Source organism: Salmo salar, unplaced genomic scaffold (genome assembly GCF_905237065.1).
Source record: "Salmo salar unplaced genomic scaffold, Ssal_v3.1, whole genome shotgun sequence".
Lineage (NCBI taxonomy): Eukaryota > Metazoa > Chordata > Actinopteri > Salmoniformes > Salmonidae > Salmo > Salmo salar.
In genome coordinates this window covers 206351-278439 of record NW_025550937.1, presented here as the reverse complement: position 1 = coordinate 278439, position 72089 = coordinate 206351, and the positions used below count along the sequence as shown (strand labels likewise).

The 72089-nt window shown below is 42.2% G+C and overlaps 3 long non-coding RNA genes across 3 annotated transcripts in view; 2 read left to right on the top strand and 1 right to left on the bottom strand.

Annotated features, from left to right (window-relative positions):
• LOC123740283 (uncharacterized) overlaps window positions 1-2041 on the top strand; it is a 7299-nt gene extending 5258 nt beyond the window's left edge. Inside the window, exon 3 of the long non-coding RNA XR_006768275.1 lies at window positions 1925-2041. This is a non-coding gene — a long non-coding RNA (uncharacterized lncRNA). The remainder of the gene's footprint in view (window positions 1-1924) is intronic.
• A 30325-nt stretch (window positions 2042-32366) lies between these two features.
• LOC123740289 (uncharacterized) lies at window positions 32367-42351 on the top strand. Its single transcript, XR_006768282.1, has 2 exons — window positions 32367-32409; window positions 41522-42351. It is a non-coding gene; the product is annotated as an uncharacterized lncRNA (long non-coding RNA).
• A 4188-nt stretch (window positions 42352-46539) lies between these two features.
• LOC123740291 (uncharacterized) lies at window positions 46540-48174 on the bottom strand. Its single transcript, XR_006768284.1, has 2 exons — window positions 48081-48174; window positions 46540-46644 (listed from the first exon to the last, which is right to left on the bottom strand). It is a non-coding gene; the product is annotated as an uncharacterized lncRNA (long non-coding RNA).
• Window positions 48175-72089: the final 23915 nt, after the last annotated feature.

The following is a 72089-nucleotide window of genomic DNA, read 5'->3' as shown; positions in this document are numbered from 1 at the left end:
TTGTATGTTGACTTTGACATGTTGTGGCTTTCAATATAAAAGAATATAAATATGAAGACTCGTATTTCACTTACCAGTCTAATGTAACGTTAGCAGGTAACGTTAGCGTCCTCTCCTTTAGCTGTTGTCTCAAAAAAAATGTATGCAAGAATATCGTCAAAAATCTCTATGCTTGGACATTGATTTAGCTTTTCCAGTATTAGTAGCCATATTGTAAGTTCAAAATTTGCAAAACACTTTGTTTTCATAACTTTCATAACTCATAGATATGCGTAACGCGCTTCGCCATATACTTGCATAAATGGCCAAAAGGAACTAGCCTCCTGGCGCGCAAGCAAGCAATTGGTGTGGGATAGGTGAGGCAGGTTTGAGACTGATCTAATGAATTTACAAGAAAAATACACTTTATTTCTCAGCTGCCTCACCTACGTCTTTATGTGAATTAATAACTTTTAAATGCTAAATATTTCCCATAGATGGCAGCATAAGACCACGAAGCATCAGTTATAGGCTACAAGCAGCAATATGATTGACATAAAATAGCATGCAACCCCAGACTATATGTCCCATGATTTTCTAAAATGGTCACTCATTACTTTAGGTAGCTATATATCTGGTATTAGGGCTGTGTTGCTTTTGGGAGAGCAAATAAACAGTGACTATAGCAGGTATTGAACCCCGGGTAAATAATCACTAGTCAGAACCTCAACCTTAGCACTGGGATTAGGATACATTATAGAAAATCATTTTAAATATCTGATATTGTGAGTAAACAACCTCGGAATAGAAAAGACAAGACTGCATCTTCCATCCTGCCAATAAATTACATCGTACAACCCTCGTGGTTAGAAAATTATCTCAACATGCCCCTCGTTTTGCTCGAGAAGGCAGAGTGCACGTCCTGAACCACAGATACTGTAGTTTCGAAATGGGACTAGAAATAAGAACTACAATTCTCAGACCTTACACTTCCTGGTTGAAATGTTCTCAGGTTTTTGCCTGCAGTATGAGTTCTGTTATACTCACAGACACCATTCAAACAGTTTTAGAAACTTCAGAGTGTTTTCTATCCAAATCTACTAATAATATGCATATTCTATTTCCTGGGCAAGAGTAGTAACCAGTTTAAATTGGGTACGTTTTTCATCCGGCCGTGAAAATACTTCCCCCTAGCCCCAAGAAGTTAAATAATTGTTATATATTTTGTCAACTTTTATGATGAGTATTTTTGTAAATTGATGTGCACATTCACCGATGGTTTTGGTGGGAATACATTTTCTGAACATCACGCGCCAATGTAAAATCCTGTTTTTGGATATAAATATGAACTTTATCGAACAAAACATACATGTATTGTGTAACATAATGTCCTAGGAGTGTCATCTGATGAAGATCGTCAAAGGTTAGTGCTTCATTTAGCTGTGTTTTGGGTTTTATTGACACATGTCCTTGCTTGGAAAATGGCTGTGTGATTATTTTTGTCTATGTACTCTCCTAACATAATCTAATCTTTTGCTTTCACTGTAAAGCCTTTTTGAAATCGGACAATGTGGTTACATCAAGGAGAAGTGTATCTTTAAAATGGTGTAAAATAGTCATATATTTGAGAAATTGAAATTATTAGATTTTTGCGCTAGCGTCCCACGTAGCCCATAGAAGTTAAACAGTTTTAGAAATGTCAGGGTGTTTTCTATCCAATACTACCATGCATATGCATATCCTAGCTTCTGGGCCTGAGTAACAGGCAGTTTACTTTGGTCACGTTTGTCATCGAAACTTCAAAATTCTGCCCCTACCCTAAAAGCTAATACATGAACGTTTCTGAAAGTGATACATAGCGTTTTGTAATGAAACTCTTCTTATGATTCCCCATCTGAGATCAGAGTAGATGAGAGATGTAATGTTTGTCTCTCTTGTGTTGAAGTCCAATCAAGCAGGAGAGACCAGCCTCCCCTGTTCCCAGCTGTGTGTCCATGAAGAGTGACCGGTCTATGGGTCGTCCTCCAAACTTTAGAGAGGGAGACGTTTCTACTGAACAAAGGTAAGAAGAACTCATGGGTCATGGTCAGTGAGTTAAACAACACTGTCTCTAGACATTTCTCCTCTCCCATTTTCCCGTTTCTTTTGGTTGTTTTCATAATCCATAGGCTAATACTTTTGTCCATTTTCATAGTCCTAAAACAATATTAAACAAACACAACGTTCCCTCCTGTGTGTGTGTGTGTGTGTGTGTGTGTGTGTGTGTGTGTGTGTGTGTGTGTGTGTGTGTGTGTGTGTGTGTGTGTGTGTGTGTGTGTGTGTGTGTGTGTGTACTCCCTGGATGAGGAGATGTAATCTCATGTTTTGTCCACAGAAACCAACAGGACAGATCAGAGTCAGAGATTCTCAGTGGTCAGTCTTCCCAGAGTCATCAAACAGACCTGGCCTCCATATTCAATGTATGTGGTCCTGTTATGTACATTTGTTTTTGTTAACCTCGAGTAAAGTTGATCTGTCAAGCATTCAATAATGTGTTAATGAGAAAGCATTTCTTCTCTTGCTTAACTTATTTTATTTATTTATTTCAGATGCTTGAAGAGAATATTATGACATTTGTGAAGAACGAGCTGAAGATGTTCAAGAGGATTCTTAGTCCAGAAATCCCAGAAGGCTTTGAGAGTCAGAAGCAGGATAAGGAAGTGGTGGATGCTGAAGATGAGAAGCAGGAGAGCAGTGCCAGAGAGGGGGCTCTGAAGATCACACTGCACGTCCTGAGGAAAATGAACCAGAAGGAGCTTGCTGACACACTGGAGAAATGTAAGATCTGTCTGCCTCATGTTGAATGCTGTTTTATAACATTTAAAAGCTGTAGCTAAAGTACAGCTAAAGTAGCTGTGTAACTCAATGATATTGTAGCAGCCTTAACACAACACCTAGTGACCTCATCATGTAGCAGCAGAGAGAGAGAGAGACAACATTAATAATACCATCAATAACACCAATATTATTATAATCAGTCACACCAGTCTGTAATGTATTATGAAAACATTTACACATTTATACAGTCAGTTAATTAAGAGAATAAATGATTATAATTTAACTTTATAACAGTCCTACAATACTGTAGGCATTAAAACAAATGTAATATTAATATCCTCCTTGTTATTTCTTCATTCAGATGAACTTGCTGTGATTTGCCAACGTGAACTCAAATCTAATCTAAAGAAGAAGTTTCAATGTGTATTTGAGGGGATCGCGAAACAAGGAAACCCAACACTTCTCAATAAGATCTACACAGAGCTCTACATCACAGAGGGTGGAACAGGAGAGGTCAATAATGAACATGAGCTGAGACAGATTGAGACAACAACCAGGAAACAAGCAAGACCAGAGACTGCAGTCAAATGTAACGACATCTTCAAACCCTTAACTGGACAAGACAAACTCATCAGAACTGTGCTGACAAAGGGTGTCGCTGGCATTGGAAAAACAGTCTCTGTCCAGAAGTTCATTCTGGACTGGGCTGAAGGAAAAGCAAATCAGGATGTTCAATTTGTGTTTTCATTCCCTTTTCGGGAGCTGAATTTGATGAAAGGGGACAAACACACTTTGATTGAACTTCTCAATCACTTCTCAATGGAAACCAAAGAATCAAGAATCTCCAACTACAACAAGTACAAAGTTCTGTTCATCTTTGATGGTCTGGATGAGTGTCGACTGCCCCTAGACTTCCAGAAGAACAAGATCTGTTGTGACGTCACAGAGTCAACCTCAGTGGATGTTCTGCTGACAAATCTCATCAAGGGAAATCTGCTTCCCTCTGCTCTCCTCTGGATAACTACCCGACCTGCAGCAGCCAATAAGATCCCTTCAGGGTGTGTTGACCAGGTGACAGAGGTACGAGGGTTCAATGACCCACAGAAGGAGGAGTACTTCAGAAAGAGATTCAGTGATGAGGACCTGGCCAACAGAATCATCTCACACATAAAGACATCAAGGAGCCTCCACATCATGTGCCACATTCCAGTCTTCTGTTGGATCTCTGCAACAGTCCTCGAACACATGCTGAAACATAAGAGAGAAGAGATGCCCAAGACTCTGACTGAGATGTACACACACCTTGTGGTGTTTCATACCAAACAGAAGAATGAAAAGTATCTTGGGAAAGAAGAGACAGATCCACACTTGAATAACGAGAGCATTCTGTCACTGGGAAAACTGGCTTTTCAACAGCTTGTGAATGGCAATCTGATTTTCTATGAAGAAGACCTGAAAGAGGCTGGCATTGATGTCAATGAAGCCTCAGTGTACTCAGGATTGTGCACACAGCTCTTTAAAGAGGAATGTGGGCTGTTCCAGGACAAGGTGTACTGCTTTGTTCATCTGAGCATTCAGGAGTTTCTGGCTGCTGTATATGTTTTCCTCTCATTCATCAACAACAATGAGAATCTAATGGACAAACTGAAAACAAAAGACGAGCCTGAAGTTACTTTCTACAAGAGTGCTGTGGATAAAGCCTTACAACGTGAGACAGGAAACCTGGACCTGTTCCTCCGCTTCCTTCTGGGCCTCTCACTGGAGTCCAATCAGAAGCTCTTACGAGGTCTACTGACAAAGACAAGAAGCAGCTCACAGAGCCATGAAGAAACAGTCAAGTACATCAAGGATAAGATCAGGGAGATTCCCTCTCCAGAGAGGAGCATCAATCTGTTCCACTGTCTGAATGAACTGAATGACCATTCTCTAGTGGAGGAGATCCAAAGCTTCCTGAGCTCAGGAAGTCTCTCAAAACCCAACCTGTCACCTGCACAGTGGTCAGCTCTGGTCTTTGTGTTGCTGACTTCAGAAAAGGAGCTGGATGTGTTTGACCTGAAGAAATACTCCATATCAGAGGAAGGTCTTCTGAGGCTGCTGCCAGTGGTCAAAGCCTCCAGAGCTGTTCTGTGAGTAAATGAAATGACATTTAAGAACTTATCATCAGGAAGAAATATTCAGTTTAGAGAAAAATATGTATTGTAATATGTATATAATATTATATTGAACAACATATTGAATCAGATATTAAATTTATTATAACAATATGACCATACAATTCTAGGAGACGGAAGAAGAATATATGTGTTGTTTGGGAAAATAAACCAAATGCATCTACCATTGTCCTTCTACACTACTCGTTAAATTAACAGTGTGTTTGTGAAGTCATGATGATCTCTTTGCAGGCTGTCAGGCTGTGGAGTCACAGAGAAAGGCTGTGCTTCTCTGGTCTCAGCTCTGGAGTCAAACCCCTCACACCTGAGACAGCTGGATCTGAGTAACAATGACCTGAAGGATTCAGGAGTGAAGCTGCTCTCTGCTGGACTGGGGGATCCCCACTGCAGACTGGAGACTCTGAGGTCAGTATTCCTGTAGTTGGTGAACAAGTGATAACTGTTCACCAGATCCACATGTGTTTACCAGGCACACATAGTCCACACCATATGTGTTTGGACAGTGAAGCTTACAGTTTACATTTTGGTGATATGCTCCAGGATGTTGGATTTGAGATCGAATGTTTCATATTAGGTGACAGTACAGAATGTCACCTTTTTTTTGAGAGTATTCATGTTTTACCATTTACAAATGAAAGAATTGTATGTATATACAGTGGCTTCACCCCCCCCCAAAGTCAATACTTTGTAGAGCCACCTTTTGCAGCAATTACAGCTGCAAGTCTCTTGGGTATGTCTCTATAAGGTTGGCACATTTAGCCACTGGGATTTTTGACAATTTTTCAAGGCAAAACTGCTCCAGCTCCTTCAAGTTGGATGGGTTCCACTGGTGTACAGCAATCTGTAAGTCATTCCACAGATTCTCAATTGGATTGAGGTCTATGCTTTGAGTTGACCATTCCAAGACATTTACATTTTTCCCCTTAAACCACTCGAGTGTTGCTTTAGTGGTCTCTAAATCTCTGGAAGTCTGAAACAGGTTTCACTCAAGAATTTCCCTGTATTTAGCCCCATCCATCATTCCTTCAAATCTGACCAGTTTCCCAGTCCCTGCCGATGAAAAACATCCCCACAGCATGATGCTGCTGGGGATGGTGTCTCGGGTGATGAGAGGTGTTGTGTTTGCGCCAGACATAGTGTTTTCCTTGATGGCCAAAAAGCAGAAGTTTAGTCTCATCTGACCAGAGTACCTTCTTCCATATGTTTGGGGAGTCTCCCACCTGCCTTTGGGTGAACACCAAACATGTTTGCTTATTTCTTTCTATAAGCAATGGCTTTTTTTCTGGCCACTCTTCCATAAATCCCAGCTCTATGTAGTGTATGGCTTAAAGTGGTCCTATGGACAGATACTCCAATCTCTGCTGTGTAGCATTGCAGCTCCTTCAGGGTTATGTTTGCCTCTCTGATTAACCTCTTACATCTAGATGTGCCGCTAGCGGAATGCCTCGCCAATATCCAATGATAGAGCGTGGCGCGAATTACAAACTCCTCAAAAATCCAAAAACTTCCATTTTTCAAACATATGACTATTTTACACCATTTTAACCTCTATAGGCTAGGTGGGACGCTAGCGTCCCACCCGTGGTGCACTCCATCAACAGCAGGTGCATTTCAAGAGCGGCAAATTTGAATCCAAATAAATGTCAAAATTCAAATTTTTCAAACATACAACTATTTTACACCCTTTGAAAGATAAACATCTCCTTAATCTAACCACGTTTTACGATTTCAAAAAGGTTTTACGGCGAAAGCATAAATTTAGAGTATGTTAGGACAGTTCATTTACAAGAGTTGTGTGTAATGTTTTGTCAATTCAAAGACAGGGTCACCAAAACCATAAAACCAGCTAAAATGATGCACTAACCTTTTACAATCTCCATCAGATGACACTCCTAGGACATTATGTTAGACAATGCATGCATTTTTAGTTCTATCAAGTTCATATTTATATCCAAAAACAGCGTTTTACTATGGCATTGATGTTGAGGAAATCGTTTCCCTCCAATAACCGGCAGTCAAGTCAACACCACAAATTAAATAATTAAAATTAGAAAACATTGGTAAAATATTATATTGTCATTTAAAGAATTATAGATTTACATCTCTTGAACGCAATCAACTTGCCAGATTTAAAAAGAACCTTACTGGGAAATCACACTTTGCAATAATCTGAGCACTGCGCCCAGAAAAATACGCGTTGCGATACAGACTAGACGTCATGTTGGGGAGATCTAAAATCGAAAATACTATGTAAATAATCCATTACCTTTGATTCTCTTCATCAGATGTCACTTCCAGGTATCACAGGTCCATAACGAATGTAGTTTTGTTCAAAAAAGCTCATCATTTATGTCCAAAAATCTCTGTCTTGTTAGCACATGATCTAAGCCAGCCGGACTTCTCGTCATGAACGAGGAGAAAAAATATATTTACGTTCGTTCAAACATGTCAAACGTTGTATAGCATAAATCATTAGGGCCTTTTTTAACCAGAACATGAATAATATTCAAGGTGGACGAATGCATACTCTTTTATAACGTATTGGAACGAGGGTAACCAAAACATGAACTCGCGCGCCAGGTGTCTAATGGGCCATCATCGTTCCATGGCTCTTGTTCGGTCAGATCTCCCTCCAGAAGACTCAAAACACTTTGTAAAGGCTGGTGACATCTAGTGGAAGCAATAGGAAGTGCCAAAATATTCCTCAGCCCCTGTGTTTTTCAATGGGATAGGTTTAAAGGTAATACAACACATCAGGTATCCACTTCCTGTCAGAAAATGTCTCAGGGTTTTGCCTGCCAAATGAGTTCTGTTATACTCACAGACATCATTCAAACAGTTTTAGAAACTTTAGAGTGTTTTCTATCCATATATAATAAGTATATGCATATTCTAGTTACTGGGTAGGATTAGTAACCAGATTAAATCGGGTACATTTTTTTTATCCAGCCGTGCAAATACTGCCCCTAGCCCTAACAGGTTAAAGACAAGACTCTCCTTTATCTAACCACATTGTCCGATTATAAAAGGCTTTACAACGAAAGAAAAACATTAGATTATGTCAGGAGAGTACCCAGCCAGAAATAATCACACACCCATTTTTCAAGCTAGCATATAATGTCTCAAAAACCAAAACCACAGCTAAATGCAGCACTGACCTTTGATGATCTTCATCAGATGACCCTCCTAGGACATTATGTTATACAATACATGCATGTTTTGTTCAATCAAGTTCATATTTATATCAAAAACCAGCTTTTTACATTAGCATGTGACGTTCAGAACTAGCAAACATACCGAAAACTTCTGGTGAATTTACTAAATTACTCACGATAAGCGTTATAGATACAGAACTCCTTTATGCAATTGCGGTGTCCGATTTTAACCTCTATGGGCTAGGTGGGACGCTAGCGTGCCACCCGTGGTGCACTCCATCAACAGCAGGTGCATTTCAAGAGCGGCAAATTTGAATCCAAATAAATGTAAAAATTCAAATTTTTCAAACATACAACTATTTTACACCCTTTGAAAGATAAACATCTCCTTAATCTAACCACGTTTTACGATTTCAAAAAAGGTTTTACGGCGAAAGCATAAATTTAGAGTATGTTAGGACAGTACATTTACAAGAGTTGTGTGTAATGTTTTGTCAAGTCAAAGACAGGGTCACCAAAACCATAAAACCAGCTAAAATGATGCACTAACCTTTTACAATCTCCATCAGATGACACTCCTAGGACATTATGTTAGACAATGCATGCATTTTTAGTTCTATCAAGTTCATATTTATATCCAAAAACAGCGTTTTACTATGGCATTGATGTTGAGGAAATCGTTTCCCTCCAATAACCGGCAGTCAAGTCAGCGTCACAAATTAAATAATTAAAATTAGAAAACATTGGTAAAATATTATATTGTCATTTAAAGAATTATAGATTTACATCTCTTGAACGCAATCAACTTGCCAGATTTAAAAATAACCTTACTGGGAAATCACACTTTGCAATAATCTGAGCACTGCGCCCAGAAAAATACGCGTTGCAATACAGACTAGACGTCATGTTGGGGAGATCTAAAATCGAAAATACTATGTAAATAATCCATTACCTTTGATTCTCTTCATCAGATGTCACTTCCAGGTATCACAGGTCCATAACGAATGTAGTTTTGTTCAAAAAAGCTCATCATTTATGTCCAAAAATCTCCGTCTTGTTAGCACATGATCTAAGCCAGCCGGACTTCTCGTCATGAACGAGGGGAAAAAATATATTTACCTTCGTTCAAACATGTCAAACGTTGTATAGCATAAATCATTAGGGCCTTTTTAACCAGAACATGAATAATATTCAAGGTGGACGAATGCATACTCTTTTATAACGTATTGGAACGAGGGTACCCAACATGAACTCGCGCCAGGTGTCTAATGGGACATCATCGTTCCATGGCTCTTGTTCGGTCAGATCTCCCTCCAGAAGACTCAAAACACTTTGTAAAGGCTGGTGACATCTAGTGGAAGCAATAGGAAGTGCCAAAATATTCCTCAGCCCCTGTGTTTTTCAATGGGATAGGTTTAAAGGTAATACAACACATCAGGTATCCACTTCCTGTCAGAAAATGTCTCAGGGTTTTGCCTGCCAAATGAGTTCTGTTATACTCACAGACACCATTCAAACAGTTTTAGAAACTTTAGGGTGTTTTCTATCCACATTTCCTAATTATATGCATATTCTAGTTTCTGGGCAGGAGTAATAACCAGATTAAATCGGGTATGTTTTTTATCCGGCCGTGAAAATACTGCCCCCTATCCTAAACAGGTTAATGCCCCCCTTGCCTGGTCTGTGAGTTTTGGTGGGCGGCCCTCTCTTGGCAGGTTTGTTGTGGTGCCATATTCTTTCCATTTTTTAATAATGGATTTAATGGTGCTCCATGGGATGTTCAAAGTTTCTGATATTTATTTATAACCCAACCCTGATCTGTACTTCTCCACAACTTTTTCCCTGACCTGTTTGGAGAGCTCCTTGGTCTTCATGGTACCGCTTGCTTGGTGGTGCCTCTTGCTTAGTGGTGTTGTAGAATCTGGGGCCTTTCAGAACAGGTGTATATATACTGAGATCATGTGACAGATCATGTGACACTTAGATTGCACACATGTGGAGTTCATTTAACTAATGATGTGACTTCTGAAGGTAATTGGTTGCACCAGATATGATTTATGGGCTACATAGCAATGGGGGTGAATACATATGCACGCACCACTTTTCTGTTTTTAACTTTATTTTTTAAACAAGTCTTTTTTTTTTCTCTCTTGACCAATTTGGACTATTTTGTGTTTGTCCATTACACGAAATCCAAATAAAATCAATTTAAATTACATGTTGTAATGCAACAAAATGGGAAAACGCCAAGGGGGATGAATACTTTTGCAAGGCACTGTAGTTCTCCCATTTGAAGAAGTCTTAATTATTTGGACAAATTCACTTATATTGCATTAAAGTAGTCATAAGTTTAGTATTTGGTCCCATATTCCATGCCTGCAGTGATTACATCAAGCTTGTGATTCTACAAACTTGTTGAAATCATTTGCAGTTTGTTTTGGTTATATTTTGGACTATGTTTTTCCTAATAGAAACTGATTGGTGAATAATGTCCTGTCATTTTGGAGTCACTTCACTTGTATTGTCAGTAAGAATAAGAATGAATCGAGAATGATGATGAATGAGAAAGTTACAGCGGCACAATGATCATACCCCCTCTGTTATTGGTAATGGTGATGGGTTAGCATGTTTTGTTGTAGCCTCTGTTATTGGTAATGGTGAGAGGTTAGCATGTTTTGTTGTAGCCTCTGTTATTGGTAATGGTGAGAGGTTAGCATGTTTAGTTGTATTCTCTGTTATTGGTAATGGTGAGAGGTTAGCATGTTTTGTTGAAGCCTCTGTTATTGGTAATGGTGAGAGGTTGTCATGTTTTGTTGTAGCCTCTGTTATTGGTAATGGTGAGAGGTTAGCATGTTTTGTTGTAGCCTCTGTTATTGGTAATTGTCACAGATTATGTCGTGGTGTTGCAGGGAAGACCAGAATGCAGCGGAGTTGTGGATACTCATATTTTAATTACCAAAAAAAAGAGTAAAGCATCCACTTGACAAAACAATAAATGATACCCACGAAACAGTTTTGCAGGCTCACCAACGCAGTGCAAAAACAACTACCCATAAAACCAAGTGACAAACATACTCCTACATATATGACTCCCAATCAGGAACAACGATCCCCAGCTGTTCCTGATCAGGAGTCACAAGACCAACACAGAACATTCACACACACACAAGACTGCCACGTCCTGACCCCAAAACTACTACAACAGCTCCATCTGCTGGTCAGGACGTGACAGTGCCCCCCCCTCAAGGTGCAGACCCCGGAATGCACCTAACAACAAAAAACACCAACAAACAAAATCCCCAACAAAACCCATAAACAATAACCCCTAAACAATAAGGGAGGGAAGGGAGGGTGGCTGCCGTCAATGACGGCACTGTGCTACACCCTCCCTCCCTCCCCAACCCACCTATCCTGGAGGTGGCTCAGGTGCAGGCAGACGGCCACTCGGGCTGGGCCGGAGGACAGGAGGGCCCCTCGGGCTGGGCCGGAGGACAGGAGGGCCCCTCGGGCTGGGCCGGGGGGCAGTCGGGCCGCTCTGGCGGCTCGGGGGGCAGTCGGGCCGCTCTGGCGGCTCCTGACTGGCGGGCGGCTCTGGCGGCTCCTGACTGGCGGGCGGCTCTCGTGACGTACGACTGGCGGGCAGCTCTCGTGACGTACGACTGGCGGGCAGTTCTCGTGACTGTTGACTGGCGGGCAGTTCTCGTGACTGTTGACTGGCGGGCAGCTCTGGCGACTTACGACTGGCGGGCAGCTCTGGCGACGTACGACTGGCGGGCAGCTCTGGTGACTTACGACTGGCGGGCGGCTCTGGCGGCTCCTGACTGGCGGGCGGCTCTGGCGGCTCCTGACTGGCGGGCGGCTCTGGCGGCTCCTGACTGGCGGGCGGCTCTGGCGGCTCCTGACTGGCAGGCGGCTCTGGCGGCTCCTGACTGGCTGGCGGCTCTGGCGGCTCCTGACTGGCGGGCGGCTCTGGTGACGATCGACTGGCGGGCGGCTCTCGTGTCGTACGACTGGCGGGCGGCTCTCGTGACGTACGACTGGCGGGCAGTTCTCGTGACGTACGACTGGCGGGCAGTTCTCGTGACTGTTGACTGGCGGGCAGCTCTGGCGACTTACGACTGGCGGGCAGCTCTGGCGACTTACGACTGGCGGGCAGCTCTGGCGACTTACGACTGGCGGGCAGCTCTGGCGACTTACGACTGGCGGGCAGCTCTGGCGACTTCACGACTGGCGGGCAGCTCTGGCGACTTACGACTGGTGGGCAGCTCTGGCGACTTACCACTGGCGGGCAGCTCTGGCGACTTACCACTGGCGGGCATCTCTGGCGACTTACGACTGGCGGGCAGCTCTGGTGACTGTTGACTGGCGAGGCTGGGCTGACGCACTAGACTCATGATGCGTGGTTATGGTACTGGACGTGCCAGCCTGGAGACACGCACCTCCATGCTAGTGCGTCTAGCGGGAAACACCGGACCGAAAGGGCGCACTGGCGGTCTTGAGCGCAGGGTTGGCATTACCCCTTCCGGCTCGAAGCCTACTTCACCCTGGCACATGCGGGGCGCTGGTACTGTGCTTACCGGCCTGAAAATCCCAGGGTTCACCACAGCCCCAACCCACGGGACCTGTCCAGTCTGCCCTACAAGGGTACGGGGAGCTGGCCTGGGGCTCCAATCTCGCCCCACCAAATAGCCCTTGTGCCCCCCCCTAAAAAATTATTGGGGCTGCCTCTCGGGTTCTACCTGCCTCCCAGGCAGGTTGTCACAGTGGACCCGCAACTGCTCCCATGTCCAGTCAATCCTTTCCGTCAATACTTCCAGCGATCAGGAATCCATCACCTCCCGAGCGCGCTGCTTCCAACATTCCTCCCTCACTTGCCTCTGTCCTCTTCTCCGCTGCTTGGTCCTTTGGTGGTGGGTAGTTCTGTCACAGATTATGTCGTGGTGTTGCAGGGAAGACCAAAATGCAGCGGAGTTGTGGATACTCATATTTTAATTACCAAAAAAGAGTAAAGCATCCACTTGACAAAACAATAAATGATACCCACGACACGAAACAGTTTTTCAGGCTCACCAACGCAGTGCAAAAACAACTACCCACAAAACCAAGTGACAAACATACTCCTACATATATGACTCCCAATCAGGAACAACGATCCCCAGCTGTTCCTGATCAGGAGTCACAAGACCAACACAGAACATTCACACACACACAAGACTGCCACGTCCTGACCCCAAAACTACTACAACAGCTCCATCTGATGGTCAGGACGTGACAGTAATGGTGAGAGGTTAGCATGTTTTGTTGTAGCCTCTGTTATTGGTAATGGTGAGAGGTTAGCATGTTTTGTTGTAGCCTCTGATATTGGTAATGGTGAGAGGTTAGCATGTTTTGTTGTAGCCCCTGTTATTGGTAATGGTGAGAGGTTAGCATGTTTTGTTGTAGCCTCTGTTATTGGTAATGGTGAGAGGTTAGCATGTTTTGTTGTAGCCTCTGTTATTGGTAATGGTGAGAGGTTAGCATGTTTTATTGTAGCCTCTGTTATTGGTAAAGGTGAGAGGTTAGCATGTTTTGTTGTATCCTCTGTTATTGGTAATGTTGAGAGGTTAGCATGTTTTGTTGTAGCCTCTGTTATTGGTAATGGTGAGAGGTTAGCATGTTTTGTTGTGGCCTCTGTAACTTTCTCACTCATTCTGATTCATGATTTATTCATGATTTTTCTTAATCATGGCATCATCAGAATTTAATTTTTAATCGTGAATCACATACAGTTGAAGTCGGAAGTGTACATAGACTTAGGTTGGAGTCATTAAAACGTGTTTTTGAACCTCTCCACAAATTTCTTGTTAACAAACTATATAGTTTTGGCAAGTCGGTTAGGACATCTACTTTGTGCATGACACAAGTAATTTTTTAAACAATTGTTCACAGACAGATTATTTCACGTATAATCCACTGTATCACAATTCCAGTGGGTCAGAAGTTTACATACATTAAGTTGACTGTGCCTTTAAACAGCATGGAAAATTCCAGAAAATTATGTTATCGCTTTAGAAGCGTCTGGTAGGCTAATTGACATCATTTGGATGTATTTCAAGGCCTAGCTTCAAACTCAGTGCCTCTTTGCTTGACATCATGGGAAAATGAAAAGAAATCAGCCAAGATCTCACAAAAAAAATTGTAGACCTCCACAAGTATGGTTCATCCTTGGGAACAATTTCCAATCGCCTGAAGGTAACACGTTCATCTGTTCAAACAATAGTACGTAAGTCTAAACACCATGGGACCACACAGCCGCCATTCCGCTCAGGAAGGAGACGCGTTCTGTCTCCTAGAGATGAACTTACTTTGGTGCAAATCAATACCAGAACAACACCAAAGGACCTTGTGAAGATGTTGGAGGAAACAGGTACAAATTTATCTATATCCACAGTAAAACAAGTCATAACATAATCTGAAAGGTTGCTCAGCAAGGAAGAAGCCACTGCTCCAAAACCACCATAAAAAAGCCAGACTACGGTTTGCAACTGCACATGGGGACAAAGATCGTAATTTTTGGAGAAATGTCCTCTGGTCAGATGAAACAATACAAGAACTGTTTGGCCATAATGACCATTGTTGTTTTTGGAGGAAAAAGGGGTAGGCTTGCAATCCAAAAAACACCATCCCAACCGTGAAGCCCGGGGGTGGCAGCATCATGTTGTGGGGATGTTTTGCTGCAGGAGGGACTGGTGCACTTCACAAAATAGATGGCATCCTGAGGGAGGGAAATTATGTGGATATATTGATGCAACATCTCAAGACATCAGTCAGGAAGTTAAAGCTTGGTCACAAATGGGTCTTCCAAATGGACAATGACCCCAACGATACTTCCAAAGTTGTGTCAAAATGGCTTAAGGACAACAAAGTCAAGGTATTGGAGTGGCCATCACAAAACCCTGACCTCAATCCTATAGAACATTTGTGGGCAGAACTGAAAAAGTGTGTGCGAGCAAGAGGCCTACAAACCTGACTCAGTTACACCAGCTCTGTCAGGAGAAATGGGCCAAAATTCACCCAACTTATTGTGGGAAGCTTGTGGAAGGCTACCCGAAACGTTTAACCCAAGTTAAACCATTTAAAGGCAATGCTACCAAATACTAATTGAGTGTATGTAAACTTCTGACCCACTGGGAATGTGATGAAAGAAATAAAAGCTGAAATTAATCATTCTCTCTACTATTATTCTGACATTTCACATTCTTAAAATAAAGTGGTGATCCTAACTGACCTTTGACAGGGGATTTTTACTAGGATTAAATGTCAGGAATTGTAAACATTCAGTTTAAATGTATTTGGCTAAGGTGTATGTAAACTTCTGACTTCAACTGTATGTATTAAAATACCCTCAAATAAAAGGTGACATTATACACTGTCACCTCATATGAAACATTTGATCTGAAATCCAAAATGTTGGAGTTTAGAGCCACATTTAAAATGTTTGCTTCACTGTCAAAATAGCTATGGTGTGGACTGTATACTCAATACAATCTAAATCTGATACCTCACTGTCTGTCTTCTGACTGATACTGCTTTTTAAACTGGTCTGGTCAGTCTACTCAAATATTCATACTATATATGTTTCTATCTGCAGGCAATACTTTGATCATTTGTCATTTTTAATGATGATACATTCATTTCCGAATAGATATGGAAGGTTTCAGGACACTGATATCTGAAAAATGTTGAAAAATTATACTGCCACTATTTTCACCACCAAAGCATAGCAGTGTGATTTTAATATGATTTGATTCTTTGCAGGCTGTCAGGCTGTGGAGTCACAGAGGAAGGCTGTGATTCTCTGGTCTCAGCTCTGAGGTCAAACCCCTCACACCTGAGAGAGCTGGACCTGAGTAACAATGACCTGAAGGATTCAGGAGTGAAGCTGCTCTCTGCTGGACTGGAGGATCCACACTGCAGACTGGAGACTCTGAGGTCAGTATTCCTGTAGTTGGTCAACAAGTGATAACTGTTCACCAGATCCACATGTGTTTACCAGCCACACTTAGTCCACGCCATATGTGTTTGGACAGTGAAGCTTACAGTTTTAAATTTGGTGCTATGCTCCAGCATTTTGGATTTGAGTTGTTTCATATTAGGTGACCTTACAGAATGTCACGTTTTATCTGAGGGTATTTTCACACATATCTGTTTTACCATTTAGAAATTAAAGCACTTTCTGTACGTAGTTCTCCCATTTGAAGAAGTCTTAATTATTTGGACAAATTCACTTATATTGTATTAAAGTAGTCATAAGTTTAGTAGTTGTACCATATTCCATGCCTGCAGTGATTACATCAAGCTTGTGATTCTACAAACTTGTTGAAATCATTTGCAGTTTGTTTTGGTTATATTTTGGATTATGTTTTTCCTAATAGAAACTGATTGGTGAATAATGTCCTGTCATTTTGGAGTCACTTCACTTGTATTGTCAGTAAGAATAAGAATGAATCGAGAATGATGATGAATGAGAAAGTTACAGCGGCACAAGGATCATACCCCCTCTGTTATTGGTAATGGTGAGAGGTTAGCATGTTTTATTGTAGCTTCTGTAATTGGTAATGGTGAGAGGTTAGCATGTTTTGTTGTAGCCTCTGTTATTGGTAATGGTGAGAGGGTAGCATGTTTTGTTGTAGCCTCTGTTATTGGTAATGGTGAGAGATTAGCTGTTTTGTTGTAGCTTCTCTTATTGGTACTGGTGAGAGGTTAGCATGTTTTGTTGTGGCCTCTGTAAATTTCTCACTCATTCTGATTCATGATTCATTCATGATTTTTCTTAATCATGGCATCATCAGAATTAAATTTTTAATCGTGAAACACATACAGTTGAAGTCGGAAGTGTACATAGACTTAGGTTGGAGTCATTAAAACGTGTTTTTGAACCTCTCCACAAATTTCTTGTTAACAAACTAGAGTTTTGGCAAGTCGGTTAGGACATCTACTTTGTGCATGACACAAGTAATTTTTGAAACAATTGTTTACAGACAGATTATTTCACTTATAATTCACTGTATCACAATTCCAGTGGGTCAGAAGTTTACATACACTAAGTTGACTGTGCCTTTAAACAGCATGGAAAATTCCAGAAAATTATGTTATGGCTTTAGAAGCATCTGGTAGGCTAATTGACATAATTTGTATGTATTTCAAGGTCTACCTTCAAACTCAATGCCTCTTTGCTTGACATCATGGGAAAATGAAAAGAAATCAGCCAAGATCTCAGAAAAAAATGTGTAGACCTCCACAAGTATGTTTCATCCTTGGGAACAATTTCCAAACGCCTGAAGGTAACACGTTCATCTGTTCAAACAATAGTACGCAAGTCTAAACACCTTGGGACCACACAGCCGCCATTCCGCTCAGGAAGGAGACGCGTTCTGTCTCCTAGAGATTAACTTACTTTGGTGCAAATCAATCCCAGAACAACAGCAAAGGACCTTGTGAAGATGTTGGAGGAAACAGGTACTAAAGTATCTATATCCACAGTAAAACGAGTCATATATCGACATAATATGAAAGGTTGCTCAGCAAGGGAGAAGCCACTGCTCCAAAACCACCATAAAAAAAGCCAGACTACGGTTTGCAACTGCACATGGGGACAAAGATCGTACTTTTTGGATAAATGTCCTCTGGTCAGATGAAACAATACAAGAACTGTTTGGCCATAATGACCATCGTTATGTTTGGAGGAAAAAGGGGGAGGCTTGCAAGCCGAAGAACACCATCCCAACCGTGAAGCCCGGGGGTGGCAGCATCATGTTGTGGGGGTGTTTTGCTGCAGGAGGGACTGGTGCACTTCAGAAAATAGATGGCATCATGAGTGAAGAAAATTACTTGGATATATTGATGCAACATCTCAAGACATCAGTCAGGAAGTTAAAGCTTGGTCACAAATGGGTCTTCCAAATGGACAATGACCCCAACGATACTTCCAAAGTTGTGGCAAAATGGCTTAAAGACAACAATGTCAAGGTATTGGAGTGGCCATCACAAAGCCCTGACCTCAATCCTATAGAAAATGTGTGGGCAGAACTGAAAAAGTGTGTGCGAACAAGAGGCCTACAAACCTGACTCAGTTACACCAGCTCTGTCAGGAGGAATGGGCCAAAATTCACCCAACTTATTGTGGGAAGCTTGTGGAAGGCTACCCGAAACGTTTAACCCAAGTTAAACCATTTAAAGGCAATGCTACCAAATACTAATTGAGTGTATGTAAACTTCTGACCAACTGGGAATGGGATGAAAGAAATAAAAGCTGAAATTAATCATTCTCTCTACTATTATTCTGACATTTCACATTCTTAAAATAAAGTGGTGATCCTAACTGACCTAAAACAGGGGATTTTAACGAGGATTAAATGTCAGGAATTGTAAAAATTGAGTTTAACCTCTATGGGCTAGGCGGGACGAATTCGTCCCACCTACGTAACAGCCAGTCTAATCCAGTGGCGCGATTTTTGAATCGTTTGAAATACTATTACTTCAATTTCTCAAACATATTACTATTTTACAGCTATTTAAAGACAAGACTCTCGTTTATCTAACCACACTGTCCGATTTCAAAAAGGCTTTACAACGAAAGCAAAACATTAGATTATGTCAGGAGAGTGCCCAGCAAGAAATAATCAGACACCCATTTTTCAAGCTAGCATATAATGTCACCAAAAACCCAAACCACAGCTAAATGCAGCACTAACCTTTTATGATCTTCATCAGATGACACACCTAGGACATTATGTTATACAATACATGCATGTCTGTTCAATCAAGTTCATATTTATATCAAAAAACAGCTTTTTACATTAGCATGTGACGTTCAGAAAAAGCATACTTCCGGGGAAATAACTAACAGTTTGCTAAATTACTCACGATAAACGTTCACAAAAAGCATAACAATTATTTTAAGAATTATAGATACATTACTCCTCTATGCACTCGATATGTCCGATTTTAAAATAGCTTTTCGGATGAAGCACATTTTGCAATATTCTAAGTACATAGCCCAGCCATCACGGCTAGCTATTTAGACACCCGGCAAGATTAGCCTTCACCATAATAACATTTCCTATAAGAAAAATGTTCTTACCTTTCCTGTTCTTCGTCAGAATGCACTCCCAGGACTTCTACTTCAATAACAAATATAGGTTTGGTCCCAAATAATCCATAGTTATATCCAAATAGCGTCGTTTTGTTCGTATGCGTTCTAGACACTATACTGAATGGTAATCCACGGTCGTGCGCATGGCGCATGGCGTGACAAAAAATGTCTAAATATTCCATTACCGTACTTCGAAGCATGTCAACCGCTGTTTAACCTCTCTGGGCTAGGCGGGACGAATTCGTCCCACCTACGTAACAGCCACTGGCAGCCTGTGGCGCGATTTTCAAAACCTTAAAAATCCTATTACTTCAATTTCTCAAACATATGACTATTTTACAGCTATTTAAAGACAAGACTCTCGTTAATCTAACCACACTGTCCGATTTCAAAAAGGCTTTACAACGAAAGCAAAACATTAGATTATGTCAGGAGAGTGCCCAGCCAGAAATAATCAGACACCCATTTTTCAAGCTAGCATATAATGTCACCAAAAACCCAAACCACAGCTAAATGCAGCACTAACCTTTTATGATCTTCATCAGATGACACACCTAGGACATTATGTTATACAATACATGCATGTCTGTTCAATCAAGTTCATATTTATATCAAAAAACAGCTTTTTACATTAGCATGTGACGTTCAGAAAAAGCATACCCCCGCAAACTTCCGGGAAATAACTAACAGTTTGCTAAATTACTCACGATAAACGTTCACAAAAAGCATAACAATTATTTTAAGAATTATAGATACATTACTCCTCTATGCACTCGATATGTCCGATTTTAAAATAGCTTTTCGGATGAAGCACATTTTGCAATATTCTAAGTACATAGCCCAGCCATCACGGCTAGCTATTTAGACACCCGGCAAGATTAGCCTTCACCATAATAACATTTCCTATAAGAAAAATGTTTCTTACCTTTCCTGTTCTTCGTCAGAATGCACTCCCAGGACTTCTACTTCAATAACAAATATAGGTTTGGTCCCAAATAATCCATAGTTATATCCAAATAGCGTCGTTTTGTTCGTGCGTTCTAGACACTATACGAATGGTAATCCACGGTCGTGCGCATGGCTCATGGCGTGACAAAAAATGTCTAAATATTCCATTACCGTACTTCGAAGCATGTCAACCGCTGTTTAACCTCTCTGGGCTAGGCGGGACGAATTCGTCCCACCTACGTAACAGCCACTGGCAGCCTGTGGCGCGATTTTCAAAACCTTAAAAATCCTATTACTTCAATTTCTCAAACATATGACTATTTTACAGCTATTTAAAGACAAGACTCTCGTTAATCTAACCACACTGTCCGATTTCAAAAAGGCTTTACAACGAAAGCAAAACATTAGATTATGTCAGCAGAGTACCAAGCCAGAAATAATCAGACACCCATTTTTCAAGCCAGCATATAATGTCACCAAAACCCAGAAGACAGCTAAATGCAGCACTCACCTTTGATGATCTTCATCAGATGACAACCCTAGGACATTATGTTATACAATACATGCATGTTTTGTTCAATCAAGTTCATATTTATATCAAAAACCAGCTTTTACATTAGCATGTGACGTTCAGAACTAGCATACCCCCGCAAACTTCCGGGGAATTCGCTAACATTTTACTAAATTACTCACGATAAACGTTCACAAAAAGAAAAACAATTATTTTAAGAATTATAGATACAGACCTCCTCTATGCACTCGATATGTCCGATTTTAAAATAGCTTTTGGTGAAAGCACATTTTGCAATATTCTAAGTACATAGCCCAGGCATCACGGGCTCGCTATTTAGACACCCGGCAAGTTTAGCACTCACCATAATCATATTTACTATTATAAAAGTTTGATTACCTTTTGTTGTCTTCGTCAGAATGCACACCCAGGACTGCTACTTCAATAACAAATGTTTGTTTGGTCCAAAATAATCCATCGTTATATCCGAATAGCGGCGTTTTGTTCGATGCGTCCAGACACTATCCGAAATAGTAAAGAAGTGTCGCGCGCATGGCGCAATTCGTGACAATAAAATTCTAAATATTCCATTACCGTACTTCAAGCATGTCAACCGCTGTTTAAAATCAATTTTTACGACATTTTTCTCGTAGAAAAGCGATAATATTCCGACAGGGAATCTCCTTTTCGGCAAACAGAGGAAAAAAATCCCAAAGGCGGGGCGGTCGGGTCACGAGCATAAGCCCAGTGTCCCTTGATCGGCCACTTGAGAAAGGCGATAATGTGTTTCAGCCTGGGGCTGGAATGACGACATTCTGTTTTTTCCCGGGCTCTGAGCGCCTATGGACGACGTGGGAAGTGTCACGTTAGAGCAGAGATCCTTAGTAAATGATAGAGATGGAAAAGAAGTTCAAGAAATGGTCAGACAGGCCACTTCCTGTAAAGGAATCTCTCAGGTTTTGACCTGCCATTTGAGTTCTGTTATACTCACAGACACCATTCAAACAGTTTTAGAAAATTTAGGGTGTTTTCTATCCATATGTAATAAGTATATGCATATTCTAGTTACTGGGTAGGAGTGGTAACCAGATTAAATCGGGTATGTTTTTTATCCAGCCGTGTCAATACTGCCCCCTATCCTAAACAGGTTAAAACCAATTTTTATGCCATTTATCTCGTAGAAAAGCGATAATATTCCGACCGGGAATCTGCAATAAACCAAACAGACGAATTAAAATACTCCACGGGGGCTAATCGCGCACGCGCCTCATTCCATTGTCACCTAATGGGACACTTGGATAAGGTGATAATCTGTTTCAGCCTGAGGCTGCCTCGTCAACCTTCATGATTTTCCCGGGTCCTGAGAGCCTATTGGAGCCCTGGGAATTGTCACGTTACAGCTAAGATCCTTACTCTTCAATAAACAGATGCAAGACGCACGACTCCTTGTCAAACAGGCCACTTCCTGCATGAAACCTTGTCAGGTTTTTGCCTGCCATAGGAGTTCTGTTATACTCACAGACACCATTCAAACAGTTTTAGAAACTTTAGGGTGTTTTTCTATCCAAACCTGAACAATAATATGCATATTCTAGCTTCTGAGTTGGTGTAGGAGGCAGTTAAAAATGGGCACATATTTTTTCCAAAATTCTCAATACTGCCCCCTAGCCCAAACAGGTTAAATGTATTTGGCTAAGGTGTACAGTGGGGCAAAAAAGTATTTAGTCAGCCACCAATTGTGCAAGTTCTCCCACTTAAAAAGATGAGAGAGGCCTGTAATTTTCATCATAGGTACACGTCAACTATGACAGACAAAATGAGAAAAAAATCCGAAAATCACATTGTAGTATTTTTTTATGAATTTATTTGCAAGTTATGGTGGAAAATAAGTATTTGGTCACCTACAAACAAGCAAGATTTCTGGCTCTCACAGACCTGTAACTTCTTCTTTAAGAGGCTCCTCTGTCCTCCACTCGTTAACTGTATTAATGGCACCTGTTTGAACTTGTTATCACTATAAAAGACACCTGTCCACAACCTCAAACAGTCACACTCCAAACTCCACTATGGCCAAGACCAAAGAGCTGTCAAAGGACACCAGAAACAAAATTGTAGACCTGCACCAGGCTGGGAAGACTGAATCTGCAATAGGTAAGCAGCTTGGTTTGAAGAAATCAACTGTGGGAGCAATTATTAGGAAATGGAAGACATACAAGACAACTGATAATCTCCCTCGATCTGGGGCTCCACGCAAGATCTCACCCCGTGGGGTCAAAATGATCACAAGAACGGTGAGCAAAAATCCCAGAACCACACGGGGGGACCTAGTGAATGACCTGCAGAGAGCTGGGACCAAAGTAACAAAGCCTACCATCAGTAACACACTACGCCGCCAGGGACTCAAATCCTGCAGTGCCAGACGTGTCCCCCTGCTTAAGCCAGTACATGTCCAGGCCCGTCTGAAGTTTGCTAGAGAGCATTTGGATGATCCAGAAGAGGATTGGGAGAATGTCATATGGTCAGATGAAACCAAAATAGAACTTTTTGGTAAAAACTCAACTTGTCGTGTTTGGAAGACAAAGAATGCTGAGTTGCATCCAAAGAACACCATACCTACTGTGTAGCATGGGGTGGAAACATCATGCTTTGGGGCTGTTTTTCTGCAAAGGGACAAGGACGACTGATCCGTGTAAAGGAAAGAATAAATGGGGCCATGTATCGTGAGATTTTGAGTGAAAACCTCCTTCTATCAGCAAGGGCATTGAAGATGAAACGTGGCTGGGTCTTTCAGCATGACAATGATCCCAAACACACCGCCCGGGCAATGAAGGAGTGGCTTCGTAAGAAGCATTTCAAGGTCCTGGAGTGGCCTAGCCAGTCTCCAGATCTCAACCCCATAGAAAATCTTTGGAGGGAGTTGAAAACATCACTGCTCTAGAGGACATCTGCATGGAGGAATGGGCCAAAATACCAGCAACAGTGTGTGAAAACCTTGTGAAGACTTACAGAAAACATTTGACCTGTGTCATTGCCAACAAAGGGAGTATAACAAAGTATTGAGATAAACTTTTGTTATTGACCAAATACTTATTTTCCACCATAATTTGCAAATAAATTCATTAAAAATCCTACAATGTGATTTTCTGGATTTTATTTTCTGATTTTGTCTGTCATAGTTGAAGTGTACCTATGATGAAACTTACAGGCCTCTCATCTTTTTAAGTGGGAGAACTTGCACAATTGGTGGCTGACTAAATACTTTTTTGCCGCACTGTATGTAAACTTCTGACTTCAACTGTATGTATTAAAATACCCTCAAATAAAAGGTGACATTATATACTGTCACCTCATATGAAACATTTGATCTAAAATCCAAAATGTTGGAGTATAGAGCCACATTTAAAATGTTTGCTTCACTGTCAAAATAGATATGATGTGGACTGTATACTCAATACAATCTAAATCTGATACCTCACTGTCTGTCTTTTGACTGATACTGCTTTTTAAACTGGTCTGGTCAGTCTACTCAAATATTTGTACTATATATGTTTCTATCTGCAGGCAATACTTTGATCATTTGTCATTTTTAATGATGATACATTAATTTCCAATAGATATGGAAGGTTACAGGACACTGATATCTGAATATGTTGAAAAATTATACTGCCACTATTTTCACCACCAAAGCATAGCAGTGTGATTTTAATATGATTTGACTCTTTGCAGGCTGTCAGGCTGTGGAGTCACAGAGGAAGGCTGTGCTTCTCTGGTCTCAGCTCTGAGGTCAAACACCTCACACCTGAGAGAGCTGGACCTGAGTAACAATGACCTGAAGGATTCAGGAGTGAAGCTGCTCTCTACTGGACTGGAGGATCCCCACTGTAAACTGGAGACTCTGAGGTCAGTATTCCTGTAGTTGGTCAACAAGTGATAACTGTTCACCAGATCCACATGTGTTTACCAGACACACATAGTCCACACCATATGTGTTTGGACAGTGAAGTGTCATGACGTTGGCCTGTGGGTAAGGTTTATGACCGCCCCCCATAAATACCTTTCTCCCTTCCCCTCTCTTACCCTACTGAAGGATTTGAATAGCCTGTGTTAAATATAGAGAGTCTGGGAACATCAAACAAATGGGGAAAAGGAACCATATTTTGGTAATAAAACCAGTTGGAAATATGTTTGAGAACGTAATGAGTATGTATGTCAGTTCGCTTGTCATCTGAGACATTATGACTGATGACAGGATGACATAAACGGTACCTGAGAAAGTATACACTCTCTAGTTATCAGAGTAACATGGAATTGTTATGCAATTGAAATGTTTGATATTGAAATTGTTTGTTAGGAGATTAAATGTAATTTTAGCTTCCAAATGAGAGAATTGGGTTTTCATAAGGAAAGTGCCCTGCTTGATCAGTGGCCCACCCCTGTGAAGAGACAGGGGTTATAAACACATCCACCCCCTCTCCACTATATAAGCCTTTGACGAAAAGATAACCACGTGGTTCCAGTACGTAAGGTCTGCAGCCTCTACGTTAGAAGGACACACATGTCAAGAACAGAACTAAGCCAACCTCGGCGTGAGCTTTGGTGGCGAATGGTATGAACTTTGAGCTTATTCACTACAGAAGTGATACTTCCTAGCCGTTGAGTTAGCAGCGGCCGCTGTAGACGGGGCTAGGAAAGGACGGACGACGGATCCAGTCTAACAGACGGACGAAGATACCACCACGTATCCAATTTACCACCAGAGACATTCTTCCGAGTTTACAGGAAGATCTGTTGGCCAACCCGGCCAGCATCTACGACCAACCTACCGAAGCGCAGCTCAGAGTAAATATTTATTGCATTTTCCTTTTCCAAATGGGCGGTAATTTAGAATGCATAAGATAATGTATTTACGATAGCATAGCTGCTGTTTCTTTGTTCCTAAATCTTCCCGCTCTTTCATTCAAGCCCAACCCCTTTCCTTTGTGTAACCAGTCATCATGTATGACATCATTTGTATTCGGTGTATTTGTAATTCTCTGTGATTAGTTTAGGTATTTAGTAAATAAATAATTAAACCCAAATTTGTATTGCTGATTCAACTTGTTAGCCAGGGTTCGTGAAGATAGCCAAGAATTTACAACTTTCATTATGAGACTGAAAATAAGATAAGGGTTAATATTGACTGCTATCGATGTAAAATATTACTAAGTATTTTAAGAGTTTATTAGGAAGATAACGGCTCTATAAACGTTCTTCCGTGGTGCCCCGACTTTCTAGTTAATTACATTTACATGATTAGCTTAATCAGGTAATATTAATTACAGTGAGAATTTTATAGGTTAGCATGTCATATCACTTAATCCGGCATAGCGAAAGACACAACAAAAGCTTACAGTTTTACATTTGGCGCTATGCTCCAGCATTTTGGATTTGAGATGTTTCATATTAGGTGACCTTACAGAATGTCACCTTTTATTTGAGGGTATTTTCATACATATCTGTTTTACCATTTAGAAATTAAAGCACTTTCTGTACGTAGTTCTCCCATTTGAAGAAGTCTTAATTATTTGGACAAATTCACTTATATTGTATTAAAGTAGTCATAAGTTTAGTATTTAGTCCCATATTCCATGCCTGCAGTGATTACATCAAGCTTGTGATTCTACAAACTTGTTGAATTCATTTTTCAGTTTGTTTTGGTTGTGTTTTGGATTATGTTTTTCCTAATAGAAACTGAATGGTGAATAATGTCCTGTCATTTTGGAGTCACTTCACTTGTATTGTCAGTAAGAATAGAAGATGTTTCTGAACACTTCTACATTCATGTGGATGCTACCATGATTATGAATAATCAGGAATGAATCGTGAATAATGATAAATGGGAAAGTTACAGAGGCACAAAGATCAGACCCCCTTTGTTATTGGTGTTATTCTGTATACTTCTGGCCCTTCTTTGGACACTGTGTTAACTAACCTCCAGGCGAGCTTCAATGCCATACAGCTCTCCTTCCGTGGCCTCCAACTGCTCTTAAATACAAGTAAAACTAAATGCATGCTCTTCAACCGATCGCTGCCTGCACCTGCCCGCCTGTCCAGCATCACTACTCTGGACGGTTCTGACTTAGAATATGTGGACACCTACAAATACCTAGGTGTCTGGTTAGACGGTAAACTCTCTTTCCAGACTCACTATAAGCATCTCCAATCCAAAGTTAAATCTAGAATTGGCTTCCTATTTCGCAACATAGCATCCTTCACTCATGCTGCCAAACATACCCTTATAAAACTGACCATCCTACCAATCCTCGACTTCGGCGATGTCAATTACAAAATAGCCTCCAATACCCTACTCAATGAATTGGATGCAGTCTGTCACAGTGCCATCCGTTTTGTCACCAAAGCCCCATATACAGTGGGGGGAAAAAGTATTTGATCCCCTGCTGATTTTGTACGTTTGCCCACTGACAAAGAAAGGATCAGTCTATAATTTTAATGGTAGGTTTATTTGAACAGTGAGAGACAGAATAACAACAAAAAAATCCATAAAAACTCATGTCAGAAATGTTATAAATTGATTTGGATTTTAATGAGGGAAATAAGTATTTGACCCCCTCTCAATCAGAAAGATTTCTGGCTCCCAGGTGTCTTTTATACAGGTAACGAGCTGAGATTAGGAGCACACTCTTAAAAGGAGTGCTCCTAACCGCAACTTGTTACCTGTAAAAAAGACACCTGTCCACAGAAGCAATCAATCAATCAGATTCCAAACTCTCCACCATGGCGAAGACCAAAGAGCTCTCCAAGGATGTCAGGGACAAGATTGTAGACCTACACAAGGCTGGAATGGGCTGCACGACCATCGTCAAGCAGCTTGGTGAGAAGGTGACAACATTTGGTGCGATTATTCGCAAATGGAAAAACACAAAAGAACTGTCAATATCCCTCGGCCTGGGGCTCCATGCAAGATCTCACCTCGTGGAGTTGCAATGATCATGAGAACGGTGAGGAATCAGCCCAGAACTACACGGGAGGATCTTGTCAATGATCTTAAGGCAGCTGGGACCATAGTCACCAAGAAAACAATTGGTAACACACTACGCCGTGAAGGACTGAAATCCTGCAGCGCCCGCAAGGTCCCCCTGCTCAAGAATACATATACATGCCCGTCTGAAGTTTGCCAATGAACATCTGAATGACTCAGAGGACAACTGGTGAAAGTGTTGTGGTCAGATGAGACCAAAATAGAGCTCTTTGACATCAACTCAACTCGCCGTCTTTGGAGGAAGAGGAATGCTGCCTATGACCCCAAGAACACCATCCCCACCGTCGAACATGGAGGTGGAAACATTATGCTTTGGAGGTGTTTTTCTGCTAAGGGGACAGGACAACATCACTGCATCAAAGGGACGATGGATGGGGCCATATATCGTCAAATCTTGGGTGAGAACCTCCTTCCCTCAGCCAGGGCATTGAAAATGGGTTGTGGATGGGTATTCCAGCATGACAATGACCCAAAACACACGGCCAAGACAACAAAGGAGTGGCTCAAGAAGAAGCACATTAAGGTCCTGGAGTGGCCTAGCCAGTCTCCAGACCTTAATCCCATAGAAAATCTGTGGAGGGAGATGAAGGTTCAAGTTGCCAAACGTCAGCCTCGAAACTTAATGACTTGGAGAAGATCTGCAAGGAGGAGTGGGACAAAATCCCTCCTGAGTTGTGTGCAAACCTGGTGGCCAACTACAAGAAACGTCTGACCTCTGTGATTGCCAACAAGGGTTTTGCCACCAAGTACTAAGTCATGTTTTGCAGAGGGATCAAATACTTTTTCACTCATTAAAATGCAAATAATTGTATAACATTTTTGACATGCGTTTTTTTCTGGATTTTTTTGCTGTTATTCTGTCTCTCACTGTTCAAATAAACCTACCATTAAAATTATAGACTGATCATTTCTTTGTAAGTGGGCAAAAGTACAAAATCAGCAGGGGATCAAATACTTTTTCCCCCCACTGTACTACCCACCACTGCGACCTGTACGCTCTCATTGTCTGGCCCTCGCTTCATACTCGTCGCCAAACCCATTGGCTCCAGGTCATCTACAAGACCCTGCTAGGTAAAGTCCCCCCTTATCTCCGCTCACTGGTCACCTTAGCAGCACCCACCTGTAGCACGCGCTCCAGCAGGTATATCTCTCTGGTCACCCCCAAAGCCAATTCCTCCTTCGGCCGCCTCTTCTTCCAGTTCTCTGCTGCCAATGACTGGAACGAACTACAAAAATCTCTAAAACTGGAAACACTTATCTCCCTCACTAGCTTTAAGCACCAGCTGTCAGAGCAGCTCACAGATTACTGCACCTGTACATAGCCCATCTATAATTTAGCCCAACTACCTCTTCCCCTACTGTATTTATTTATTTAGCTCCTTTGCTCCCCATTATTTCTACTTTGCACTTTCTTCCACTGCATATCTACCATTCCAGTGTTTTACTTGCTATATTGTATTTACTTTGCCACCATGGCCTTTTTTTGCCTTTACCTCCCTTATTTCACTTCATTTGCTCACATTGTATATAGACTTATTTTTCTACTGTATTATTGACTGTATGTTTGTGTAATACCCTTGTTTGAACCAAGTATTGAGTTTATTTGTTATAATTAATTGGTATTATATTTAAAAGATGATTGAATTGCTCCTAAACTGTAATGTTGTTAATGCATTATGCTTTTTGAAGAAATATTTATTTAATGTATAAGTGAATAGTTTGTTTTACTTTGAAGTTTACGTTTTGACCAATAAGGTTGCTTGTTAAGTTGTGGCCAATGGGAGTTGACCTGGTTAACGGGAGGGAAAAAGACGTTGATGAAAGGATGGACGTTTTACCTCAGGACGGTTGGTGAAGAAAAATTATAAAAGAAGACGACAGAACTACAACAAAACCCATAGCTACTAAGACATGAAGGGAAATACATGTTTTATTTAATAAAAGAGTTGTTATAATTTAGTTAAAACTTAGTAAAGACTGAAGCTACCGTCTCGTCGTGGAGGTATTAGCCAGCCTAGAGGTTAGCCTAGCATCGTGTGACACCGGGAGATAATTGCTTGGGAAGCTTAACTAGTTCGTGTTGCCATGGGGATATCGGTTACGGCTAAGGAGTACTGTCTGCATGGGTAGCTGTGCTGCCTTGGACTTTGTGAGGAAACCTGCATGGAACTGCCATACTTCGCTGAGGGAATATCTACCAAGTCGTGAGTAACCACAATGTGAGGTGCTTAATTTGGACACGGGTTGTGCACGACTCATTGGGGTTTATTATTTTATTTCTTTTAAAATAAAGGTGAAACAAATAAATAAATTGGTAATGGTGAGAGGTTAGCATGTTTTGTTGTAGCCTCTGTTATTGGTAATGGTGAGAGGTTAGCATGTTTTGTTGTAGCCTCTGTTATTGGTAATGGTGAGAGGTTAGCATGTTTTGTTGTAGCCTCTGTTATTGGTAATGGTGAGAGGTTAGCATGTTTTGTTGTAACCTCTGTTATTGGTAATGGTGAGAGGTTAGGATGTTAATCCAGTCATCATCCACTATTTTTTTATTGGGCAAAACATAACCCAAAACACAACCAAAACAAACTGCAAATGCAACCAACGAGTTTGAGTCACAAGCTTGATGTAGTCGTTGCTTTAATGGAATATGGGACCAAATACAAAACTTTTGACTATTTTAATACACTATGATTTAATTGGTCAGAAAACATATCACTTCTTTAAATAGGGGGACTAGATACATAAAGTGCTTTTATTTTTCTAAATGGTGTAACAGATATGTATGAAAATATCCTCAAATAAAAGGTGACATTATATACTGTCACCTCATATGAAACATTTGATCTGAAATCCAAAATGTTGGAGTTTAGAGCCACATTTAAAATGTTATCTTCACTGTCAAAATAGATATGGTGTGGACTGTATACTCAATACAATCTAAATCTGATACCTCACTGTCTGTCTTTTGACTGATACTGCTTTTTAAACTGGTCTGGTCAGTCTACTCAAATATTTGTATTATACATTTTTCTCTCTACAAGATTATTTGACTCTTTGCAGGCTGTCAGGCTGTCTAGTTACAGAGGAAGGCTGTGCTTTTCTGGTCTCAGCTCTGAGGTCAAACCCAACACATTATTTGTAAACGGGTAACAGCGTAAACAGGGCAAGCTAAGCGTATCATTGTAATACAACCTGTCTGTCATTGTATTTCTTCTGTGTTGGCAGAATCACTGGCTGTAAACTCAGAAACACATCCTGTAAAGTTTTGGCCTCAGTTCTCAGTTCAAACCCCTCACACCTGAGAGAGCTGGACCTGAGTAACAATGACCTGAAGGATTCAGGAGTGAAGCTGCTCTCTGCTGGACTGGGGAATCCCCACTGCAGACTGGAGACTCTGAGGTCAGTATTCATGTAGTTGGTCAACAAGTGTTTTGTTGTATCCTCTGTTATTGGTAATGGTGAGAGGTTAGCATGTTTTGTTGTAGTCTCTGTTATTGGTAATGGTGAGAGGTTAGCATGTTTTGTTGTAGTCTCTGTTATTGGTAATGGTGAGAGGTTAGCATGTTTTGTTGTATGCTCTGTTATTGGTAATGGTGAGAGGTTAGCATGTTTTGTTGTAGTCTCTGTTATTGGTAATGGTGAGAGGTTAGCATGTTTTGTTGTAGCCTCTGTTATTGGTAATGGTGAGAGGTTAGCATGTTTTGTTGTAGCCTCGGTTATTGGTAATGGTGAGAGATTAGCATGTTTTGTTGTAGCCTCTGTTATTGGTAATGGTGAGAGGTTAGCATGTTTTGTTGTAGTCTCTGTTATTGGTAATGGTGAGAGGTTAGCATGTTTTGTTGTAGCCTCTGTAACTTTCTCACTCATTATTATTCATTATCTTTCTCAATCATGGCAGTCACAGGCTTGATGAAGTCATTGCAGTCAAAGAATATGGGACCAAATACTAAACTTTTGACTATTTTAACACACTATGAGTTAATTGGTCAGAAAACATATGAAAACATATGACTTCTTTAAAGAGGGGGACTAGATACATAAAGTGCTTTTATTTTTCTAAATGGTGAAACAGATATGTATGAAAATATCCTCAAATAAAAGGTGGCATTATATACTGTCACCTCATATGAAACATTTGATCTGAAATCCAAAATGTTGGAGTATAGAGCCACATTTAAAATGTCAGCTTCACTGTCAAAATAGATATGGTGTGGACTGTATACTCAATACAATCTAAATCTGATACCTCACTGTCTGTCTTTTGACTGATACTGCTTTTAAACTGGTCTGGTCAGTCTACTCAAATATTTGTACTATACATGTTTCTATCTGCAGGCAAAACGTTGATAATTTCTCATTTTTAATGACGATGTATTAATTTACGAATAGATATGGAAGGTTTTATATGTTGAAAAAATATACTGCCACTATTTTCACCACCAAAGAATAGCAGTGTGACTTTAATATGATTTGACTCTTTGCAGGCTGTCTGGCTGTCGAGTCACAGAGGAAGGCTGTGCTTCTCTGGTCTCAGCTCTGAGGTCAAACCCCTCACACCTGAGAGAGCTGGACCTGAGTAACAATGACCTGAAGGATTCAGGAGTGAAGCTGCTCTCTGCTGGACTGGGGAATCCCCACTGTAAACTGGAGACTCTGAGGTCAGTATTCCTGTAGTTGGTCAACAAGTGATAACTGTTCACCAGATCCACATGTTTTTACCAGACACACATAGTCCACACCATATGTGTTTGGACAGTGAAGCTTACAGTTTTAAATGTGGTGCTATGCACCAGCATGTATCTTCTCACTTAGAAAACATCCACCATTTTAATATTGGGCAAAACATAACCCAAAACACAACCAAAACAAACTGCAAAATCAATCAACGAGTTTGAGTCACAAGCTTGATGTAGTCGCTGCGTTCAAGGAATATCGGATCAAATACTCAACTTGTGACTACTTTAATACACTATGAGTGAATTGGTCAGAAAACATGACTTCTTTAAATAGGGGGACTAGATACATAAAGTGCTTTCATTTTTCTAAATGGTGAAACAGATATGTATGAAAATATCCTCAAATAAAAGGTGACATTATATACTGTCACCTCATATGAAACATTTGATCTGAAATCCAAAATGTTGGAGTTTAGAGCCACATTTAAAATGTTATTTTCACTGTCAAAATAGATATGGTGTGGACTGTATACTCAATACAATCTAAATCTGATACCTCACTGTCTGTCTTTTGACTGATACTGCTTTTAAACTGGTCTGGTCAGTCTACTCAAATATTTGTACTATACATGTTTCTATCTGCAGGCAAAACTTTGATAATTTGTCATTTTTAATGACGATATATTAATTTACGAATAGATATGGAAGGTTTCAGGACACTGATATATCTAAATATGTTGAAAAAATATACTGCCACTATTTTCACCACCAAAGAATAGCAGTGTGGTTTTAATATGATTTGACTCTTTGCAGGCTGTCAGGCTGTCTAGTCACAGAGGAAGGCTGTGCTTCTCTGGTCTCAGCTCTGAGGTCAAACCACTCACACCTGAGAGAGCTGGACCTGAACTACAATCACCCAGGAGACTCAGGAGTCAGACTGCTCTCTGCTGGACTGGAGGATCCACACTGCAGACTGGAGAAACTCAAGTATGTGGAGGGTTTATGTCAATGTTCATATCAGACATGTTGGACTTTTCAGGCTAGTTAAGACAAACATTCTGACCACCACTTGGACAAAGTTATATGCTAACTGTGTGTGTGTGTGTGTGAGTTCAGGTGTATCCCTCATTGACTGTCTGTTTTTCTGCTTACCGCTACAGTGTGGAACATGGTGGAGAGTTCAGAATGAAACCTGGACTTAGAAAATGTGAGTGTTGACTGCTGTGAAGAATTTGACTAAGAATAAGTCTTAATTCAAGTTAAGTCAAAGTCAAAGACCACCATCATTACTGACTTGGTCATATTGAATATCAGCTGTCGTTCTACAGAAACAGAAATCAGGGACACCAACGTTTACAAAGAGTTACTTTGACAATGTATGTGTGTCTGTGTGTGTGTGAGTGTTTGTGTGTAATTAATGGGAATAAGTGTTTTTTATATTACCATACAGTATATGTGATCATTCAACAAGTCTCAAGTTACCTTAACTTCTCCTTTTGATACCTAGAAACATCTACATTAAATGAATTAGTGAAAAGTGAGTTAACATTCTAATGTGAATGATGATGATTTCTAATATTGTGTCTGGTTTCATCCATCAGATGTCTGTGATCTCACACTGGACCTAAACACAGTAAACAGACTCCTCTCTCTGTCTGAGGAGAACAGAAAGGTGACATGTAGGAGAGAGGAGCTGCCGTATCCTGATCACCCAGAGAGATTTGACTACTGTAGACAGGTGCTGTGTAGAGAGGGTCTGACTGGGCGCTGTTACTGGGAGGTAGAGTGGAGTGGGGGGGCTGTTATAGGAGTAACATATAAAGGAATCAGCAGGAGAGGAGGGGTTGATGACTGTTGGCTTGGATACAATGACAAGTCCTGGAGTCTGTTCTGCTCTGACAACAGATACATTGCCAGATATAATAATAACTCCACTACCATAGACGTCCCCTCCTCCAGCTCCCACAGAGTAGGAGTGTATCTGGACTGGCCAGCCGGCACTCTGTCCTTCTATAGAGCCTCCTCTGACACACTGACCCACCTGATCACATTCACCTCCACATTCACTGAGCCCCTCTATCCAGGGTTTGGGGTTTATTATATTGACTCTTCAGTGTCCCTGAAATAATAACTGGACACAAACACACACACTGGACACACACACTGGATATACACACACTCAACACACACACTGGACACACACACACTGGTTGCACACACTCACACACTCACACACTCACACACACACACACTGGACACAAACACACACACACTGGACACACACTGGACACACACACACACACACACTGGACACAAACTGGACACACACACACACACACTGGACACAGACTGGACACACACACACACACTGGACACACACTGGACACACACTGGACACACACTGGACACATACAGACACTGGACGCACACACACACACACACACACACACACACACACACACACACACACACACACACACACACTGGACACAAACTGGACGCACACGCACACACTGGACACAGACACACACACACACACACTGGACACAAACTGGACACACACACACACACACACACACTGGACACAAACTGAACACACACACACACTCAACACACACACTCTCAACACACAAACTGAACACACACACACACACACACACTGAACACACACACACACACACTCAACACACACACACACACTCAACACACACACACACACACACATTCTGGACATACACACACACTGAACACACACACACACTGGACACAAACTGGACACACACACATAAACACACTCAACACCCAACACACACACACACTCACACTCGACACACACTCACACTCGACACACACACACACTCGAAACACACACACTCGACACACACACACTGGACAGACACACACACACACACACACTGGACAGACACACACACACTGGAAACACACACACACACACACACTGGACAGACACACACACACTGGACAGACACACACACACTGGACAGACACACACACACACTGGACACACACACACACACACACACACTGGACACACACACACACACACACACTGGACACACACACACACACACACACACACACACACTGGACACACACACACACACACACACACACATGGACACACACAACACTGAACACACACACAAACATAAACACACACTCAACACACACACACTCAACACACACACACTCAACACACTCGACACACTCAACACACACACACACTGAACACACACAGACACTGGACACACACACACTGAACACACACACACACACACACACACACACACACTGAACACACACACACACACACACACACACACACACACACACTGGGCACATACTCACACACTGAAACACACACACACACACACACACTGAACGGACACACACTGGACACACTCTGAACACACACACACACACACACACACACACACACACTGAAACACACACACACACACTGAACAAACACACACTCTGGACATACACACACACACACACTGGACCCACTGGACACACACACACACTGGACACACACACACACACACTGGACACACACACACACACACTGGACACACACACACCCACTGGACACACACACACACACTGGACACACACACTCACTGGACACACACACTCACTGGACACACACACTGACACACTGGACACACACACGCTTGACACACTGGACACACACGCTTGACACACTGGACACACACACGCTTGACACACTGGACACACACACGCTTGACACACTGGACACACACACAAACACACTGGACACACACACATGACAGGCTTGTAATATTTTCTGATCTTTTACCACTTTGCATTTTTTATGATATATTTTACTGTTTATGTTTGTACCACAGGAGGTTGGTGGGACCTTATTTGGGGAGGACAGGCTTGTAATGGCTGGAGTGGAATAAGTGGAATGGTATCAAACACGTGGTTTCCATGTGTTCCATTTAATTCACTCTGTTCCAGACATTATTATGAGCCGTCCTCCCCTCAGCAGCCTCCTCTGGTATGTACTGTCCTGTATGTGAGAGAGATCCAACAAGGAATTACAATGTATGTATTACTTTTAATACCTGCAAATGGCAAATAAACTACTGGAACTCCTTATAAATGTCTGCAGCCGACAAGAGGTGAAAATACTACCGGAATATTCTGCAAATGTTGATGAAGACGTCACTCAATCCACCCAAAACAACATGCAGTCTTTCCACAAGACTCCCATGAAGTTATAGTGTGACGTTATGAGTCGACGTTAAAGTAACATTCTCACAACATACTGCAATTGTTTTATCCTGTTTTAGATGGATCCTCTGTTTAAACATTTCAACTCTGACAATAACACCGTTAAAATACCAATGTGATAATTTCTTGTCTTTTATGTTGGAAAAACAAATTGTACAATTATATGTGGACATACGCTCCATAGTTGTACAAGTATACATGGTTATATTGTACTTTTCATAATAAAACATACTTGAAACAAGAAAAAGCATGTTAACTGTGAAAACAATTTCGTTATTGATTTTTACATTGCTTCTCCCTGTCTCATGTTGACGTTTGTCATGAATCTTGACCTGGAGGTAGAACTGTGCGATTTCCTCTAGATATGTCAGCTGCAAAGTCAGAATTGGCTGTGGAAAATGTTTTATGGTCTTAATTTAAGGGAAGGATTAGCAGTGAGGTTAGGGTTGAGGTTAGGATTAAAATAGGATTGTATTACTTTGTGCCTGTGCAAGCCAGTGAATACTTTGCTGAACTGCCTCCAGGGCAAGATTCATGACAATAAATGCCAACCTGCCTCCAGGGCAAGATTCATGACAATAAATGCCAACCTGCCTCCCAGTCGTCCCCTCCTTATCTTTACAAGGCTGCAGAACATGCAAGCTAGTGATGTGGGGTTCTCTCATAACCCTCAGTCCCCAGGTGGGTAGATGGCAGGTTGAATAAAGAGAAGCTAGTGATGTGGGGGTTCTCTCATAACCCTCAGTCCCCAGGTGGGTAGATGGCAGGTTGAATAAAGAGAAGCTAGTGATGTGGGGGTTCTCTCATAACCCTCAGTCCCCAGGTGGGTAGATGGCAGGTTGAATAAAGAGAAGCTAGTGATGTGGGGTTCTCTCATAACCCGCAGTCCCCAGGTGGGTAGATGGCAGGTTGAATAAAAAGAAAACAATAGGCTACATAAAAGAATCCATAAATGTATAATTATTATGTAATTTACACAAAACATTAAGGACACCTTTCTTTCCATGACAAACTGACCAGGCGTAACTCAATATTAGGAAGGTATCCTTAATATTTTGTCTACTCAGTGGCTCTGACCCTTTACGTAACAGTCAATACTCTTTGCCAGGAACCTTCTGTAACGGTTGGCGTCGGATGAAGCAGACCAAGACGCAGCGGGGAAATGTGCACTAATCTTTTTTTATTTAATTGGCAAAGAAGGTGAACCAAAAATAAACACATTCACCAAAAAGACACAGCGACGAATAACAGTCTAGTAAGGCACAAGGCACACAGAAAAATCTCCCACAAAACACAAACATAACACATACCAATATATAGGACTCTCAATCAAAGCCGACTACAAACACCTGCCTCCAATTGAGAGTCCAACACCCAAATACCTAACATAGAAATACTAAACTAGAGAGAACATAGAAATACAAAAAACAGAACATAACCCAAAACCCGGGATTAATAAATCAAACACCCTTCTAAGCAAACCACCACCCCGAACCACATAAAACAAATACCCTCTGCCACGTCCTGACCAAACTACAAACACAAATAACCCTTATACTGGTCAGTACGTGACACCTTCTTTAAATGTTCCCAAATGCTCCCACACTGATGATCACTCACAGCTGCTCCAGGGCCTCTTGGGTTGAGGAGTCATTCTCTTCTAACCTGATCACAGCTACTCCAGGGCCTCTTGGGTTGAGGAGTCATTCTCTTCTAACCTGATCACAGCTGCTCCAGGGCCTCTTGGGTTGAGGAGTCATTCTCTTCTAACCTAATCACAAACAAAGACAAGATTCAAACAAATAAACATGATGGTCCAACATAATAGGGGACGGGGGGGGTATAGGGAAGGTAGGGGAGAGGAGGGGGTATAGGGAAGGTAGGGGAGAGGAGGGGGTATAGGGAAGGTAGAGGAGAGGAGGGGGTATAGGGAAGGTAGGGGAGAGGAGGGGTATAGGGAAGGTAGGGGAGAGAAGGGGGTTATGGGGAAGGTAGGGGAGAGGAGGGGTATAGGGAAGGTAGGGGAGAGGAGGGGGGTATAGGGAAGGTGGCAGAGAGGAGGGGGTATAGGGAAGGTAGGGGAGAGGAGGGGTATAGGGAAGGTAGGGGAGAGGAGGGGGTATAGGGAAGGTAGGGGAGAGGAGGGGGTATAGGGAAGGTAGGGGAGAGGAGGGGGGTATAGGGAAGGTAGGGGAGAGGAGGGGGCATAGTGAAGGTAGGGGAGAGGAGGGGGTATAGGGAAGGTAAGGGAGAGGAGGGGTATAGGGAAGGTAAGGGAGAGGAGGTGGGGGCACAGGGAAGGTAGGGGAGGAGGAGGGGGGTATAGGGAAGATAGGGGAGAGGAGGGGGTATAGGGAAGGTAGGGGAGAGGAGGGGGTATAGGGAAGGTAGGGGAGAGGAGGGGGGTATAGGGAAGGTAGGGGAGAGGAGGGGTATAGGGAAGTTAGGGGAGAGGAGGGGGTATAGGGAAGGTAGGGGAGAGGAGGGGGTATAGGGAAGGTAGGGGAGAGGAGGGGGTATAGGGAAGTTAGGGGAGAGGAGGGGGACTTCCTCCATGTCAGGTAAGCAGCCTCCAAGTCTACCCTCACCAACTGACCAGACTGAGGGAGTTCTGAACATCCCTCTCTGTCCTCTGATGCTGCGTCCAAGTCTTCTTGGGTCTTTCTGGTGTCTCTGTCTTGATTTTTTCAGTTCTTTCCCAGGCTGCCTGAAAAACACATAAAGATGGAACATTCATAAGAGTTATAAACTATCAAAATAAAGAGAGTCCCACACTCCATATATAAACTCCCAGTCATTTATTGGGTATTTACCATTGTTTCAGCATCACTGTGCCTTCTACAGGGTGATGTCATCAATACTTGAACCAGGTTATGTAGACGAACAGTGCAATTAGTGCAACCAATGACAATAGAGAGGGGTGTGTCATAATGATTAAGTTAATTACAATGAATTAATGAAACTGTTAACCTCTATGTGCTAGGTGGGACGCTTGCTATTTTTGAATGTCCTGTTTAATAAAATGTTTGCTAAAGCATTAAGAATTATGTGTAATTATTGAAGAACTGCGTTAATGACAGTATCCATTTGGGTGTTGTCAATAAAGTTAAGATTTTATTTATTTATTTAACCAGGTAGGCCAGTTGAGAACAAGTTCTCATTTACAACTGCGACCTGGCCAAGATAAAGCATAGCAGTGCGACACAAACAACACAGAGTTACAAGTGGGATAAACAAACGTACAGTCAATAACACGACAGAAAAATCTATATACAGTGTGTGCAAATGGATTAAGGAGGTAAGGCAATAAATAGGCCATAGTAGCAGAGTAATTACAATTTAGCAAATTAACCTCTATGGGCTAGGCGGGACGAATTCGTCCCACCTACGTAACAGCCACTGCCAGCCTGTGGCGCGATTTTCAAAACCTTAAAAATCCTATTACTTCAATTTCTCAAACATATGACTATTTTACAGCCATTTAAAGACACGACTCTCGTTAATCTAACCACACTGTCCGATTTCAAAAAGGCTTTACAACGAAAGCAAAACATTAGATTATGTCAGCAGAGTACCAAGCCAGAAATAATCAGACACCCATTTTTCAAGCCAGCATATAATGTCACCAAAACCCAGAAGACAGCTAAATGCAGCACTCACCTTTGATGATCTTCATCAGATGACAACCCTAGGACATTATGTTATACAATACATGCATGTTTTGTTCAATCAAGTTCATATTTATATAAAAAACAGCTTTTTACATTAGCATGTGACGTTCAGAACTAGCATACCCCCGCAAACTTCCGGGAATTCGCTAACATTTTACTAAATTACTCACGATAAACGTTCACAAAAAGCATAACAATTATTTTAAGAATTATAGATACAGACCTCCTCTATGCACTCGATATGTCCGATTTTAAAATAGCTTTTTGGTGAAAGCACATTTTGCAATATTCTAAGTACATAGCCCAGGCATCACGGGCTCGCTATTTAGACACCCGGCAAGTTTAGCACTCACCATAATCATATTTACTATTATAAAAGTTTCATTACCTTTTGTTGTCTTTGTCAGAATGCACACCCAGGACTGCTACTTCAATAACAAATGTTGGTTTGGTCCAAAATAATCCATCGTTATATCCGAATAGCGGCGTTTTGTTCGTGCGTTCCAGACACTATCCGAAATAGTAAAGAAGTGTCGCGCGCATGGCGCAATTCGTGACAATAAAATTCTAAATATTCCATTACCGTACTTCGAAGCATGTCAACCGCTGTTTAAAATCAATTTTTACGACATTTTTCTCGTAGAAAAGCGATAATATTCCGACAGGGAATCTCCTTTTCGGCAAACAAAGGAAAAAATCCCAAAGGCGGGGGCGGTCGGGGTCACGAGCATAAGCCCAGTGTCCCTTGATCGGCCACTTGAGAAAGGCGATAATGTGTTTCAGCCTGGGGCTGGAATGACGACATTCTGTTTTTTCCCGGGCTCTGAGCGCCTATGGACGACGTGGGAAGTGTCACGTTAGAGCAGAGATCCTTAGTAAATGATAGAGATGGAAAATAAGTTCAAGAAATGGTCAGACAGGCCACTTCCTGTAAAGGAATCTCTCAGGTTTTGACCTGCCATTTGAGTTCTGTTATACTCACAGACACCATTCAAACAGTTTTAGAAAATTTAGGGTGTTTTCTATCCATATGTAATAAGTATATGCATATTCTAGTTACTGGGTAGGAGTGGTAACCAGATTAAATCGGGTATGTTTTTTTATCCAGCCGTGTCAATACTGCCCCCTATCCTAAACAGGCTAAAATACATGAGAGCCTTGTGTCAAAAGGGTGGGCCAGGAGGAGCGCAAGATAGAGAGCAGAAGGTAAGAATCACATAATAAGTCAGGATTGAGAGAAGATAGAAGTGATACAGAATTGTTAGATAACAGTTACTGAGTGGAGAGCAGCATAGTTAAGTTTTAGGCAGGTATAGATGCAAACTGAATTGTAGAAGTGAGAACTTAACCTGGGGTCCACTTAGACGTGGGGCCCGATTAATGCCAGGATGATTTGTTTTTAAATTAGGAACAGGAAGAAGAGTTAAAAGCGGTACCCTCCATGTTAGGGTCCCAAGGACCTATTGATGTGGGGTTAATTAAAGGAGTTATTTTAGTATAAGTAGTCCTGAAGTCAAATTTGAGATTTTATTAAAAGTAATTATTAGTAATTTAGGAAAATTTGGGCAGAGCCATGTGTCAAAAGGGGGGATAGTAGAGCAGGTTCGGAAACACTTTGTGGCCTATTGGATAACGAACTACTTAAAAAACATTTTTTTTATAGATAAGTATATTAAATGGGAAGAAGCGGTCCCAACTTACTGGTTGGACACAATTAGGGTAGTTGATTTACTAGGATCTATCTCTTTAAATAATGGATTACATTTTAGCTGATCAGGTAAACCATATAGAATGCCAGAGTTAGGGAGGCCAGAACAGGTAGACATAGAAGTTGAAGATATACTAACAGAACACATGGTTAACCAAACCCGTATGTCCGAGACTTTGTGTCCAACAGGTGAATTACAGGAGAAGATGATTCACTCAATCCAACCAGGAGACTGGGTGTGGATCCAGTCCCTGAGGAGAAAAGAACTGGAAGCAGCCATGGTGGGAGGGCCCATATCAAGTGTTCCTGGTAATAGCCTTCGCGGTGAGAATAGCTGAAAGAGCAACCTGGGTTCATATCACACAATGCGGGAGGGTAAGACACACTGACACTGTCGAACAATCACAGAGTTAGGAGAAGAACCGAATACCAATAAGGTTCGGGGGTTACCTCTCTAACGAAGATTCCCTAACCCGCCCGATACTCACTGTGTGCGTTCATAGAAGTGAAAGTTTGGGTTAGCCTCTAGCCAGTGATATATTCACCGGGAGGGGGTGGGGCTTTACAGGGGTACTGGTCTGTCTGAGCTGTCTGATTGTGTAAGCCATATTCCTAATACACCATGAACCACTCGAGAAGTCAGAAAGTGGTAACTTGACCCATAGTGTAGAAGATGAGGAGTTTTTATGGCCTAGGTACAAAAGGTCACTCGATCTGGATAAAAAGGAAGTGAGAGTAGAGTTAGGAAGGATGTCTCAATAGAGTTCTCTGCAGACCAAATGGGGTCCCTAACCTCCTGGCAGTCTAGGACTCGGACTTCATGGGGAAGATATGTGTAGATCCCGGTGTAACTCATGGAATCAGGTCATAGCTCACACAGAGAGAGAAGGCTATGTCTATCCACACACCCAATATAGAAACAGATGGTGTATAGTGAAAGCTAGGGTTTTTGACTGCAATCCAGAGCAAGGGAAGTATTGCTTGAAGATAGGAATGACCAATTAAAGCATAAAGAAAGAGGATTTAGGGTTATGGTATGTTGGCCTTGACCAGACCATTGTCGACACTGCGGTACCATTCTGAGTAGTAGAGGTTAGGACAGGAGATAGTTCTACCGCCAGCCAGAATACCAGTAGTACCCCTGATAAAACGGACATTACCCGTGTAGTCATCCAGAGCCAAGGACCGGTGAGGATAGTTCAGACGAAAGATCTTAAGGAAGTGATTGAGGTGGAGACTTGGTTTGGGGATTCCAACCTATGGCTGGAATGGATTCAGTATACAGCTAGATCAGTAGCTAAAGAAGAAGGTTATGCCTGCGCAACAGCCAAACTTCAGTTGACAACCATCCCCTTTCTACCCGATGGAATTAATTTACCAAGGGGAATGGCCTGAATGGTAAAGCTGTTCATGAAGGCAAGGAAGCCAGACAGTTGCACTGATCTGCATTATCTGTATCCTATGTGCCCATTAGATCCAGACTTCCCCCTTTCACAGTCGCAGGAGGAGACTATTATTGTGTGGCTCGACACAACACACACGGATGGAACGTAGGGGAAGTAAGAACATGCAATAGGACAGAGAATGTTACAACTGACGAGACAATGAGGGACCTGACTGGGTGGTTGAGTTCCGAGGACTTTAGTAAGATAAAAAGGCCGAGAGCGGATGTCTGGTGGTTGTGTGGAGGTATGAAGCTGTCGCCAAACCTGCCTGCAAATTGGACTGGTATTTGTGCAGTGGTACAGTTAGGCATGCCCTTCACCCTTATACAACACAAAGACCTAGTGCCAGGTGAAAGAGAGGGGAGGAGTGCTCCGTCAGGGTCCTTTGACGATAGAATTTACATTGATAGCATTGGGGTTCCAAAGGGGTGCCTGATGAGTTTAAAGCTAGGAATCAGATATGGGCTGGATTGGAATCAAGTCTTTTTTGCTGGTCGACTCTCAATAAAAATGTGGATTGGATAAATTACATTTATTATAACCAACAGCGTTTCATCAACTATACCAGAGAGGCAATTCAAGGGTTAGCAGAACAGACAGCTGCGACCACTTTGATGGTATTGCAGAATAGAATAGCTTTGGATATGCTTCAGGCTGAAAAGGGTGGTGTGTGTGTGATTTTCTGATCTGAATGCCGGTCTAAACAATTTAGCTCAGGAGTTAGCAGAAAATTCCGGGGTGGACACGGCACTCACGGGATGGTTTGATAGTACATTCGGAAAATGGAAAAAGGTTGTAATCACTGTGTTGTGGGCTGCTTTCACCCGTATGACTGTGTTGATATTATGTGGTTGTTGTTTGGTCCCTTGTGCGAGAGGTCTCATTTCCAGGGCTCTGGAGAGATCGATGACGGAGCAGATGGTGAGATACAGACCGATTCCAAGTTCAGACCAGTGGGATGACAAATACCTAACGCCGAGCCTGGTGGAGGATTCATTCAATTACGAGGAGACCATGTTAGACGAGACCATCTTTAATGTTTAGTGTTAATGTTGCGACAGTTCTTTTCTGGTAACAGAACAAAATAGTCAGCTCATGGTAACTTCTGATATAGCTGTACTTTAATCAATGCAAACACGTGCGTGGTATATGTGTGGTTCGTATATATACGGTCTCGCTGTTTTGCCTCGCAGGGTAAAACAGAGAAGAGAGCGACACATCCTATTGTTCTCGCTTTTATACTCTGACAGAGATAGTTCCTGCTCAATGCTGGCCTGTCAGAGGGAGGAGGAGCGTGGTTTAAACTTGCTCCTCCTATCGTTGGCGTGCAGGCTGGTCTCAGCCTAGTGACGCACTTCCTGTCGCCGGTTGTAGTTCTTCTTGTCTTCAACAGTTGATTTATCCGTAGTTCATATACTTAATATTGTAGCATAGCGTCCCCAGTATATTATATAAGTTATGCATACAAATAGCCAGTTCAACCCTAACAATCCCCCTTTTCACACCCCTTGGGGTGTGAACATACTCTAATAAGAAATTTCAGGGAAATTTAAGAGTCCCCCTTTTGACACCCCCTAGGGTGTCACTCAACACAATTTGTATATCTCCATTTCAATGATTATATATTTCCTTATAAACCTTCACATCAGGAAAGACAAATAGTATACAGGATAAATTCATAACATATTACTCAACACGTATAAAAAGCCTTTTTGCGACAGTGGCTACACCTAACATGTGTGGGACAGAATCTTTGTCCCAGTACTTAAAACCTTCACATCCACCTGCCACTACATTCAATACATATGAATTTATTGTGCATACGCTTTATTCAACCACTTCCTCAACAGTAAAACAAGGATCGTCCTCTGACAGATCCATCTTTGGCCCAGAGCTGGATTTAGTGTTTTCCGGGATCAATTCTATCAAAGGCATCATTCCGGTTGCTCTGACAACTTCTGTAAGAGACTTTCTTAAGCAAGGGATTATACAGGCAGCACAACTAAACAATAATAGGACCACAAGTACTAGGGTTCGAATTCCAGTAGCCACCATAGATGTGTACTTGCCAAAAAAGAAATTCATCCAATTTCCCTCGTCTACCCCTGCTTCACCCCTGCATCTCTGCAGATAGCTTGTCAAGTCTCAATAGGGATTAAAATCATATCATTCCCATTACAATCCACCCGTTTTGCTAGATATTTCACATACATTATAACACATCTATTTTGATTGGATTCAGAAATTTCACACAAATTCAAACTAATTCATGCATCCCAATAGATGGTCTAATCTAACATGTGCTCCTCATATTTGAATGAATCCTCCACCTTGCTCGGCGGTAGGTACTTGTCGTCTCATTGATCTGAACTTTGACTCGGTCCGTAGCTCACCATCTGCTCCGTTATCCATCTCTCTAGAATTCTGGTGATTAAACCTCTCGCACACGGGACCAAACAACAACCACACAACCCAAACACACTCATACAGGTGAAAGCAGCCCATAATACAGTTCTTACAACACTTTTCCATTTCCCAAACATGAGCTGTGTTATCAAAAATGTACGTACAGCAATGAACCTAATCATTCTACCTACACCATCCTCTTTGCCCGTAACCTATCGAGAGTCAGTCTATTTTACCAGGTCATGAGGGAGGTGGCGGATAATTGGTCAGAGAACCTCTTTACTGCATCCCCTGTTTCATTCATGAATCTCTGTTGATTAAAAGATGTCATTAATTCAATCCCCATTATTATTTATTGTTAACCACCAAAATAATGTAGTGTTAAAGCCTTCACATATTTGATTCATAGCTTTGTATTCATCTGGAACTTCCCTGAGGATGCCAATAGCATCCATCTTGTAAAGCTACTCCCATCCTGGTCAAAACTCCTCCTGTGCCTACTTTAGCCTCCTATAACTGGCCTCTGATGACTAACTTGAACTGGTTAGACCAATAACCCCAGGGCGCAATTCCTAACCACCCTTTGTGGTAATTTCTGTCGTCTGCGTCCTTTGCTGGTACTAGCCCACCCTTCATCAGTTATAGTTGCTATGAGGTTACACATTTTCTCCTGTGCTTTCAAACCTAAGTCAGTCATATTAACCTCTTGGGGCTAGGTGGGACGCTAGCGTGCCACCCGTGGTGCACTCCATCAACAGCAGGTGCATTTCAAGAGCGGCAAATTTGAATCCAAATAAATGTCAAAATTCAAATTTTTCAAAAATACAACTATGTTACACCATTTGAAAGATAAACATCTCCTTAATCTAACCACGTTTTACGATTTCAAAAAGGTTTTACGGCGAAAGCATAAATTTAGAGTATGTTAGGACAGTACATTTACAAGAGTTGTGTGTAATGTTTTGTCAAGTCAAAGACAGGGTCACCAAAACCATAAAACCAGCTAAAATGATGCACTAACCTTTTACAATCTCCATCAGATGACACTCCTAGGACATTATGTTAGACAATGCATGCATTTTTAGTTCTATCAAGTTCATATTTATATCCAAAAACAGCGTTTTACTATGGCATTGATGTTGAGGAAATCGTTTCCCTCCAATAACCGGCAGTCAAGTCAGCGTCAGAAATTAAATAATTAAAATTAGAAAACATTGGTAAAATATTATATTGTCATTTAAAGAATTATAGATTTACATCTCTTGAACGCAATCAACTTGCCAGATTTAAAAATAACCTTACTGGGAAATCACACTTTGCAATAATCTGAGCACTGCGCCCAGAAAAATACGCGTTGCGATACAGACTAGACGTCATGTTGGGGAGATCTAAAATCGAAAATACTATGTAAATAATCCATTACCTTTGATTCTCTTCATCAGATGTCACTTCCAGGTATCACAGGTCCATAACGAATGTAGTTTTGTTCAAAAAAGCTCATCATTTATGTCCAAAAATCTCCGTCTCGTTAGCACATGATGTAAGCCAGCCGGACTTCTCGTCATGAACGAGGGGAAAAATATATTTCCGTTCGTTCAAACATGTCAAACGTTGTATAGCATAAATCATTAGGGCCTTTTTAACCAGAACATGAATAATATTCAAGGTGGACGAATGCATACTCTTTTATAACGTATTGGAACGAGGGTACCCAACATGAACTAGCGCGCCAGGTGTCTAATGGGACATCACCGTTCCATGGCTCTTGTTCGGTCAGATCTCCCTCCAGAAGACTCAAAACACTTTGTAAAGGCTGGTGACATCTAGTGGAAGCAATAGGAAGTGCCAAAATATTCCTAAACCCCTGTGTTTTTCAATGGGATAGGTTTAAAGTCAATACAACACATCAGGTATCCACTTCCTGTCAGAAAATGTCTCAGGGTTTTGCCTGCCAAATGAGTTCTGTTATACTCACAGACACCATTCAAACAGTTTTGGAAACTTTAGAGTGTTTTCTATCCATATATAATAAGTATATGCATATTCTAGTTACTGGGTAGGATTAGTAACCAGATTAAATCGGGTACATTTTTTTTATCCAGACGTGCAAATGCTGCCCCCTAGACCCAACAGGTTAACAATTACCTTTCCAGCCATTAAAATCATCTTAATTCTCGGTGCCATTTTTGTATCTATAACACTGGTATTCATCCGGAATTTAAGTGAACCGAGGTGGGTTGGCTGAGTACTTCAATCTGGCCAACCCATATTCCTGTACAGTTGTCTGCTTCCCCAGGAAATTGTTTAATGTTTACCTTACATTCTACATCTTGATTTTCTTTGATTCCTTATTCTGTACGTCACTCATCAGTGTATTATATAGTTTATCTTTTACTTCTTCTCCATGACAACGGTAACCTATGTTTAGTACCAGTAGGTGGTGGATCTGAATATATCAGAAAGATTAGACTATGATGCAGCTCAGAGTTTCTACTCTTCCCAAAAACTGTCAACCCTCTCCTACCCTTAGTCTCTCTGCTTGGTACCACCCCATACTCACACCTCTAGGAGCACACACAGTGATGAACGGTCGGGATAGGGAATCTTCGTTAAGGAGGTAACCCCCGGACCCTGTTGGTATCGGTTCTTCTCCTAACTCTGTGTGTGATCAGCAGCGGTCATATGTGTACATACCTCCTTGCAGTGGGTAACGTGGACCCAAGTGACTCTCTCAGCTTTTCTAATGGCAAAGGCAATGGTTTAACAGCACCTGGTATGGGCCTTCCCCACGGGGCTGCTTCCCGTCTTTTCTCCTCAGGGACTGGATCCACACCCAGTCTCCTGGTTGGATTGAGTGAATCACCTTCTCCTGTAATTCACCTGTTGAACACAAAATCTTGGACATACGGGTTTGGTTAACAAACAGTCTTCTCATGTGCTCTGCTAGTATATCTTTAACTTCTATGTCTACCTGTTCTGGTATCTCTATTCTCCCTAACTCTGGCATTCTATAGGCTCTACCTGATTAGCTAAACTGTCATCCATCATTTAAAGAGATAGATCCCAGTATCAACACTAGGGATTATATCTTGTCCTAATATTCTAGCTACCATAATCATGTCCACCAAGTAAGTTGGGAACACTTCTACCCATTTGCTATACTTATCTGTTATTGTTAAACACCCCTTCTTCCCCTCAATTCGGAATAGTTCAATAAGTCCATTTCCAAATGTTGGAATGGACATTCTACAAAAAATGTTTTTGTTCTAGTAGCATCCTATCCTGTTCTATCGCCTGCTCTACCATACTCCCCCTATTTATACATGGCTCAAGCCATGTATCAATTTTGCTGCATTTCTTAACCTGTTAGGGCTAGGGGGCAGCATTGACACGGCTGGATAAAAAACATACCCGATTTAATCTGGTTACCACTCCTACTCAGTAACTAGAATATGCATATACTTATTACATATGGATAGAAAACACCCTAAATTTTCTAAAACTGTTTGAATGGTGTCTGTGAGTATAACAGAACTCAAATGGCAGGTCAAAACCTGAGAGATTCCTTTACAGGAAGTGGCCTGTCTGACCATTTCTGGAACTTCTTTGCCATCTCTATCATTTACTAAGGATCTCTGCTCTAACGTGACACTTCCCACGTCGTCCATAGGCGCTCAGAGCCCGGGAAAAACAGAATGTCGTCATTCCAGCCCCAGGCTGAAACACATTATCGCCTTTCTCAAGTGGCCCATCAAGAGACACTAGCTTATGCGCGTGACCCCGACCGCCCCCGCCTTTGGGATTTTTTCCTCTGTTTGCCGAAAAGGAGATTCCCTGTCGGAATTTTACCGCTTTTCTACGAGAAAAATGACGTAAAAATTGATTTTAAACAGCGGTTGACATGCTTCGACGTACGGCAATTGAATACTTTGAATTTTATTGTCGGGAATTGCGCCAAGCCGCGACACTTCTTTACTATTTCGGATAGTGTCTGGAACGCATCGAACAAAACGCCGCTATTCGGATATAACGATGGATTATTTTGGACCAAACCAACATTTGTTATTGAAGTAGACGTCCTGGGTGTGCATTCTGACGAAGACAACAAAAGGTAATGACATTTTTATAATAGTAAATATGATTATGGTGAGTGCTAAACTTGCCGGATGTCTAAATAGCGAGCCCGTGATGCCTGGGCTATATACTTAGAATATTGCAAAATGTGCTTTCACCAAAAAGCTATTTTAAAATCGGACATATCGAGTGCATAGAGGAGGTCTGTATCTATAATTCTTAAAATAATTGTTATGCTTTTTGTGAACGTTTATCGTGAGTAATTTAGTAAAATGTTAGCGAATTCCCCGTAAGTTTGCGGGGGGTATGCTAGTTCTGAACGTCACATGCTAATGTAAAAAGCTGGTTTTTGATATAAATATGAACTTGATTGAACAAAACATGCATGTATTGTATAACATAATGTCCTAGGGTTGTCATCTGATGAAGATCATCAAAGGTGAGTGCTGCATTTAGCTGTCTTCTGGGTTTTGGTGACATTATATGCTGGCTTGAAAAATGGGTGTCTGATTATTTCTGGCTTGGTACTCTGCTGACATAATCTAATGTTTTGCTTTCGTTGTAAAGCCTTTTTGAAATCGGACAGTGTGGTTAGATTAACGAGAGTCTTATCTTTAAATGGCTGTAAAATAGTCATATGTTTGAGAAATTGAAGTAATAGGATTTTGAAGATTTTGAAAATCGCGCCACAGGCTGGCAGTGGATGTTACGTAGGTGGGACGAATTCGTCCCGCCGGTCCCATAGAGGTTAACAATGTCTTTTGTAAGGTTAGTAAATTATCCTTATGTCAGCCCTTCTCTTGTAGGATTGCCCCCTTTCATATACCACATGTACAATTCTCCCTGGGGCATTCATCCTTAGCTACCCTGTGCATTTCTCTATCAAGTGTCCTATCTTTAAGATTGAACAACTTCTTTCAACTAAATTATCATATCTTTTCCTAGCGAATTTTACCAAACATAACTTAAAATCATAACTATAATACATGCCTATGGAGCCGATAGTCTCTCCATGTATTAATATCCTAACTAAATCAACCTAACATCTTCTATTCTTATGTCTTTTCTGTCTCTCCAGTGTTATTTCTGTCCTCACCTGTTTATAATTTAACTATGCTGGTCTCCACTCACTAACCGTTATCTAATTCTTCTGTTTCACTTTTATCTTCTCTTCCTTGCTTATGCTCTCCTCCTTCTACTTCCAACCCATCAAGGTCTCAGCAGTGCAGGGGAGTACTAAATGTCTCATGGTCTTATTGCATAGCTACTTACATTTATCTCGATACCCTCAATAATCCTGGATTCCCTACAGATGTCATATATTCCTGTCCTGTTGGCTTAAGTCTACCATTATTAACCTGTTTTATCAACAAAATATAATATTACTATTATATTAATTCCACTGTCTTGTTGTGTTAAATCTCTTCCACTAAATACAACCACAGCTGACTTCCTAAGGGAAAATAAACTTATCTAGATAATGTAAAAAGTACCCCTACTTATCAAACGATATTGACGTAACATAATCAGATCAAAATGACTAATCTGAACTACTCCCCAAAGAAAAATTATTGTACCCTTTTCGTCATTTTGTCTTCTCATTGGTTCAAATTATCAATTGTGTCTAAGAACTTTAACTCCATCATAATTATCAGTTCTCCTAGTTTCCTTAAAGTTAGTATCCCAAATGACCTTAAATTCACCATCCAATGGCTTTTCATTGCGGCTGATCAGACCACAAAAGGAAAAGTCACCAGTGGGGTCAAAAAAGTCATAACCCCTTTTCAGAACCGTTTTTTCTTTCTTACTACATTTGACAAATGAAAGCTAATAACCTTATCTAGATTTCGTATCTCAAGTTCCCAGAACATTCCCTATCAAAAGAATTTCACGTGTTTAATTAAAACTCAGAAAATAAAACTTTAAAATGCCATGTGTGTCTACCCCTTTAAGATATCCTGTCCCTAGGAATTTTTCCCCAAAGAGCTAAGCGCTCCATATTCCATAAAATAACCACTTGGTCAGCATTTCCTCATACTACACCGATTCAGAAACCCAAAAGTTAACTACAAACAAAACCTAAAAATGCTTATACTTCCATTGTACTCCCCCAATCATTAGTTTTAAACTTAGTTGAACATGCGCTACCCTTGGATACAATACTGTACTTCAATCTATGAAACCCCATATTTTAACATACTATTTAACCAATTTGACCCAAGATTGCTTAAAACCCTAAAACCCTTTCAGTTTGTCTGCAAACCGGCCCATTCTGTTTGCTAGGAATACCCCGCCATTATACACAACTGTGTTTAATGTGCACCTTCCCAGTTAATTATAAAATTAACTCCACCTGTAATTCACTTTAATGACTTGACATTTTTCCACGTAATGGAAACAGAGTATAATGTTTAAATACATAAACTTCCTTTTCTAATGCACTGGTGTTACCTAAACATTCAAACCAAGAATCAATAACCAGCTTCACATTTATGAAATATCCAAGACTTTAAAAGTAACATTTAAATCGCCATACTTATAAAAATAACATCATTCAACTCTTTCTCTGTATGCCATTTCCAGCAACAGACAACGTATTATATCAAAATTCCCTTGCTATTATTTTCTAATTAGTTAGCCTTTCAATTTAAACTAATCAAGCTATCAAAACGTTACATTTATATCTTAAACAAACGCTAGCAACCGTATCTCTCCAGGCAAAACATATCTTCTTACATTTTAGTCCCCTGGTGCATGGGCTGGGATCCGAACCCGGGCCTCCCGCGTGGCAGGCGTGAAAACTAAACTATTCGAATGCATACTCGGGTTCAGTGTCTTCCACCTGAAGCAAAGGAAACATTAGGCCCCTATCTGCCTGACCAGGGTCAATAGCGGTGGTGATCAGCCTAGTAGTGTACACTCACAAAAATAACAAACAGGGGAGCTGATATCCCCAGCCTCTCCCAGGGAGGGATGTACCCCGACCCTGGGCGTGGTGCCTTAGGTCGTGGAAACGGAAGCCATTGTCCCATTTTCCCCAACTAAGGTTTCAGTGGTTGGAATCGAATTTATGTAGGGCGCGCAAATCGGCCCTGGTTTCAGTCAAAGTTCTGGAAGGGGTTGGGGCTGGAGTGCAATGTGTAAGGTGTTGCCAAGGTGCTCCTGATTTACCTTTGACCTGGACAGAGTGTGAACTAACTTCCTTCACTTCGTACGGCCCAGTCCACCTGGGTTCCAGCCACTTTCTCTTGTGGACCTTGACCCTCACCCAGTCCCCAACTTTTACCTTCAGTGGTGGCGAGTCTCCCAACAGCTCCCCCTCTTTGACCTTGCGGATCTGTGTGGAGAGAGCTGCAGAAAGTTCCGTCAGTTTTCTCACATACAGACATTACAATTTGTTGTACATCAAGGGCGGGCATATGACCTCCCTCCCTTGGTGGACCAGGCATATTCAAACCTGCACATACCTTAGCTATTTAGCCTTAAGGGTTTGAGTGGCGCATTCCACTAACTTTGTATACTTAGCCCGTCGCTGGTTGGAACCAGCGACTTATCTCTTGTGCCCCACCCTCGTAAACAAAGTGTTATTCCTTGTCTAATTTCCCAGGCAATATTCACGGCACGGCGGCCACATCAGTTTATTTATTCGAATTGGTCGGGGTCTCAAGGAACGGACCTTAATAACTTGCAATTACCAGTCCGGAATTAACTATAAAACTTTCAATCAGGCTTATACAAATGCAGTTTATCAAACACTTACAATCAGAACAGATTTATAAACAATTATGCAGCAAGGAATACAAATATGCGGGTCAGCAAATTATGGCTCCTTCCCAGACTACCGGGCAGAATAAACTGAAATCCGGGACGTGGTTTGCACCTATAGTGTCGCGTCGGAAGGAGCTACACTTCTATCAAGTCTCACCGAGCAGTATGCAGTTTACTGAATTCGGGACGAGGCTGAATCAGCCTATTCTATAAGTTTAAACAATACCTATTCTAATACTCATTTCTTTCAGCCGAATGAATCTACCACTTTTTAAGTTTTCTGTATGACATGGGTAGATTGCAGCCGATTCCAAAATCAGTCCTCCCCCATACCAACAGTCGTTTCCCTAAAATTTGGGGCCACACAGGCCTGCTTATTTACTTTAAATAAACCTGAAAAATACGGGTGAATTTTAGCGGGTGGCCAGACCAGTCATTCCCCGAATCTCACAGATTTATGCTATCAATATTGGGCCACACAGGCCGGGTCCACACAGGACGGGTCCACACAGAACGGGTCCACACAGGACGGGTCCACACAGGACTACAAACAGACTCTTTATCTACTTTTAATTAATCTGAATAATATGGGTGGACTCAACTGGTTGCCACGTCAGTCGTCCCCCAAGTCAACAGATATATTCTATCAATGATGGGCCACACAGGCCGGGTCCACACAGGACGGGTCCACACAGGACGGGTCCACACAGGACTTAACTAACTTAAAATCTATTCAGTCAAATATCTTTGTGTTCGGCCTTAACATTTAATTACAGTTATTACAATTTCGACAACAATTCATACTCACGCCCAGTACTACTGATCAGAATTTGGATGAGACTATAATACAATATGCAGATTTTGTTTTAACAGGCTCTGCTTACCTTATTTAGTCGAGCTCGTTGATCAGTTTCCTGGGGCGGGCAGAATCGCCGATGTCTCCTGCGAACAGGTCACCCGTCCTTACGAGATTGTCCCGGACTTGTCTCCTCTCACATCAACCATTAATGGACCGAATTTCAGAAGTATGAAACCATCCTCTGCTACCAATTTTGTTGATGATCAATTATTTGAGAAGGAGACAAGTCAAGACGCTTGACCGGGTTGATTCAGTTTATAGTAAGGCAGTTTATTATGAGACAAAGATATTTGGCTGAGCGTGCACGGACTCCTTCGTTTAGCTCATAGGGAACAAGCAGAAGAGAGCCCCGAAACATAGTGTACATCCAATTTATACAATGAAATAACAGTGTGTTGACGTTGAGTCTAGTAGGTCCGCTCTCCTGACTGGTCGATGAGTGGAGGGACGGTCCACTCTCCAGGTGGTGTCCACTTCCCATTGGCCCTTGGCAGTGTCCTTTGTCCTCGGAGTCCAACACACCTAAGTGTGTGTGTGTGTATTTCTGGTAATTCGTGTCTGGGTGCTTGCGATATTCATGGAATGTTGTTCTTTACACCAGTGGTCAGTTCGTGTGGCTAGGGCTTAAGTCAGCCATCTGTCTCTGGGTGTGGTCGTGATTGGTATCAGTTGGTCGCTCAATATGTCTCTGGAATTTTGTTGTGTGCTGTTGTGAAACATGTTGTGCAAATGCCCTCCTTATATATCATTAGGTAAAACGTTAGATTATCTTTATTACACTGTCCACCATCTTTACTGAAGAAATTCTAACAGTCACTAGTGCAGCAGCAGCCTCCCCCGGTCCTAGTGCGGCCCCATAAAAAGTTTAAGATGCGATGGAACGGTTGACGAAAAAAATAAATCACAGAAAAAATATATTGACTGATATTGATTTATTTAGGGGGGGGCTAATTAATATTTTAGTACCAGCGATGTCCCTAATGAATATTTAGGCTAATGAATATTTAAGCCTATCGACGTCCCGGATTCCTACCCTTTAACTTTTGTCTGAAAATTAAATAAACATTTTACTCAACTGCGTTACCCACTCCAGTCAGCAGATAGCGGTGTGGGAATTTAAGGTAATGCTGTTGGTGTGACGTATAATGTAGTGGACGGAACGCTTCTTTCAACAGTAGCAACAGTTCGTCAGCCACCCCGGTAGCTTGCTAGACAAAATAGCCGAACCGATAAAGCTCATTAGACGCTTTAGTGTATATTAGCCACTGTGTTTTAAACCCACTTCTGTCGTCTAGTTAGTTATCCGATTTAATTTCATATTTACGGTGTTGTTGTTATTATTCAGCTAGCGGGCTGGTTAAGTTAGCATTAGCCTAGCTAGCTAACATCTCCGACCATGCGGTCACTGAGCTACTCTCCTGCTAATGAAGAGGAGGACATCACAGTAAAACAAGAAGTAGAGGGTGAGGCCGTTACTGTGAAAGAAGAAAAAGACGCGTTCAGAGTGAAAGAGGAGGAGGATGTTACAGTAAAAGAAGAGGAGGATGCAGTTTATGGAGTGAAAGAGGAAGAGGGGGAGATGACTGTTACATCGATAGAGGAGGAAACTGGACATCTGGGCCCGGTTTCCCAAACGCATCTTAAGGCGTCCAATGGTTCTAACGGTGAACTTAGCCATAAGATGGTTTTGAGAAACCGTTCCCTGATTAACACTAGTAAGTACTGTCTTAAATACAGAGGCACAAACTCTGTAGTTGTTGATCTGATGTTTGGTGTTAAAGGGGAAATATTAAATTGCTACATCTATATTTAGACTTTTTAAATTATTAATTTATAGCCATTGATTCTTGAAGAATATAACACATGTCTCATGAGCTTAGTTCAACCAGGGTCCATCAGAACCCCAAATAAGCTTTTTTACTCCAATGTTCAGAAACAATGTAAATCAACACTGTATAGCCTCAACATGGTTAAAACTATAATGTTGATATTATGGATGGTCAGTCCTTGCATCCATAGGTCAGTCTATGAATTTGAGACTAGTTACATTTCTCCAGCCCCATCATCATCTTATTACCAAAACAGTGGTGGAATTAAAGCTCTGTTATTGTTTGGACTGCAGGTTGGTTGATTGATTGTGTGGCTTTTTTAAAGGGACAACCTAGTTTTAAAACAGAAACAAAATGGCTGCTCAGAGACTTGGTTTGGTGAACAGCTGAGGGATGGGAGCTGGAGAATTGTAACCACTCTCACATTCATAGAGAACGCTATTGTAGCCCAAAACTTAGTGACCTCGTCAAGAAGTTCAGACATCTTGGCGTAACAGTTATAAGGTGTTGGCTTGACAGTCACTGGACCCAGGATTGAGTTCAGCTCAGGACAACCCCCTGAATTCACTACACTATGAATACAAAGACTGGCCATCCATGATGTCATAATGATAGTTTAACCAGGTTTCTAGGCTATATAGTATATTCTAGAATTCATCCATGATGTCAAAATGATAGTTTAACCAGGTTTCTAGGCTATATAGTATATTCTAGAATTCATCCATGATGTCATAATGATAGTTTAACCAGGTTTCTAGGCTATATAGTATATTCTAGAATTCATCCCTGATGTCATAATGATAGTTTAACCAGGTTTCTAGGATATATAGTATATTCTAGAATTCATCCATGAGGTCATAATGATAGTTTAACCAGGTTTCTAGGCTATATAGTATATTCTAGAATTCATCCATGATGTCATAATGATAGTTTAACCAGGTTTCTAGGCTATATAGTATATTCTAGAATCCATCCAGGATGTCATAATGATAGTTTAACCAGGTTTCTGGGCTATATAGTATATTCTAGAATTGCCAGTGTAGATTTCCTGTGGAGGCAAATTATTAGAGCTGTTAAGTCATTGTATAATATTCAGCCAATTGTTTTTCATGCCATTACATTAAAGGCAAGACATACCTAGATTCAATTACATTCATGAATTGGTTTGAAACCTTTGTTTTAAACCCTTCTCAAAATTGGTGCCTTGCCGGATTTGTAAAAAATGGTTTGTCATGAAACTCTATTTTTTAAATGTATTTAAATGTAACCTTTATTTAACTAGACAAGTCAGTTAAGAACAAATTCTTATTTACAATGACTTCCTACCCCGGACAACGCTGGGCCAATTGTGCGCCGCCCTATGGAACTCCCAATCACGGCCGGTTGTGATACAGCCTGGATTTGAACCAGGGTGTCTGTAGTGAAGCCTCAAGCACTGAGATGCAGTGTCCGCTGCGCCACTCGGGAGCCCCAACATCATGTTCTAGTGCTGTCCCCAACTAAAATACATCTTGGTCAACCAAGAGTCATATGTTCTTTCTACCAATCACCCCATGTGTTTTAATAAAATCAACTATATGTACTGAACTTGTCTGATGCTTTAAGCTGTTTGATTAAATAATTTAAACACACAAATGACTGGAGGGAGCCAGTCATCACTATAACCTGACTAGAGGGAGGGAGCCAGTCATCACTATAACCTGACTAGAGGGAGGGAGCCAGTCATCACTATAACCTGACTAGAGGGAGGGAGCCAGTCATCACTATAACCTGACTAGAGGGAGGGAGCCAGTCATCACTATAACCTGACTAGAGGGAGGGAGCCAGTCATCACTATAACCTGACTAGAGGGAGGGAGCCAGTCATCACTATAACCTGACTAGAGGGAGGGAGCCAGTCATCACTATAACCTGACTAGAGGGAGGGAGCCAGTCATCACTATAACCTGACTAGAGGGAGGGAGCCAGTCATCACTATAACCTGACTAGAGGGAGGGAGCCAGTCATCACTATAACCTGACTAGAGGGAGCCAGTCATCACTATAACCTGACTAGAGGGAGGGAGCCAGTCATCACTATAACCTGACTAGAGGGAGCCAGTCATCACTATAACCTGACTAGAGGGAGGGAGCCAGTCATCACTATAACCTGACTAGAGGGAGGGAGCCAGTCATCACTATAACCTGACTAGAGGGAGGGAGCCAGTCATCACTATAACCTGACTAGAGGGAGGGAGCCAGTCATCACTATAACCTGACTAGAGGGAGGGAGCCAGTCATCACTATAACCTGACTAGAGGGAGGGAGCCAGTCATCACTATAACCTGACTAGAGGGAGGGAGCCAGTCATCACTATAACCTGACTAGAGGGAGCCAGTCATCACTATAACCTGACTAGAGGGAGGGAGCCAGTCATCAATATAACCTGACTAGAGGGAGGGAGCCAGTCATCACTATAACCTGACTAGAGGGAGCCAGTCATCACTATAACCTGACTAGAGGGAGCCAGTCATCACTATAACCTGACTAGAGGGAGGGAGCCAGTCATCACTATAACCTGACTAGAGGGAGGGAGCCAGTCATCACTATAACCTGACTAGAGGGAGGGAGCCAGTCATCACTATAACCTGACTAGAGGGAGGGAGCCAGTCGTCACTATAACCTGACTAGAGGGAGGGAGCCAGTCATCACTATAACCTGACTAGAGGGAGGGAGCCAGTCATCACTATAACCTGACTAGAGGGAGGGAGCCAGTCATCACTATAACCTGACTAGAGGGAGGGAGCCAGTCATCACTATAACCTGACTAGAGGGAGGGAGCCAGTCATCACTATAACCTGACTAGAGGGAGGGAGCCAGTCATCACTATAACCTGACTAGAGGGAGGGAGCCAGTCATCACTATAACCTGACTAGAGGGAGGGAGCCAGTCATCACTATAACCTGACTAGAGGGAGGGAGCCAGTCATCACTATAACCTGACTAGAGGGAGGGAGCCAGTCATCACTATAACCTGACTAGAGGGAGGGAGCCAGTCATCACTATAACCTGACTAGAGGGAGGGAGCCAGTCATCACTATAACCTGACCAGAGGGAGGGAGCCAGTCATCACTATAACCTGACTAGAGGGAGCCAGTCATCACTATAACCTGACTAGAGGGAGCCAGTCATCACTATAACCTGACTAGAGGGAGCCAGTCATCACTATAACCTGACTAGAGGGAGCCAGTCATCACTATAACCTGACTGGAGGGAGGGAGCCAGTCATCACTATAACCTGAATGGAGGGAGGGAGCCAGTCATCACTATAACCTGACTAGAGGGAGGGAGCCAGTCATCACTATAACCTGACTAGAGGGAGCCAGTCATCACTATAACCTGACTAGAGGGAGGGAGCCAGTCATCACTATAACCTGACTAGAGGGAGGGAGCCAGTCATCACTATAACCTGACTGGAGGGAGTCAGTCATCACTATAACCTGACTAGAGGGAGCCAGTCGTCACTATAACCTGACTAGAGGGAGCCAGTCGTCACTATAACCTGACTAGAGGGAGCCAGTCATCACTATAACCTGACTGGAGGGAGCCAGTCATCACTATAACCTGACTAGAGGGAGGGAGACAGTCATCACTATAACCTGACTGGAGGGAGCCAGTCATCACTATAACCTGACTAGAGGGAGCCAGTCATCACTATAACCTGACTAGAGGGAGCCAGTCATCACTATAACCTGACTAGAGGGAGGGAGCCAGTCATCACTATAACCTGACTGGAGGGAGCCAGTCATCACTATAACCTGACTAGAGGGAGCCAGTCATCACTATAACCTGACTAGAGGGAGCCAGTCATCACTATAACCTGACTAGAGGGAGCCAGTCATCACTATAACCTGACTGGAGGGAGCCAGTCATCAATATAACCTGGCTAGAGGGAGCCAGTCGTCACTGTAACCTGACTAGAGGGAGCCAGTCATCACTATAACCTGACTAGAGGGAGCCAGTCATCACTATAACCTGACTGGAGGGAGCCAGTCATCACTATAACCTGACTAGAGGGAGGGAGCCAGTCATCACTATAACCTGACTAGAGGGAGGGAGCCAGTCATCACTATAACCTGACTAGAGGGGGTCAGTCATCACTATAACCTGACTAGAGGGAGGGAGCCAGTCATCACTATAACCTGACTAGAGGGAGCCAGTCATCACTATAACCTGACTAGAGGGAGGGAGCCAGTCATCACTATAACCTGACTAGAGGGAGGGAGCCAGTCATCACTATAACCTGACTAGAGGGAGGGAGCCAGTCATCACTATAACCTGACTAGAGGGAGGGAGCCAGTCATCACTATAACCTGACTAGAGGGAGGGAGGGAGCCAGTCATCACTATAACCTGACTAGAGGGAGGGAGCCAGTCATCACTATAACCTGACTAGAGGGAGGGAGCCAGTCATCACTATAACCTGACTAGAGGGAGGGAGCCAGTCATCACTATAACCTGACTAGAGGGAGGGAGCCAGTCGTCACTATAACCTGACTAGAGGGAGGGAGCCAGTCATCACTATAACCTGACTAGAGGGAGGGAGCCAGTCATCACTATAACCTGACTAAATCAAATCAAATTTATTTATATAGCCCTTTGTACATCAGCTGATATTCTCAAAGTGCTGTACAGAAACCCAGCCTAAAACCCCAAACAGCAAGCAAAGCATGTGAAAGAAGCACGGTGGCTAGGAAAAACTCCCCTAGGAAAAACTCCCTAGAAAGGCCAAAAACCTAGGAAGAAACCTAGAGAGGAACCAGGCTATGAGGGGTGGCCAGTCCTCTTCTGGCTGTGCAGGGTGGATATTATAACAGAACATGGTCAAAATGTTAAAATGTTCATAAATGACCAGCATGGTCAAATAATAATAATCATAGTAGTTGTCGAGGGTGCAACAAGCACGTCCGGTGAACAGGTCAGGGTTCCATAGCCGCAGGCAGAACAGTTGAAACTGGAGCAGCAGCACGGCCAGGTGGACTGGGGACAGCAAGGAGTCATCATACCAGGTAGTCCTGAGGCATGGTCCTAGGGCTCAGGTCCTCCGAGAGAAAGACAGAAAGAGAGAAAGAGAGAATTAGAGAGAGCATATTTAAATTCACACAGGACACCGGATAAGACAAGAGAAATACTCCAGATGTAACAGACTGACCCTAGCCCCCGACACATAAACTACTGCAGCATAAATACTGGAGGCTGAGACAGGAGGGATCAGAAGACACTGTGGCCCCATCCGATGATACCCCCGGACAGGGCCAAACAGGCAGGATATAACCCCACCCACTTTGCCAAAGCACAGCCCCCACACCACTAGAGGGATGTCTACAACCACCAACTCACCGTCCGAAGACAAGGCCGAGTATAGCCCACAACGATCTCCGCCATGGCACAACCCAAGGGGGGGGGGGCGCCAACCCAGACAGGAAGACCACGTCAGTGACTCAACCCACTCAAGTGACGCACCCCTCCCATGGACGGCATGGAAGAACACCAGTAAGTCAGTGACTCAGCCCCTGTAAAAGGGTTAGAGGCAGAGAATCCCAGTGGAAAGAGGGGAACCAGCAAGGCAGAGACAGCAAGGGCGGTTCGTTGCTCCAGCCTTTCCGTTCACCTTCACACCCCTGGGCCAGACTACACTTAATCATAGGACCTACTGAAGAGATGTGTCTTCAGTAAAGACTTAAAAGTTGAGACTGAGTCTGCGTCTCACATGGATAGGCAGACTATTCCATAAAAATGGAGCTCTACAGGAGAAAGCCCTGCCTCCAGCTGTTTGCTTAGAAATTCTAGGAACAATTAGGAGGCCGTAGCGTACGTGTAGGTATGTACGGCAGGACCAAATCGGAAAGATAGGTAGGAGCAAGCCCATGTAATGCTTTGTAGGTTAGCAGTAAAACCTTGAAATCAGCCCTTGCCTTAACAGGAAGCCAGTGTAGGGAGGCTAGCACTGGAGTAATATGATCAATTTTTTTGGTTCTAGTCAGGATTCTAGCAGCCGTATTTAGCACTAACTGAAGTTTATTTAGTGCTTTATCCGGGTAGCCGGAAAGTAGAGCATTGCAGTAGTCCAACCTAGAAGTAACAAAGGCATGGATTAATTTTTCTGCGTCATTTTTGGACAGAAAGTTTCTGATTTTTGCAATGTTACGTAGATGGAAAAAAGCTGTCCTTGAAACAGTCTTGATATGTTCTTCAAAAGAGAGATCAGGGTCCAGAGTAACGCCGAGGTCCTTCACAGTTTTATTTGAGACGACTGTACAACCATCCAGATTAATTGTCAGATTCAACAGAAGATCTCTTTGTTTCTTGGGACCTAGAACAGCATCTCTGTTTTGTCCGAGTTTAAGAGTAGAAAGTTTGCAGCCATCCACTTCCTTATGTCTGAGACACAGGCTTTTAGCGAGGGCAATTTTGGGGCTTCACCATGTTTCATTGAAATGTACAGCTGTGTGTCATCCGCATAGCAGTGAAATTTAACATTATGTTTTTGAATGACATCCCCAAGAGGTAAAATATATAGTGAAAACAATAGTGGTCCTAAAACAGAACCTTGAGGAACACCGAAATTTACAGTTGATTTGTCAGAGGACAAACCATCCACAGAGACAAATTGATATCTTTCCGACAGATAAGACCTAAACCAGGCCAGAACTTGTCCATGTAGACCATTTTGGGTTTCCAATCTCTCCAAAAGAATGTGGTGATCGATGGTATCAAAAGCAGCACTAAGATCTAATTAAAATGTCATTTACCACCTTCACAAGTGCAGTCTCAGTGCTATGATGGGGTCTAAAACCAGACTGAAGCGTTTCATATACATTGTTTGTCTTCAGGAAGGCAGTGAGTTGCTGCGCAACAGCTTTTTCTAAAATTTTTGAGAGGAATGGAAGATTCGATATAGGCCGATAGTTTTTTATAATTTCTGGGTCAAGATTTGGCTTTTTCAAGAGAGGCTTTATTACTGCCACTTTTAGTGAGTTTGGTACACATCCGGTGGATAGAGAGCCGTTTATTATGTTCAACATAGGAGGGCCAAGCACAGAAAGCAGCTCTTTCAGTAGTTTAGTTGGAATAGGGTCCAGTATGCAGCTTGAAGGTTTAGAGGCCATGATTATTTTCATCATTGTGTAAAGAGATATAGTACTAAAACACAGTCCAGCAACAATGGAGGTTCCTCGATGAACCCACCTTCTAACAAGTTCTTTGAAGAACCTTTTGTGGCTGTTTTTCATTGACCAAGAACCCTACGGTTCTTAGGGGATCTGAGAACAACTCCAGTTGAACCCGTCATTTTTAGAGTGTAGTCGGCTCTATTTACTCTCAGATTCAAACATGATGATTAGTATCAACGATCAAGTCAGCTGCTGCTGCTCCAATACAGTATGAGGTGAGACGGTGAACTGATGTTGAACTGGGCAGTCAGCTGCTGCTGCTCCAATACAGTATGAGATGAGACGGTGAACTGATGTTGAACCGGGCAGTCAGCTGCTGCTGCTCCAATACAGTATGAGGTGAGACGGTGAACTGATGTTGAACTGGGCAGTCAGCTGCTGCTGCTCCAATACAGTATGAGGTGAGACGGTGAACTGATGTTGAACTGGGCAGTCAGCTGCTGCTGCTCCAATACAGTATGAGGTGAGACGGTGAACTGATGTTGAACTGGGCAGTCAGCTGCTGCTGCTCCAATACAGTATGAGGTGAGACGGTGAACTGATGTTGAATCATAATGATTAAGTTAATTAAAATTAATTAGTGAAACTGTTAAAAATAGTATATGACATATTAAATATATTACTCTATTGTTATCATATAGAAACATCATGGAATATTGTACATCATATCAGCATCAACATACATTGTTTCATTCAATTTCACATAATAAGGATATTTAATATTTTCAAGTTCAGAAGTCAGAACCCATCACCTGCTATGTAAAAGAGACAGAAGAATGCACAATGGTCAATGCTATCTGGGATCCTTGGGACATCCCTACCCTAAACCCTAAGTGATTTAATAGTTGGTATTCAGCAGTCATAAAGCGTTATTTACTTTAACGAACTACTAAAATTGTGATTTTGTCAGACAGCATAGACAGCAGCTCTACACTTTATTGAGTGACTGATCCATTCATCCTTCCATCCCTCCTCAGCCTTCCTCTCCTCTGAAGACCCAGTGAGGGTGGAGCTCAGTCAGAGAGCTGTTGAGGGACTGGTTAGGCAGAACACTTCTACAGCCAGAGAGGTGAGAGGTCACACATGGTTTAGATGGTAAATATTTATGTCCCCTTAGCGGTTCATCACATCAGCAAAAGGGAATATGTTCCATCATCTATATTTATTTAAATTAGTGCAAATTGTCCACTGATATCGGTGTAATTTCTCACCCCTTTAAGCTGTATGAAAGTGAATTTCCCCTTAGGCATACATACATGTTTTTTGTTATTACCCGAGCCACCTGAGCCACTGCCTGTTCACCCGCTATCATTCAGAAGGCGATATCAGTACAGGTGCATCAAAGCTGGGACCGAAAGACTGAAAAACAGCTTCTATCTCAAGGCCATCAGACTGTTAAACAGCACAGAGAGGCTGCAGCCTACATATAGACTTGACATCATTGGCCACTTTAATAAATGGAACACTAGTCACTTTAATAATGTTTACATATCATTTCTCATCTCATATGTATTAACTGTATCTCAGTCTATGCTGCTCTGACATTGTTTATCCATATATTTATATATTCCTAATTCCATTCCTTTACTTAGATTTGTGTGTATTAGGTATTTGTTGTGGACAAGCATTTCGCTACACCCGCAATAACATCTGCTGAACACCTGTATGTGACCAACAACATTTGATTTATGAAGGTCATTTGTGTAAAATGTACTTTTCCCAGCATATCTTTACATTGCTTATGCATATTCAATGGCTGGACTGCATCCAGACTATGTCAAAAGCCCATCCTGGTAGATCTGAACCTAATGCAGCTTGGAGTGATCAGAAGTCACATTTAGGTGCCAGTTGTAACTGAGGCCCTAGATGCTCCATATCCATTACTTTGAGTGTTTTATATAATATGACTAAATGTGTTTCTGTGTTGCAGGGACAGTCAGAAATGGAACAGCAAGGCCACAGAACATGACATAATCAGAGCTGTGGGAGACCACCTCAAGCCCCTGGTAGAGCCGGGGGTGGTGTTTACCACTCCACTACGCCTTCAGCAGGCTGGAAAAGAGTGATTGATACGGTTTTTCATACTAAGGTGGACCAATAGTTTGTTGATTGGTCAGTCATTGGGTAAATTTGTTTTACAATGTGTTCAAATCAAATCAAGCTTTATTTATACAGCACATGTCAGACATGGATGCAACACAATGGCTTCACAGGAAAAAACTATGAAAATAAACATTTAGTACACAAATATGAGGATAAAAAACAATAATAACAACTGAAAGACTAATGAGCATTGTAAGGAAATGCCATTGATTAAAATATTAATTGGATGCAACATCCAACCCAAAATATAACTTGTTTTTTAGGAGGGGCTCTGAAAGACACTATGGGGGTGTCCACTGGAAGTTGACTAGTAACAACAACTGGGACCTAAAAGACACCCACCATGAGACCCACTAAATCTGCCCAAGAAGAGGAAAACAAAAGAAAATCCCACACCAAACTTAAAGACAGGAAGCAAACCAAAAAGGTGGAGCAACTAAAGGTGTTGACTCTCCACATGTATCAAGACAACTGGAGCACTGGGCCAGACACTCTTAAATAGAACCTGGACCAGCTCAGGTGAAACACCTTCCCACTAACGAGATGGACAAGCCAGCACAGGTGTAACACATACTGACTAACGAGGTGACACCAACCAGTGCGTCCTACGTGCTAACGAGCTAGACGGGCTAACGAGCTAGACGTGCTAACGAGCTAGACGTGCTAACGAGCTAGACGTGCTAACGAGCTAGACGTGCTAAAGTCCAACCTCAAAACATAAATGGAAAAACCAAAGCCTGTAACACCTTCCCCCTTAAGACAACAAATATATCCTATATTTTGTTGGACAAGTTTGCTCACCATCAACAGAAAACAACTTCCATTTCACATTATAATCAACTACAATGCTTCACCTTCTACAATATAATCATGGTGTCTACTGGCTGTCAACAATTAAAAACAAGAAAAAACACGTATTTCTAAATAATAATATACAATCGTACTATTTTTTTCTCCTTTTTCTGTCTATAGAATCCTAAAAGTCACTAGCTTCTACTTCTAATCCCACTTCTGACACCATGTTTTGTTTTGTACACTTTGTACAAAATAATAAAACGCAGAACTACAGGATGTTTCTTAACATAACTCTTTATTAACTAGCTACAACTACATGTTAGCCTATCTCCAACCACGATCAACTGCCCATGACCTAACCGTCTGGGTGGTCTTAACCAATCACCGCACAGTATGATACGGCGGTAAAATGCATCCAATTATAATTCAGTATGTATTCACATATGAATATTACATCCCCCTTCTTTTAAACAAAATACAAATGTTTTACATATTCTAAGCTTTTCTTTTGGATACATGCTCTGTAGTTTGAACTCAAGGTAAGTAACCATTTATATTGCATAATACACCAACTGAATCAACATAGACTCTGAAACAATGATCCAACTTTTCAAACAAGGGATGCTCAGCAACTCAGCTTTCACTGTAGAAATGACATCTTAACATTTGAAACAAATACAATACCAAAGCATGTCAAGTGAACTTTCAATAACAAGTTTACAGTCTGGAACGCTTTTAGGGCAGCGATCCGCCTACACCCTTTGACATTTCACAGGTCGAGGACAGCTCTGGGCTTGACCTCTCTTCCTGACCTTGTGCGATATGATGTTGAGCATGCTTCTGTGTCAGTCAACAGCTCTTGTGGTGTTGCAGGTAAGTGTGGTGTATGTTGTGCTGTGTGTGTGTTTAGTCCATCACGTTCTCTTTCAGGGGAACAGTTCATCTCATCAGTGTGTTGTTCTTTTGTGTTCAGTAAGTGACGACGATTGCGGCGGTACACTGCTCCTTCTGCTGTGCGGACGTGATATGAACGTTCAGTGTCAGCTGGCTGGATGACGACTGCTGGTTTCCAGAGGCCATGCTCCTGGATTCTAACTGACTCTCCGTCGATCAGTGGTGGCAGTGGTCTAGCTGACCTGTCGTAGTATCGCTTTTGTTGTTGTTGTCTCTGTGCACGTTTTTCATGCATTTCCTTGTAGCTGACAACCTCAGGTTGCAGCTGCTGGTTGGTGCTGGGAAGGGTTGAGCGAAGTCTGCGGCTCATCAACAGCTGGGCTGGTGATCTGAAGTTGTCAACTGGAGTGTTGCGGTATTCAAGGAGACTGAGGTAGGGGTCTCTCTTGTCTGCTTTTGCTTTGTCCATGAGTGATTTAGCAATCTGCACAGATTTTTCAGCAAGGCCATTACTTTGAGGGTAATGTGGGCTTGTGGTGACATGTGTGAACTCCCATGCTTTTGTGAAGGATTCAAACTCATTTGATTTGTAACAGGGCCCATTGTCAGATATTAAAGTCTCTACAATGCCATGCCTGGCAAAGGCTGCTTTCAGCTTGTGTATCACAGCTGCAGATGTGGTGCTGTGAAGCTTGTCGAGTTCGAAGTATCTGCTGTAGTAGTCCACTGTTACAATGTAGTCCTCGTTGTTCCAGGTGAACAGATCGGTTGCCACAACCTGCCAGGGTCGGTCTGGGATACAGTGAGGTAACATTGGCTCTTTGGTGTTTGAGGGGCGTCTTTCAAGACAGATGGTGCATCTACCAACAATGTCCTCTATTTGTTTGCACATTCCAGGCCAAAACAAAATGTCCCGTGCTCTCTGTTTGCACTTTTCCATGCCCATGTGTCCAGCATGGATCTTTGTCAAAATCTCTTCTCTGAGACTGGTAGGAATAATGATTTTCTCTCCTTTGAAAATGATTCCGTTGATCTGTGATAGTTCATCACGATGGTTCCAGAATTCTGAGACGCTCTGAGGGCATTTTCTCCTCTCCTCAGGCCATCCATCCTGTATGACTTTCCTCAGCTGTGTGAGTTGTGAGTCCTTGTCTGTTTCTGCTTGGATCTCCTTCAGTTTCGTGTCACTAACTGGTAAGTTGCTGTACACAGTGTGCACTTGCATGTCCATGCCCTCACTGAGGCTGCTGTCCTTGTAGGTAAGAAACTTCCTGGAGAGTGTGTCTGCGACAGGGATGTCTTTGCCTGGACGGTGAGTGATTGTGAAGTCGTATTTTTGTAGTTGAAGGATCATTCTCTGTAGCCTTGGCGGGGCTGCAGCTAGTGGTTTCCTCATGATTGACTCAAGGGGCTTGTGGTCGGATTCCACAATGACTTGTCGTCCATATACGTACTGATGGAAACGTTTACATCCGAACAGAATGGCATAGAGCTCCTTTTCGATTTGAGCGTAGTTGATTTCACAGTCTGTGAGAGATTTGGAAGCGTAGCCGATGGGCTTTCCTTCTTGCAGTAGCACTGCACCTAGTCCATACTTCGACACGTCCACTTGGAGTCTGAGCTCTTTGTTGGGGTCGTAGTAGGCAAGGATTGGTCCTGGTTCTCTCGTGATCAAGTCTTTCACATTCTGGAAAGCAATGTCGTGTTGCTTGTCCCAAAGAAACTCACTGGACTGCTTTAGCAGTTGACGCAGGGGTGCATTAGCATTGGAGAGGCTGGGTGCGAACTTGGCTAAGTAGTTGACCATGCCAAGCACTGTTTCCAGCTCTGCACGGTTCTTTGGTGGCTCCATTTCTTTTATGGCTGAGATCTTCTGTGGATCTGGCTTGATTCCATTCGCTGTGAGAAGATGTCCGAAGTAGCTGACCTCTGTAGCGCTGACTGTGCTCTTCTCAGGGTTGAGCCGGACTCCTCTCTCGCGGGACCTTTGCAGCATCGCGCGGAGGTTTCGGTCGTGCTCCTCTTTGGTTCGACCATAAACAAGGATGTCGTCCACAATTGCCACAACTCCGTCGAGGCCTTCATATACTTCGTCAATCTTTCGCTGAAACTCGTCTTGGGCTGAGATAATCCCAAAAGGCAGGCGACGGAACCTGTAGCGTCCAAACGGTGTGTTGAATGTTGTGAGCTTAGATGACTCTTCTGTGAGCTTGATAGCCCAGTAGCCTGATCTAGCGTCCATGACACTGAAGTAGTGTGCTCCCGCTAGCTTGTGCGTGATACCATCTAGCGTCGGTAAAGGGTAATGGGGCCGTTTGATAGCCTTGTTCAAGTCTCTTGGGTCGAGGCATACTCGGAGCTTGCCTGTGCGTGGTTTCTCCACCACCACTAACGTGTTTACCCAGTCAGTCGGTTCTGTAACCTTGGTGACTATGTCAGATTGCTCCATGCTCTCCAACTCTTTCTTCAGACGGGCACGGAGAGCAAGGGGGATCTTTCTCGGTGGGTAGACCACAGGGGTTGCGTCTGGGTCAAGGTGAATGGTACATTCTCCTGGGAATAATCCTATTCCTGTAAAGACATCAGCAAACTCCTCCAGTACATTTTCTGTCTCTACTGGTGCTGTTACTGATAAAACTAGCTTGATGAGGTCCATGTCTAAACATGCTTTAAGACCTAGCACTGCAGGTGCTCTAGTGTCAACAACGTAAAAGTCCAACATCATGTCACTTTCCTTGTATTTGCATTTGAAAGTGCATGTGCCTTTTACTGGGAGCTGTTCACCACCATAACCGGTCAGTCTGCGCATGGTGGGCTGTAGCTCGCACTCAGATGTCAAGCTGCGGTATTTATTCAGAGGAATAATGTTTACTTGTGCACCAGTGTCTAGTTTGAACTTTAGCTTTGTGCCTTGTGTTCCTATCTCAATGTCAGCAAAGGCTTGCTCTGTCTCTGATATGTGACTTTTCTGTGTCACTGAATCAATAAACAGTTCATCATCATTTGACTCTTTGATTGACATTTCATCTTCACTCACTGTGTGTACTGTTTTTCCACGGTAAGCTCTGCACACTTTTGCAAAGTGATTCCATTTACCACATTTAGTACACTGTTTGCCTTTAGCTGGGCAATTTCCTTGTTCGCCATGCACTTTGTATCCACAATATCCACATGTTTTGAGTCTGTGTCGCTCTGTTTTGGAGTCATGTCTCTCTCCGTTCTGAAACGCTCTCTCCGGGCACCGGAGGTGTGCTTTGATGTCTGCCTGACTGCGTGCACTGCTTGTTCACGTGATGCGCTCGTGCTGCGGCGCGAAATGCTTTTCATCTGAGCCTGTGCTAGCTCGTGAGATCTGGCTATGTCGATAGCTTTGTCCAGCGTTAGCTCAGACCCAACATTCAAAAGTTTCTCTCTCACTCGCGGTGAGTGTATTCCAAATACAATACGGTCCCTGACCATCTCATCCTTGTTTGCATAATCACAGTCTTTCACAAGCAGACGCAGCTCAGTCACAAACTGTTCAAAAGACTCGCTAGCTCCCTGTACTTTCTCATGGAATTTGTACCTAGCGAAAATTGTATTAGTCTTCGGCACAACATATGCTTCAAAACGATCGTAGTATGTTTTCAGTACCTTTGATTCAGCCTCGGTAAGTGTCCATGTGTTGTAAATATCTCTCCCCTTTTTCACCGATCCAGAGGAGCAGGTAGCTACATTTTTCCTCTTCTCCTCTTTCCTTCAGGGGACCCGTGAACATTAGCTCCACATGCTGTTTGTACTTACGCCATGCATCGGGTAAGTTTGTAGACTCCCAGTCCATTCGAGGTGAAGGAACTCCAGAAAAATCCATCTTTTAAGACCATTTACTCTGACACCATGTTTTGTTTTGTACACTTTGTACAAAATAATAAAACGCAGAACTACAGGATGTTTCTTAACATAACTCTTTATTAACTAGCTACAACTACATGTTAGCCTATCTCCAACCACGATCAACTGCCCATGACCTAACCGTCTGGGTGGTCTTAACCAATCACCGCACAGTATGATACGGCGGTAAAATGCATCCAATTATAATTCAGTATGTATTCACATATGAATATTACACTCTCTTCGCCCCAACCTGGGCTCAAACCAGGGAGCCTTGCACACATCAACAACTGACACCCCACGAAGCAACGTTACCCATCGCGCCACAAAAGCCGCGGCACTTGCAACGCAAGGGGAAACCCTACTTCAAGTCTCAGAGCGAGTGACGTCACTGATTGAAACGCTATTAGCGCGCACCACCGCTAACTAACTAGCCATTTCACATCGGTTACACCTACAAGCTGTGGGTATTGATCACATCCCGGCCTCTATTAGAAAAGGGGACCGTCTTAAACAGTTAAACCAAAGGGAAAGTTTTGGGATTAAATATTTATGTCCCCTTAGTGGTTCATCACGTCAGCAAAAGGGAATATGTTCCATTTATGTTTATTTAGTGCAAATTGTCCACTGGTATTGCTGTATGAAAGTGAATTTTCCCCCCAGGCATACATACATGTTCTTTGTTATTACCGGAGCCACTGCCTGTTCACCCCGCTATCATTCAGAAGGCGAGATCAGTACAGGTGCAT